Consider the following 72089-nt stretch of genomic DNA (forward strand, 5'->3'; position numbering starts at 1 on the left):
TATACTGCATTCCTTTTGCTGAGTTTGGATTTGACAATTTTAGGTTTCAGCCTGATATTTCAGGTCATAGCTTCTTCAGTTGCATATGCACGTATCACTACTATATCTGACCCTGAAATTAAGTGTGGCGTAGGCACCCTGCACTCCTAATTATTTTTCCTATTTATTGTTGTAATGGTTCCTTTATTATTATTATTATTATTATTATTATTATATTTTATGCTTATGTGATGTTGTAGTTACATGAAATTCACATTTAAATTTGTTTCTATGATTTCAAATGTGTCATTTCCTTTATTAATTCTTTTTATTTATTCATGAGTTCTCTGTTCAGCACTTACACGTAGTTATAGTCTGCCATTCAGTATTGTCACAGCACATTCTATACTACCCCCTTTCAAACATGAACATCAATTTTCTTCTCTCTTGTGCTTTCAAATCTTCACCATGCTTTCCAAATACTCAAACAGCATATCAATCATGGTATCCACTCTCTCAGTCTTTAAAACAACTCAGCAATCTTTAATCAGCATTGAATTCTACTTACTGTAATGAGCAGGTTTCTCATTTGTTTCCTTGTGACAGTAGATGAATGCCATAACAATTTTATTTTACAACGAATAAAATATTTTCATAATTCCTATATGGAAAATTATTAATGATCAGACATACAGTCAGAAAATAGCAGTTACAGGATAAATAGCATACAAAGGAATGCAATCATTATCTATTAGTATGAAAGAAGCGAAAAACTCCGTTAAATGTGAGCCACGACTGATAACACAATGTGTTTATGACAAAACCACACGATCTTTCTAATTAAACTAATTTGAATTCTCCTAACAGAAAAGAAAGTCAAGATAAAGATGGAGAGAGAAGGAAAGAAGAAAAAGGAAGGAGGCAAGCAAAGGATGGAAGACAGGAAGGAGAGAAATACATGAAAAAGAAGGAATGGCCATGTTACTGGACACATCCCACTAAATTCCACACTCATTGACAAACTCAGGATTAGCCAGACCAAAGAAGTTGGCAAATGCTGAGAAATGTAGTGTTTTAAAGGCTGACCATTTAGTAATGAGTAGCCAGTTTGTGAGCTCTTCCTCGGGGAAGACTATTTCAGCATTTTTAGTTGCGGATAACCCTTTGTGTAGGGTTGAGGTCTCTTGAGCTTCCCACCACCCACATTAGCATGCTTCTTGTTGATGTCCTTGTCGTAACATTATACAGACTGAGAAAGTTGTACTGCTGCATCTGGAAAATGTACGTGCACCTCATATGCATATACATGTATATAACAGCATTTAATGAAAAAAGAGGTTATGAATTTAAAAGCGATCAAGGCAAGGTAAATGGGAGGGTTTGGAGGGAGAAGTGGGAAGGGGAAAATGATGTATTTATATTATAATCTCAAAAACCAAGATAAATAATTTTTAGAAAGAAAACAATATATAATATTTATCATCATTTATACTCAACAAAAACAAAATAATGATGAGACCGTTAGTAATGTAAATTACATTTAAATACATGTAATCACTATAGGTCTTCACCATGAGTAAAACATTTACATTGGGAAATGCTTTCTAATCTTAAAATAATTACCTCAGTGCTACCCTAAAATTAGAATCCTCCCTTACATTCAAGTTTATATGTAGAGAACTGGGATGGTTATGTAGATATGAAGTCACTATTAATTAAATTGACTGGACAATATCATATAGTATGTACTAAAGCATGACCCTCCCTCCTTCATTTTTAGAGTTTTCTTATACCAGGGCCATCAGTTTGAATTGTCTATAATTGGATGATTAGATTTGAATCCTAAGTAGCTCATTAACTAACTCTGAGGTCTTGGAAAAATATTCTTCATTTCTTAAATGTATTAAAACAATTATTTGTCAGAGAAGGATTCTATTTTCAGTTTAAATTGCCCTGTGCCTGCTTGCTTAGTAGAGGTTGCTGGTTGAAGACAGATAGACTACATGAATGGGTTTCTAGCTCAGCAATTGTTGCTTTGTTTTTATTTTGTTTGGCATAAATCCCATAAGCCTACCACTGAAAGGAGAAAGGCATTGCACACTTGTCAAATGGGTTTATTGTGCAAGATATATTGATGAATAGCATTTAGAGATATCGGAATTCCTAGAGAGCTAATATTCTGACCAAGGAAAGCAGACGTTAAATTAATAAAGCATCAGTCAATAAAGCATCAGATAGCTATAAATTTACAGGGTCACATTTCAAATGTCACATTGCTCTGTTAGGAAATACTGTGGTTGTGTAGTTCACAGAATAATAAAACCATACGCCAGCCCAAGATAGCTACATCCTAATCTCTGGAATCTGTTCTTGTATCAGAAGGCGAAAAGAAGATTGTAGATAAGATCAAACTAGAGACATAGACCAGAGAAATTATCTTGGGTGTCTGAATTGTCTCAATCTGATAGCATGAATTCTTAAAATCATTGTCTTCTTTGCTTCCTTGGTGACAGAAGGAAACAATATGAATGACATTGTAGAAAGAAAGGACTATGGATTACCTTTAGAAGCTACAAAAAGTGAGAAACTGGATTCTCCTCCAGAGTGTCTAAAAAGGACCTGTATTCCAAAGTCTAGATTTTGTTCCAGAAAACCGAGTCAACATTTTAGCATACAGAAATAGAAAATAATAAATTTGTGTCCTTTTAAGATGCTGAATTTGGATTTTTACAACTGAGGTAGGTCAAACCGAGGCACAAATGATGAGAACAAAATATTTATTTAAAAAAGTCAAAGCATCATCACAAAATGGTGCTGGCATACCTGGATGCTGGCATGTAGAAGACCTCAGATAGATCCATGTCTACCACCATGCACAAAACTTAAGTCCAAATGGATCAAATACCTCAACATAAATCCAGCCACACTGAGCCTCCTAGAAGAAAAAGTAGATGGTACCTTGGAATGAATTGGTACAGGAGACCGCTTCCTGAACATAACACCAGTAGCAGAGACACTGAGATCGATGATTAATAAGTGGGACCTCTTGAAACTCAGAAGCTTCTTTAAGGCAAAGGACACAGTCAACAAGACAAAAAGGCAGCCCACAGAATGGGAAAATATATTCCCTAACCCTACATCTGACAGGGGGCTGATCTCCAAAACTTACAAAGAACTCAAGAAGCAAGTCTCCAAAACACTAAAGGATCCAATTAAAAGTGGGCTACTGAACTAAATAAGGAATTCTCAATAGATGGGTCTAAAATGGCTGAGAGACACATAAGAAAGTGATCAACATCCCTAGCCATCAGGGAAATGCAAATCAAAACAACTCTGAGACACCATCTTACTCCTGTCAGAATGACTAAAATCAAAAACACCAATGACAGTTTATGCTGGAGAGGATATGGAGAAGGGGAACACTCTTACCCTGCTGGTGGGAGTGCCAACTCACACATTCACTTTGGAAATCAGTATGGGGATTCCTCAGGAAAATGGGAATTGGTCTACCACAAGACCCCACAATTTCACTCCTAGGCATATGCCCAAAAGATGTACATTCATACAATAAGGATGTCTGTTCCACTATATTCTTAGTAGCATTGTTTGTGATAGCCAGAACCTGGAAGCAACCTAGATGCCTCTCAACTGAAGACAGTAGAGAAAATGTGGTACATTTACATAATGGAGTACTAGTCAGTGGAAAAAGAACAATGGAATATTGAAATTTGCTGGCAAATGGACAGCAGTAGAAGAAACCATCCTGAGTGAGGTAATCCAGTCACAAAAAGACAAGCATGGTATGTACTCTCTCATATATGGATTTTAGAGATGGATCAGAAGAGTGCCAGCTTACAATCCCACTGCCAGAGAGTCTGGGAAATGAACTTTCATCCAATGACTGGTGGAAACAGAGGCAGACACCCACAGCTAAACACTGAACTGAACTCCTGGAATCCAGTGACAGAGAGGGAGGACTGATGAGCAAAAGGGTCAAGACTGGGCTGGTTTAGCCCAAAGAAACAGTTGACCTGAACAAAGGGGAGCTCTTGGACCCCAAACTGGTGACTGAGAGGCCAGCATGGGACTGATCCAGACCCCCTGAATGTGGGTATCAGTGAGGAGGCCTAGGCAATCTATGGATCCTTGGGCAGTATATCAGTATTTATCCCTGGAATACAAACGGACTTTGGGTGCCCATCCCACTATGAGGGATACTCTCTCAGCCTGAACTCTTGCAGGAGGGACTAGACCCTGTAGTGAATGAAATGCAGATTCTGGAGATCCCCAAGGTTGGGGCCTGAGGAGCCTGGTGGGAGGGGTTGGGGGACGAGGGGAGAAAGAGGGAGCTGGGAATGACATGTGGAGCAAGGTTTTCTAATTTAAATTAAAAAAAGAAAAAGAAGTCAAAGCAATATATTTGCAGTGGGAACAGCCATAATCAAATGAAAACTATAGAGTATATTAAGATAGAAGTGAAGTTAGGCAGATGTACCCACTGGACAACAGTGGCATGGTTGTTTGGAAAGTAACCAAATACTTTGCGATTGGATTTAAGGCCGGTCTTTTGAAAGAAATATATCCCTGGTACTCTAAGCCAGGTTAATAACCTATGGCTAAAGGTCCAGGTGAAGGTATTTACTACTTAGATTAAGCTAAATGGATAAGTATCTAGCTTTCCTTCTAGATACTTGATACTTACATTTATACTCCTAGTCTAGCTTTTATCTCAATCTTGGCCTTTCTGTTTTGCAGTGAGCAGTGGTTAGCACAAAGGCCTATAATGGTCAAAGTGTTGAATGTAAGTGATCACAGACTATTTATTCCTAAATAGGACATCTAACATCATCTTCCCCAAGGCTCAGGGAACACGATGAAAATGGAAGAACCAAGAGTGTCGTTACTAGAGGATGTGAGGAATGTCATAAAACACTGTCTTCTGAATATGACGTAGCTTATGTCATCATGAACACACAGCAGCTATGAATGCCTGCACAAGAACTGCACGGACAAGAAAATATCAAAGTAAATGGGGTAATCTAGGAAGAAGGGAATTGTTAAGAGTCAGGGAGATAGAAGACAATGGAAGTGAGTACATATGAATGAAATTTCCAAAATTTAAATTGTGATGAAAAAATTATTTTTTTTTAAAGAAAGAAGGTTATTGTGTTTGAGGAATGTTGGGCAACAGATAGCCTAGACAGGAGCCAAGCCATTCTATGCATTGATGAGTCAGAACTTTAGTCTAACTCTATAGGAAGACTTTGTAAGGCCATAATCATATTTGTTTTAATGGCAACTGTTGTGTAGAAAGAGAACACGGATGTCAAGGGACAGAAACATTAGTTACAAGATTCCAGGGAGAACATAGAGATCCTTTTAAAATGTACTGTGTATTTATGACTTGGTATAGAGGAGCCATTAAGCTTGGAGTAGAAAGAAGATAATTGTCATCATCATTAAAAACAAAAGCCCCTCTTCATCTCAAAGCAGCCACTGGAGTATATGGCACCCAAGGTGGGCAGATGCTTGTGGAGAAAACCCTTTTGTTCTCTGATCTATAAACAACTGGTCTCAAGGCCCTGCAAAGTTTATTCTTAGTAAAACCATTTGTCTGGTTCAACTTATGGTCCTGTGGCCAACTTTAATTAGTTATAAGGGTCCCTAAGCTTACAAAAACCATGACACTGACTAGTTTCTATATATTCTTCACATATGGCAGCTTGCTCTGTGTTCATGCTATAATGGAAATAAAACAGAATCTTGCTATTAAAGCATGGCTTCCTAATTTAAAAATATTACCTATACAAATTTAAATATTGAACATTTTTCTTAATCATAAGACATTACCAATTAATTAACTCACTATTAACTAATGGCTACCATAAATGAATTTGATGCACATGCATATATAAATATAAAATAGCATATTACACACTAAAATTCAGATTTTTTAAAAATAAAGGCCTGGTTATTTGGCTTAGTGTCCTCCTACAAAACCATAAAACAGCCAGACAACATAAAATCCAGCCCAGCCCCTCTCTGAAAGGTCTAGGTAACTGCCTGTTTTGAGGTTTAGTGTTGTTTTGATTATTTTTCTAGTATTCCCTCATGATTCCTGCCCACTCATGACCATAAAACTTCTCCCAAGCTCTTTCATTTGTCTGAGACAGGCTGTCCTTATTACCTGTAGCTAGCCACAGGAGTGTCATGTAAGACCCCTTGAATTTTCACTGAAAACATTAAGCTTAAGAATATTGAACAAATACTGTTCCCCACTTCAGTCTAAAAAGCTTCACAAAGAATCTTGATAAGACTTTCAAAAGTTGATCTCATTTACTTTTCTTCCCTTAGGCTACAACGTCTAACGCAGGGAACATCTTCAAAAAAAATCTTTCACCCATTGTACTTGGGTAAATTTATCCAGGTTTATAAATTTTGCTAGAGTACAAAAAGTAGCTGTTTAATGACCTATGGTCTAGGCCTAGGTTCATGAATCTTGGAGAATAACCAGGAATTCAGCCTTCCTCATTTCTTACTGATACTCTGGAAAGATCTCTTTATCTGAGAGTGAAACCAAGTAGGACCACTTGGTGCAGGTTGGTCACATAGCCTTTATGTGTCATTGTATTGTTTCACAAGTAAAGAGTGAACTTAGGAGCCTCACTAGATATATTAATTTCTAAATACTAAAGCCCAATTATATAATATCACAGAAAATATTTCGTATCAACCCCTGCCTCCCCTAGGGAGTATTATGGAGAGGTTTTTGTCCCAGCTGATCCTACTGCCCTTGAGCCCCAAGGAAACCCACAAAGACTTACATTAATCATAAAACTTTTGGCCTGTGGCTAGGGCTTCTTATTGGCTAGCTGTGTCTTAATTATTAACCCATTTCTATTAATCTAAGTATTTCCACATGGTCTTATCTTACCAGAGAAGGGTCTGATCCTGTTACTCCTTTGGCATCCTATGTGACAATTGCCTCTGCTTACATTTCCCAGAATTGTCCTCATCTTCTAGTCACACCTATCTTCGTGCCTCTATTGGCCACAGTGTTTTATTCATCAACACAGAAGGACATCCCACTGTAATCTCTTTTCTGTATAAATAAAAATAAGGGTCTTAACTTTAACATAGTAAAATTATATATAGCAAAACAGTTATCAAGTAAGACTATAGTTGCAATATTTAGCCCATTAACATTTAGAGACCATATTCTATCATCTATCCTATCTTTGTGAGTCTAAAGTAACTTATATTTTATCATAACTAAGGAAAGCTATAATCATAACTATCTGTCTTCAAATCCATCAAAGACCTCAGAAGGATAATATATAAACTCTAGAATTCACAGAGTCACCCAAAGTTCTTCTGTAATGTTGGGGCATCCATCTTCAGCCCATAGGCCATAGTGTTTCTGGCAGACTTCTCAGCGAAGAAGGAAATTTCAAACTGTCCACCTGTATTGGCAGTTTATCAGTCATTTTTCTGTGATCTTCAGAATGTCTGGCAGACTCTTCATGAAGCAGGAATCCTTCAGGACTGTCCTGTTATGGGGAATTCAGCCGTCACTTTCCAGTGGGTCCTGTATGTCCAGTTAGTACAGCATACAGTCAAACAGTTTAACTACTCTTGCCATATTAAAAACAACTCCATATTGAGTTTCTTCAATGTCCATCCTCCCTTCTGACATAATTGGTGTTGCCAGGAGCAGTTGTGTCTCACTGTCCTGAAAAAGAAACTTAAACCATTTTAAATGCCATATTCTGTAGGTCTTTGAAAGTTTGAAGAACGTCTATCCATTTAAAATATATCTCTATGTATCTAGAAAACCTAACATAAGTTTTGATGGTTATATGCTGCTATAATCTGAAATTAATTATACATTACAATTTTTAAAACTGTATAAACACAATACCTAAACAAGACAAGAAATATACATATAACAAAATTGACCTTAAATCTATATCAATAAACCAAAACCAAAATCCATACCAATGCAAAGAATTTATATACCATATTTCCCTTAAAAAGAGATTGGTTTTGATCACTAATCATTTATAACCAACCCCATTTAAGTGAAAATATTTATAAACTATATTTGGGATTGTGGGCATCCTTCTCCCTAAATTGCTTCCTGTTGTTTGGGGGTGCTGTCAGAACCATAGGGATCATGAAAAAACACAGAAACCTGTCCAAATCCTGGCTGTAGTAGTCTGCAAGACTGCATTATCCCAGTTGTTTTAGATGATGGATCACCTGGGCAAGTGCTTTAGGGGATCTTGCTTGATCAGACCATATTAGTCTAGAAGGAATCCACAGCTTTTTATTTTCTGTAGAAACAACAAGAAAAATCTCTTTTCCAAAGCAACATATTCTAAGACTTAAATTTTGAAGTCAATGCATTTTTAATATATATAGGTTGGATTAATCCAGCTGCATTTATGATCAAATTTCATTTAGCAGCTAGATAGTTTAGACACCTTTAAAATGACAGTTTTGTCCCATATATCCTTGAATACTATACAGTTTTAACCATGCATACTTATCAAGTGACCACAGTTATGAATGTTCTTATTATATCATGATGTCCTATGCAATCTAACACAACTACATTATTGAAGCACATCTATTTCTGTAATAAAACAGACCCTGAAGATTGTGACATAGCTAAACAAAGCAACTTGACTAGTATTGCCAACTCAGAAATCTGTGCTTTGAGCCTCTTCTCAAAATCAGCCAACATGCAGACACTATACAGTGTGTCGGACTCATCTCTACTGTTGATACAAATCACAATTGCGGCTTATAATGGGTTCTTCAGGAAGAGAGAAGATATTGACTGTTGATGGCTTTTCCATGAAGTGTTCAGTATCTAAAATATAGCAGTCAAATTTCTCTGGCATTTAACTAATCCATTATCCATTCTGATCTGACAGTTTTCCCAGCCATCCAGTTCTTATGTTAGGGTTAAGCACACAAAGCATACCAAATACTCACAATGATATCAATCAAGCCTTTTGCTATCGTTTTGGTTTCGTTAACAGGGTTTCACCATGCAGCACAGACTTATTTCAAACTGCCCATACAGTCTTGAAAGCTGGCAGCCTTTGCTTTCTACATGTTGGGATCATAGGACTGTACCATGAATTTTAAGTGTTGAAGACATCCTGACCCTGGCTCTCATTGCCTGGTGCATATCATGAGAAGACATTGTGATGCATATTTGGGCTTTTGGTTGTGATAAGCTCCTGGGTTTCATCCAGAAGTTTAAAGTATCTGTTTCAACAAAGTCAAATGAACTTTGTAAAGACCACCTAGCAAAAGTATGATTGTAATGAATTTTCACTTTTTCTGAAGTAAAGGTATTTATTCTTTTATTTGTGCATGCATTCCGCAAGCAAAGGCAACAAAGTGAGCACAAATCACAGGTTATTATGGTAAGGTAAAGAATCTCTACTGTCTGGCAGATCACATGGAAATAAACAGCCAGTTTTTCATAACTCACTGTTAAGACAGCACAGGAATATTTCTCTTCGTAATATAATTTGAATTTGCTACAGTGCAGAATTTGGCAACAAATGACTAAACTAATGCTTATTTCATTGATTATAATTAAAATTAGTCAATTTTGGCAGAAATTAACAACTTTTATTGTCTCTTTTCATGCTTGGTATTTGCAGATGTTATACACTCTAACAAGAAATAATTGATCACCTGCAAACTTTGTTGCCATTGTCTAAGGGCAGCTTCATGTTCTGTAACTTATTAATCATAATATCCAGCCCAGATAATTAACTTTTATTTCCCAGAAGAAACTGAGGTAAGTAGTTTCTACTGACTTCTGTTTAAGTAGTTTGGAATGATGTTTGGTTCTGAGACCTTCATGGAAACACACACTACACATGATGTACCTAAAACAGGTATATGTTTGGTCTCCTTGGGGAGTGGCAACAAACGCTTCTCAGAAAACAGGAAATATGTGGGGGAGGTTTGAGAAAAGTATTCTCTTTGCCTCAGTTAGAATTTGCATTGCTCTGATGGATATCACAACCAAAATCAACTTGGAGAGGAAAGGGTTTATTTCATCTCACAGCAATGTGAGGGCAATGCCAGGGGCAGGAAATCAGGGCATTAGCTGGTGCAAAGGCTTACTCCTTGTGATTTGTTCAGTCTTCCTTCTTATAGCACCCTAAAAGCCACCAGTCCAGGGGAGGTACCACCCACAGTGACTGAGCCCTCCCTCATCAATCATCAGTCAAGAAAATGTACTATGGGCTTATCCACAGGCCAATCTGCTAGGAACATTTTCTCAACTTCAGGTTCCCTTTTCCAAAATGACTCTATCTAGCCAGATTACTCACAAAATTTAGCAAGAGTGTGTAGGCACTGATGTTCGAATTTATTTACAATACCATGTGTCTACATGATAATCTAAGGATGGCAAATAAAGAAGAAAAAGCATGTTCACTCATTAATATACATTTCCCATTGTCTGTGAATGTAGAGATCTGCATGTCTATATTCAGCAGTCACTGGTGATCCAACAACATTTAAAACTTAATATTAATTTTAGAAAACATCACACATATTTGCAACATATTTTGATTCCACTCACCCCAACTACCACCTTCCAGTTTTTCCCAGCATCCACCCAAAGTCTATCTCTTACTATTATTATTATTGCTATTATTATAGTATCTCCTAGTTTGCTTTTATTTTACAATGTTGAAATGAGTTTTTGTGTCTTAAGAAGATAAACATGGCCAAGATCATCAGGTTAGGTTGCAGTAGACAAAAAAAAAAGAGAGAGAGAGAGAGAGAGACGTCAATCATGTGTTAAGAAACTTAGAATTTAGAAAGTGCAGAGACCTGAGTTTAAACCACAAGCACAAAATTTTCTAGTTGTGTGATTTTAGGCTAACACTTAATCCAAATGACTTCAGACTGTGGGATGCAACATGTCATTTTTGTTAGATTTGATTAGCATTTTAGAATGTGGACATGGATATTTTAACATGGAACTTTTAAACAGCACAGGAGAGTCCTCTGTTTATATGAAAAATAGCACTGTCTCATAACATTTTGCTTCATATGCTGTCATATCTGGAAGGACCCTGCAATATTCTATTGCTGTGATAAAACACGATGATCAAGGCAACTTAGAAAGGAGTTTTTTTGGATTCAAGTGACTATGTCGTGGGGTGGGGCATGGGTTGCAGCAGCAGAACAAAGACATCATCAAAGAATGGGCAGCTGAGGGCTCACATTTCAGACCTCCAGTGGGAATACAAGAAAACAAAGAGCAAATGAAGGGAAAAACAAGATCATGATACTAGGAGGGAAAATTAAACTTGTGCTAGAATTGTAAAAGATATCCACCATACTATTTCATTAGGTTTCCTCTTAATTTTCTAACAGCAGCCAATTCGGCTTACACTTGATAAGTCCATAAGAAACAAGCAATTTTACTTACTAGTAGAGTTGGTTATGGGTAAAATTGTATGTATTTAGGAAGCATCTTCTTTAAAAACTGTAGCTGGAGTTTCTTTCCAGCCTGGTCCCATAGCCAAATAGCCCCAAATAAGTACACAGAGACATGTTAATTGTAAACTGGCTAGGACTTCTTGCTGGCTAACTCTCTTTTAATTATTAACCTAGAATTACTAATCTCTATATTTCTACATAGCCTTATCTGACCAGAGAAGACTCCCGCATGTTATTCCTTTAGGAATGACATGGTGTCTCTCTCTGGCAGCTTCTCTCTGCCTCCTCTCCCCAGCCTTCTCCAGGTCTGGTAGCCCTGCCTATACTTTCTGCCTGGCTACTGGTCAATTAGTGTTTTATTCATCAACAAGTAAGAGAATCATATAGACAGAAGGGCATCCCCCACCAAAAATGTCATTAGCTTGCCTCATGCAAGCATATAGTGATACTGCTCTGCAACTCCTTAATGAGAAAATCAAGGAGGAAATCATTACAGAGATACACTGGTTTAGATGAGACTAGAGAAGTCTGATGAGTGTGTTCCTAGTAGGAAAAGGAGTGAACTCATAATTATAAATTCAGGTGCATAAGTAAGAAACACGAGAGGAAGAATATAGTACCAATTGAAAATACATTTCTGAGAAACACTTCTCCTTGGACTGGCAAGAGGGACAGAAGACCTGAGTTCTGTCCTTGGGACACACTGATGGAAGGGAAGAACCCGTTCCCAAATGCTTTGCTTTCACCTCCCCATTTGTGCTGTGGCACAAAACGCCCACAACACATTACACATGGACACACAAACTAAAAAAAAATAAAATGGAATAATGCATTTCATTTATCTTCACAAGTTCATATTTAGTGGTTCAGAATCCATATCATCAACAATAAAGAATACATCAAACACAAACATTATTTCATACAAAAACAGAAATTTAGGCAGGCTGTTTATTGCTTTCTTGAACTTGATTTGATTTGCATTTTAGAGTTTTTAGACAGGGGCCCATGTAGTCCAACTGTCCAAGTAGCTGAGGATAGCCTTGAACTCATCCTACATGCTAGAATTAGAAGCATATGCTATCAAGCTGGCCCTTCTCATATCAACATGTGACATTTTATTCCTTATATCCTATTTTTGGATAGCTTTTCATAATCATTTGAACTTTCTGGGAACCCTTGGGCAGTAACTAAAGCGTTAGGAACTCTAACGACCTGATTTATATCACCGCTGAGTTGTGTGAGATCCCACAAAGATGTGTCTCTTTACCTTCCTTTCCTATGCATATTTCACAGCACTATAGATTTACCTTCTTCAGATACTATTTTAGTGGACTTTTGTGATTCCTATTATAGAGCTAAATACATTGAGGAATCCCCTCAAATGCCTATGACTATGAAGTATTTGCACAGTGCTTGCTAATTTTCTTAAATCAAATTGCTTCTTTGAGGTACAACTCCAGGTCAGAATGAGCCCTAAGCATGTCATAATTTTCCATAATGTCCTACACTATTATGTAGACTTTAAAATTGAATTCTAATATCCTAAGTCATAAATGTAATAAAATGCAAATTACACACGTACCACATCATACATTTCAATAAAACGGACTAATGAGGTTTCCTAATACTTTTATTAATACTCCAATAAAGACCTCTGATTAAGTAACAAATGAACTATATCTCATTTGAAATACCTTGCTTGCAAATTGAAGCTTTCACTGTAATGGCAGTGGTAATGTGATCTCTACTCCTGACCACTTCTGCGTAACAGGCATGAGTTGCTTGTTACCCACAAGCCTCCCTCTGACTGGTCAGAGTCAGGGTGGAGAGAGAGGATATGAATAGACTTTTATTTATTTTTAAATTAATTTTATTTAAATTGAAAATAATATTATTTAACATACCAATCCCAGTTCCCTCTCCCTCTTGTCCTCCCATTCTCCCCAGCAACCTACCCATCCCACACTCCATTCAATCATCAGGGAGGGTGAGGTCTCTCATAGGGGATCATCAAAGTGTGTCACATCATTTGGGGCAGGACCTAGGCCCTCTCCCATGTATCTAGGCTGAGATAGTATCCCTCCATAGGGAATGAGTTCCCAAAGACCATTTGTGCACTAGGGATAAATACTGTCAGAGGCCCCATAGACAGCCCAATCCCCCCAACTGACACCCACGTTCAGGGGGGCTTGTTCAGTCTTGGTTCCCCAGCTGTCAGACAAGGGTCTGTGAGCTCCTACTTGCTCAGGTCAGCTGTTTCTGTGGGTTTCACCAGCATGGTCTTGACCCCTTTGCTCATCACTCCTCCCTCTCTACAACTGGATTCCTGAAGTTTGATGAGCAGACTTTTAAATAATTGGACTCACATTTAAGATTCAGACTTCATGTTATGTTTGTGTCTGTAGCTGAAAAATGAAAACAAATAGTTCTAAAGCCACTCCAAAGGTCAAATTGCAAGTGTACAGCACTTCCTATATTTTTTTTTTTGCCTTGGTAATTCTTTTTTTTTTTTTTTTAAATAGCTTGTTTTACATGTCAATCCCAGTTCCCTCTCCCTCCCCTCCTCCCGCACTCCCCTTCCACCCTCCCTCCCACCCTATTGCCAAATCCTTCCACATAGGGGATGTCTAGAGTCTATCATTTTACTCTTGGTAGGGTCAAGGCACTCCCCTAAGAGTCCAGGCTGAGAGAGCATCTCTCTTTGTGCTATAGGCACATGAAGACAGATTGTATACCAGGGATAGACATTGATCCACAGCTCAGAGCCCCATAGGTTGTCCAGGCCTTCTCACTGACACTCACATTTGGGGGGTCCAGATCAGTCCCATTCTGGCCTCCCCACTGTCGGTCTGGGGTCCAAGAGCACTCCCCTGTTCAGATCAGCTGTCTCTGCTGGTTTTGCCAGCCCATTCTTTGCCAATTTGCTCATCACTCCTCTCTCTCTGTCACTGGGTTCCTTGGGTTCAGTTCAGTGCTTAGTTGTGTGTTTGCCTCTGCTTCCATCAGTCCCAGGATGAAGGCTCCCGGATGGTTATAGACATCAAGTTCATTATCAGGAATGGGCATTCGAGGTGGTCCCTCCACTATTGCTTAGCTTGCCAATTGGTGTTATCCCTTTAGATCACTCGAGGTCACTCTGGTGCCTGATCTGTCTTCGATCCTATGATTCCCTCTTCCCCCTATTCTACCCCCACCCCCTCAACTTCCTGTTCCCCCATGACCAACTCCCTTCCTCTTTACCCCCTCTATTCTTCCCAGGTCCCACTAGCCCCCCCTCGCCCTGTTCCCCATCCATTCAGAGGATCTTGTCTCCATCCTCTTCTCTTGGGTACTATGCATATATGCATATCTTTTAGGTTCTTTCCTGTTTCCCAGACTCTCTATCTGTGGAAGTGCAGACTGGCACTATCCTGATCCATATCTAAAATCCATATATGAGTGAGTACATACCATGTTTGTCTTTTTGCGACTGGGTTACCTCACTCAGGTGCTATCCATTTCCCTGCGAATTTCAAGGTTCCATTGTTTTTTTTCTGCTGAGTAATACTCCATTGTGTAAATGTACCACATTTTCTCTATCCACTCTTCAGTTGAGGGGCATCTAGGTTGCTTCCAGGTTCTGGCTATTACAAACAATGCTGCTATGAACATAGTGGAGCAGATGCCCTTGTTGTATGAACCTGCCTCATTTGGATAAATGCCTAAAAGTGGAAATGCTGGGTCTAGTGGTAGATTAATTCCCATTTTCCTGAGGAATCTCTATACTGATTTCCAAAGAGGCTGTATGAGTTGGCATTCCCACCAGCAGTGGAGGAGTGTCCTCTCTCTCCACATCCCCTCCAGCATAAATTGTCTTCGGTGTTTTTGATTCTAGCCATTCTGACAGGAGTAAGATGGTATCTCAGAGTTGTTTTGATTTGCATTTCCCTGATGGCTAAGGATGTTGAGCACTTTCTTAAGTGTCTCTTGGCCATTTTAGCCTCCTCTACTGAGAATTCTCTATTTAGTTCTGTACCCCACCTTTCAAGTGGATCCTTTGGTGTTTTGGAGACTTGTTTCTTGAGTTCTTTGTAAATTTTGGAGATTAGCCCTCTGTCAGATGTAGGGTTAGTGAATATCTTTTCCCATTCTGTGGCCTGCCTTTTTGTCTTTTTGATTGTGTCCTTTGCCTTACAGAAGCTTTTTAGTTTCAGAAGGTCCCATTTGTTAATTGTTGATCTCAGTGCCTGTGCCACTGGTGTTATGTTTAGGAAGTGGTCTCCTGTACCAACTCGTTGAAGAGTATCTCCCACTTTCTCTTCTAAAAGTTTCAGTGTGGCTGGATGTATGTTGAGATCTTTGATCCATTTGGACTTAAGTTTTGTACAAGGCGATAAACATGGATCTATCTGCAGTCTTCTGCATACCAGTACCCAGTTATGCCAGCACCATTTGTTGAAGATGCTTTCTTTTTTCCACTGTACAGTTTTAGCTTCTTTGTCAAAAATCAGGTGTTCATAGGTGTGTGGGTTAAAATTAGGGCTTTCGATTCGGTTCCATTGGTCTACCTGCCTATTTTTGTGCCAATACCAAGCTGTTTTCAGGACTATAGCTCTATAATAGAGCTTGAAGTCAGGTATGGTGATGCCTCCTGAAGTTCCTTTATTGTATAGGGATGTTTTGGCTATCCTGGGCCTTTTGTTTTTCCATATAAAGTTGATTAATGTTCTTTCCAGGTCCTTGAAAAATTGTGATGGAATTTTGATAGGGATTGCATTGAATCTATAGACTGCTTTTGGCAAGATTGCCATTTTTATTATGTTGATCCTACCAATCCAAGAGCATGGGAGATCTTTCCATTTTCTGGTATCTTCTTTGATTTCTTTCTTCAAAGACACAAAGTTCTTGATATACAGGTCTTTCACTTCCTTGGTTAACATTATCCCCAGATATTTGATGCTGTTTTTGGCTATTGTAAAAGGTGATGTTTCTCTGATTTCTTTCTCAGTCACTTCATCATCTGTATATAATAGGGCCACTGATTTTTTTGAGTTTACCTTGTATCCTGCCACATTGCTGAAGGTGTTTATCAGCTCTAGGAGTAACCTTGCGGAGTTTTTTGGGTCACTTATGTAAACTATCATATCATCTGCAAATAATGAAAGTTTGACTTCTTCTTTTCCTATTTGTATCCCCTTTATCTCCTTTTGTTGTCTTATTGCTGTAGCTAGAACTTCAAGTACAATATTGAAGAGATATGGAGAGAGTGGACAGCCTTGTCTTGTTCCTGATTTTAGAGGAATTGCTTTGAGTTTCTCTCCATTTAGTTTGATGTTAGCTGTTGGTTTACTGTATATTGCTTTTATTATATTCAGGTACGTTCCTGTTATCCCTGATCTCTCTAGGACCTTTATCATGAAGGGGTGCTGGATTTTGTCAAAGGCTTTTTCAGCATCTAGTGAGATGATCATGTGGTTTTTCTTTCGCAGATTGTTAATATGGTGGATTACATTGATAGATTTTCTAATGTTGAACCATCCCTGCATTCCTGGAATGAAGCCTACTTGATCATGGTGGATGATTTTTCTGATGTGTTCTTGAATCCGGTTTGCAAGTATTTTATTGAGTATTTTTGCATCAATGTTCATGAGGGAAATTGGTCTATAGTTCTCTTTCTTAGTTGTGTCTTTGTGTGGCTTGGGTATCAAGGTAATTGTAGCCTCGTAGAAAGAGTTTGGCAGTGAGCCTCCTGCTTCTATAGTGTGGAATACTTTGATGAGTATTGGAATGAGCTCTTCTTTGAATTTCTGGTAGAATTCTGCACTGAAGCCATCTGGGCCTGGGCTTTTTTTGTTTGGGAGACTTTTGATGACTGCTTCTATTTCATTAGGGGTTATAGGTCTGTTTAGATTATTTATCTGTTCTTGATTTAGTTTTGGCAAGTGATATCTATCCAGGAAATTGTCCATTTCCTTTAAATTTTCAAATTTTGTGGAGTACAGATTTTCAAAGTATGCCCTGATGATTCTCTTGATTTCCTCAGAGTCCGTTGTTATGTCCCCTTTCTCATCCCTGATTTTGTTAATTAGCATGTTCTCTCTCTGTCTTTTGGTTAGTTTGGACAGAGGTTTGTCTATTTTGTTGATTTTCTCAAAGAACCAACTCTTTGTTTCATTGATTCTTCTCAATGTTTTCCTGGTTTCTACTTGATTGATTTCAGCCCTCAATTTGATTATTTCCTGGCGTCTGCTCCTCCTGGGGGCGTTTGCTTCTTTTTGTTCTAGAACATTCAGCTGTGCTATTAATTCTCTAGTATGACTGTTCTCCAGTTTTTTCATGTGGGCACTTAGTGCTATAAACTTTCCTCTCAGCACTGCTTTCAAAGTGTCCCATAAGTTTGTGTATGTTGTGTCTTCATTCTCATTGAAATCGAGGAGCACTTCCTATATTTTTAAGAAATCATCTGTACATTATCAACTTCCAATTTAGTGCTTTTTTTAAAAAGGTGACTTTAGGTAGTAGTTTCCAAGTTTCCACATGAAGGAACTAAAGTAATGATTCTATTACACCTGAATGGTCCTCGGCAAGATGACCTGTGTAGAACTTTTGTGAATGCTTGTTTAATGCCAACCAAGGATTCACTGTATATGTTTCATTCCAGGACAAACTAGCAGAAACCCAAAAAGAACTAAGTCACTCATAAAGTCATCATAACAAATAAATAGCAACCACAGGGGATGGGGGTGGGAGGGTGAGGGTGGGATGAAGCCACACACCGCTACATGGAGAAATCTAAGTTGTAGGAAAAAGTATTTTTCTTGAAGAGGGCAATTTCTCTTGGAGTCTAACATCCTTCCTTGGTTTCTATTGCTGCCATAGTCAATAACCACACAGTTGATGGTTTCAAACTCTCACAGGTCTGGACTAGAGATCTGAGATCAAAGTTTCAATGGGGATAGTTTCTTTGTTTTTAATTAGTTAAAAAAATTTCCATGTAATTTACATCCCCAGCACAGTTTTCCCTCCCTCCCCTCTTCTCATTCTCTTCCCACCACCTTGCCTCCATCCTGCAACCCCCATCCACTCTTCCTCCACCTCTGTTCAGAAAGGGGCAGGTCACACAAGCAAGTACTCAAAGCATGGCATGTCAAGTTGATGCTGGACCCTCCCGCTGCATCTGGGCTGTGCAACCATGGAAAATAGGTTCCCAAAATCCAGCTCTAGGTTTAGGGCTGGCCCTGATACCACTACTAGGAGCCCCATAAATAGATCAAGCTACACAACTGTCACATACATGCAGAGGGCCTAGGTTAGTCCCATATAGGCTCCATAACTGTTAGTCCAGATTACAAGTGCTCACTTGAGCTCAGGCCAGCTGTCTCTGTGTTTCCTTTGTCGTGACCTTGACCCTCTTGGCTCATACAGCCCTTCCTCCCTCCCTTCAACTCCAAGCCCAGTGCTTGACTGTGGACCTCTGCACGTGCTTCTATCAGTTCTTGGATGAAAGCTTTCTGTTGACAATTAGGTTAGTCACCAATCTGATTACGGGAGATGGCCAATTCAGGCACCCTATCCACTATTGCTAGGAGCCTTAGCTGGGGTCATCCATGGCAGCTTTATTTATAATAGCCCTAACCTGGAAACAACTTAGATGCCCCTCAAACTAAGAGTGAATAAAGAAGACATGACACATTTTCACAATGGAGTATTTACTCAGCTCTAAAAATAAAAGGAAAGAAAAGCAGTGACATCAAGAAACTTTCAGGAAAATGGATGGAACTGGAGGGGGGCATTTTCAGGGTTAGGGAGAAACCTGTGACAGGGAAACTCCCAGGGCATAGTTTCTTCTAAGGCACCCTCCTCTTAGCTCACAGACGGTCACTATCTCACTAAATCCTTTCCTGATCGTCTCTTTCACCCCTTTTTTTTTGATTATTTGTTTTTTCAATTCTAATAAGGACAACAGGTGTATAGGATTAGTACCACCTCACCAACTAATTTAACCTTAAATGCCTCTATTTGAAGACCCTATTTTCCAATCAAGTCACCTCTAGAGCTACGGAATTTTGAGAGTTTAATATGTGAATCTGGGGAAGAGTGGGCAGACAGGTGTTAGTCCTTTCAGTTCCCTGTTGGTGTCTCACTGCTCTACACCACTTGATGACTATAAATTTTATGTTCACACTTGTTGAATTGGAGTTAGTACACCAGATGATTGACACCATGCACTTGGCCACATCTTGGAACTGTTCCTTTTACGTATCTAAGCACCTGGTGAATGAGTAGAAAATATGCTCCCAGAAAATCTGAAACAAATTCTTTTGTGCCAAAGTAGAGCCCTTTTGTAGCCTTGTGGGGTTGTTAAGCCTCTTACCCAAGTGTTCATGTCAGCCCAGCTCACTAGAACAAAGGCCAATTATGGAATTTCTTATTATAAGATGCAAACCAGTGGCTCTACACACAGTGACTTCCACATAAAATCATTAATGCCTGCAACCTCTCCCTCTTCTCCTTGGGCTCTAATTAGAAATGTATTTACTTTCACAAACAGTTCTGCCTTGTTCTTTTTTATGCATAACTAAAATTTGTTTCTTCTGGGGGCAGAAAAACCTAAACTTGAAAATCTTTCATTTTACCCAAAGTAGCAATTTTTATCAGTTAGTTGTTTCTAAGCTTATCAGAATCTATTTATGTTCACCTGGAGGAAAAGAAGAAGTTACACTGTCGAATTAATTAATTTTTTTTAATTTCAAAGAAATGTAAGAGGAAGGTCAGGCTTTAGGGCATAGAGAAATAAAAAATTCAACAGAGCAGGCGAATAAGCCCCCAAACTAATAAAGTTACCCTGGACTTAAGCAGAGCAAGTTTGCAAATGGGTGACTGAATCCCCGAACTTGCTAAAGATTACATAACACATCAGGTCGGCTCACAAAGCACCAATAAATCCATCTTAACTAAACATAAGATGAGAGGTGGTGAAGTCAAAGGAGAAAAGGAGGAGGCTGAAATGTGCACACAAAATTTCCACATTAAAAAGCCATCCCTCTTCCCTAACCCTGGTGCGATTTGAAAGGAAACAGGCAGATCTATAATCTTTACAAAAATATTTACGGTACTGTATAGTATACAAGTTCACCCAAATGTTCTCCTTCCTAGGTCTTTTAAAGATCAGCATTCCTTGCTCCAGAGAATACATTTAATCACAGCTCACTCGAGAACATTCTAAACACACACACACACACACACACACACACACACACAACAAAACAAACAAGATCATAAATGGGGACCATAAATGCTTCTACCCACTGCCTCCCCATCTCACACCAGATGTCCTCCCTTAATCTTTTTATTCTAAGCTGTATAGAGAATACGTAGCTGCCATATACAGCCTTAGAATCAGGGCTACTTTGGTCAGTAAACATAAAGTAAAAAACTCGGGATATAACTATAGGAGGAAAATTAAAGTGTCAAATCGAAAGCATTGGTCTTAAATTTCAGCAATCAGAAACCTCTGTTAACTCTAACTTTTAAGTAGCAAACTGGTATGGATTTTGTATTAAGTCTATAAAATGAATGTGTAAAGAAATTGCTGTCATTGTAAGAACTGGATTACCAAGGAAAAACATGTGAAAAGTTGAATTCATTGATCATTTCGTTTATTCCAACATTCGTTAAGAATATTTAATGCCAGGCAGAGACACGGTGATCAGGCTTCTGGGTCTGGCAGCTAAACGGCAGAATACCGTGAGGAAATGGGATGTGAAGTGTGGGTTGCTGATAGGATTGATGGACATACCTGATGTGATTAAACAGGCAAATAAAAGAAGACTGCTAGAAGGTAAGTAGGTGGAGCAAGCAAACTATTATAAAAAGTCACTTATTTCTAATCATCAATAAATCATAGAAGGTAGATTTTTGCCAGAGGATAAATACAAAGTTAATTTTCCTTGGACTTTCTCGTTTAGTGTGCACACTAAACATCTCTGGTTAAGCTGGAAAAAAAAAAGGAACGTCTATGTATGTAGGTTGCTTCTTAGAAGGCTTTGGTTTTTTTTTTCCTAACTCTGATGCTCAAATCCTTTGTGCAGCCCCTTGATGGTGGGTGGAGCCTGTGATGCTTTTAACCTAAGGAGTACAACAAAAGTGATGAGATATCATGCCCGTGATTACAGTGTGTGTGAGAGAGATTATACCTTGCCTTGCTGTAAAACAGTATCTAGGTCTAGCTTTGATAAAAACAGGTTACCTGTTATAACCTGCTCTGTTGAGAGGTTTGCATGAGACAGAGAGAAATGTATCCTCTGCTCAACAGTCTGTGGGAAACTGAGGCTGAGAGCCCACTTGCCTGCCACAGAGAAGGGAACCTGATGGACAATGTACATGTCGGAGCAGACTCTACTTCAACTGAAGTGCAAGATTAAAGAGCACCACAGCCAGCATTTTTGGTTTTAATTGTGTGTGTACACATATGCATATGAGTATGAGCAGGTGTGTGGGTGGGTGTAAGTGCATGTATGTACATGTACGGGGGGCATTCAGAGGCCAGTCTCTGAAGTTAATCATTAGGAGCTGTGCACCTTGTGTTTTAAGACTGGGTCTCTCCCTAGAACTTGTGGCTTACTTATTCTAGTAGGCTGGCTGGCCAGCAAGCTCCAGGAATCCTCTTCTCTCTCCCTTTTCAGCTCCAGGATTAAAGAAACACACCACAACACCCAGCTTTGTATGTTGGTAAAAACCCATCTTAGATTTTCATACTTACACAGTGAACACTTCAACAAGTATACCATCTCTTCAACCCCACAACCAGCAGCAGGCAGACAGGAACCTAATAATAACCAGAAGAAGACTCAGCTATGCTACACACAAATTCCTGATCCATCAGAAACTGTTATAATAAATGGGAGCTGTCTTAGTTGCTAAGTTATGATAGTTATGTAGCATGAGACAACAAAAATCATGTATAGAATAAAGTAAGAGAGGGACATTAGGTTTTCAGTAGCATGGATGTCACTGAAGTCACTGCAAGCTGAGTTAGCATCAGGTGTTAAACAGTACAGCTTTGTCAGGTAAATGATTGCACCATAAGGAGAGATAACCAGGCCCCAACTGCTTAATATGGGTTAAGGTGCTACTTAAATCTTCAGAGCAAAGATACTGTGGTTTGACAACATAGGTGTGAGTACCTTCTCTTCTTCTCACCTGTAGGCATTGACAGATGGTCAACCTCATCTCCTGACTCCCTAAAACTCCTTTAGCATACAACAGTCCTGGATACAGAATTCAGCTGTTCTCCAGAAGCACGGAGGAATATGAGAGATTCCCACAGCTGAAGCTGTGTTACAATTATATGAATCGTTCTAACCCTTAACCCTCTTGTTTTTGAGAGATGTGAAACGCTTCGTGATTTAGACACTGACTGTCCTCTTCAGTTCCCATGGGGATCCTGTGTTGGAGCAAGCACTAGAACTGTTATCCTGACTTTTCTAGCACTATTGGCTTTCCTGGGTCTACAGCTTGCACAGGACACAATCCCTTAAGATCTCTCGTCCCTTTCCTCCTGTCCTCAGTCCTCCCTTCCTCTGTCTCTTTTCTCCCCACACTATCATTGGTATATCCTCTGTTTGTTTGTTTACTAGAAGACCTTGGCTAGTACAGCACAAGTGTAAATATTCTTCACTTTGTAGTTCATGAGTTTGTGTTCTAACTATCTCCATTTTCATGGTGGAAGACAGCCATGGAGACTATAAGAACAATGAAGTATTGCTTCAGTAAACTATATCATTATACTTCTATATCTGAATTTCACTCAATATTCATACATAAAGAAATCTCTTTAATAAAATATACTTAAAAGGGTGAACACTGTGTTGTGAGTGTAACTTAGTAGAGTGCTTGCCTAGCATGTAGGGGCCCCAGGTTTGGTATTCAGCATTGCATAAGGCAGGCTTGGTAGCACACACTATAGACAGTAATCTCAGCACTCTCAGGAGGTAGGGGTAGGATTATCTGAAGTTCAAGGCCTTCTTCAGTTGGATAACAAGTGTAAGGCTGCCTGCAATGCAGGAGACTGTCAAGCCACAACAGAAACAAAATAGGGACATAACCAAATGTAGAAACTCCCTTTGTTTTAGAGTGATACAATCACAGAAGGTGGCTGAATTTGTCATCTGGCCACAGGGTGCAAATATCTTGTCAAAACAATTATTAAGTTTGGTGTAGAGCAATCCCAGTGATTTTTATTATTAGTAGTAGTATTTTCAAAATTCAATAATTTGATTCGCTTTCATTAAAAGTTATCAGGGAAGGAACAAAATGTACTCAGAAATTTCATGAGGCAGTCAGGAAGTAGGGAAGGGAGGATACAGGAAGGAGGTGTCATTCAGTAGCCAACAAATACAAGTGAGGCTTGGCCAATATTTTTAAAGGATATACATATTACTTTGTCATTATTAATGATGAGGAGACACATTAGACCTTATATAAAACTTACATCATTGTGGCCATCTCATTTTGGCAAGCTCTTGCTGTTTTTTTGTTTGTTTTTTGTTTTTTGTTTTACTTTTATATATGTGTTTCCAAATGTAAATGTTCTGGTTACCTGGAGAATTGAAACAGGAATTGAACATGAAGTAGTGGATACATATTAGCGTTAGCCAATCATATAAACTAGCTGGACCCTTGTGCCCCAGATCTTGGGCAAATGGCCATATCTTCCCTCCCCAGTATGTTACATCAGCTATAATCAGGCAGAGCAGGAAATAACTACAGCACCTGCACAGCTTTGAACAAGATGTGACACTCAGATATTTGAAGGGTAACAATTGTGGAAACTGGAAATGTGCTCTGATATTGTGTGGAAAGACCTGCTCTACGTGGAAGAAGAAATCACCAGCTTCTAAAGAAATGCTTTACTTTGTTTTCAATCTGTATTTTCTTGTGTCTCTCTGAGTCCTTAATCAGTTCTTTAGCTCCAGGCTTGCTCTTACGTAAATGTGCAGAAGAAATCGAAGGGCAGGAGAAGGAACAAGGCAGCTCTTAAGTTGCTCCTTGAATAAAGGATCTGCCTGGTCCCCAAGCTCCTTCAGTTGCAGTAATGGAGCTGTTTCTCTTTCTCAATTAGAGTAACCCAGCCCAGCGTTGTCTTCCCTCTTTCAGCATGCCTAAGGCTCAGGCTGTGTTTCCTGAGTGCTCCTTAATAGGTACACTCTCCTTTTGTGAAGAAGCATCATCTGCATTGTCTTTAACTCTGGGCACCCATCCAAGAAGGGGTGCACCTAGAGCAAAAGATTTTAAACAGCTTCCAGAAATACTGAAGAGACAGCATCTCACATTTCATGAGTACCCACAGTCTTCCTTTAGGCAGTCATAATTAAGTGAAGCAATGGTGTGTATGGTGTGTGCATGTGCATGTGTATATGAAGTATTTGTGTTTGGGGAGGTTGACTCTGGACATTTTAAACACATCAGTATGTTGATTTGTGTGTGTGTGTGTGTGTGTGTGTGTGTGTGTGTGTGTGTGTGTATCCTCTGCCTCCTTTGTATAGGAATGCCAAGGAAAAAAATGTACTGATCCATCTTTTAGGCCAATGAAGGTATATTTTAAAGACAATGAAAACCAATGAATAACTACTACAGAGTAGTTACAGCGGTAGGAGACTTTCCTACCAGTGATTCACATTTCTTCACATTCTCTGTAGAGCCTCCATCAAGCATCATCTCCTGAAACAGGGGTGGATCTCACTGAGAATGTTGTCATTCCAAGAAACCAGAATATCTTTTCTCAGGTCTGTTTCAAATTTATCCCACTGCATGTTTTCACAACAAATGCATAGATAGACATCAGCAATAAAAACTCCAATTTGAATGAAAGAGTTTTCATCTTTTCCTCAAAAAGGCCTAAACATGATGCACTCTTGACAGAAATTATTTTTGTCTACATCTATGAGATTAAGGCCTGGACTAGAAGCAGTATACTAAGATACGGTTACAAAATTTTAAATAGATCTGGAGGAGATTTAAGTGACCTTAAGGGGATAATCAATCATCCAGGAAATGACAAACTAGAATGTTCTGGTGATTGACTCTAGAACATTCAGCTTGTTATAGATGTGTTTATTGTATTGAGGATTTTTTCTATAGATTGAATAAGGAGATCAACCAAATTCCCATTTAGCTACATGAATTTCTGTTTTGTTTTGTTTTGCACAAGGAGCACAGACTCCCAGGTTAAGAAAAACACAAAGTAATGATTACTGCCTCCGTTTTCCACTGAGCCGTGGAAAAGAAGAGAAAGCTCTGTGGACAAGAATGGGCCTTGTTCCTCTGTATGTAAAGAAGACATACAGTTTGGCAGTGAGGAAAGAGGGAAAGAATTTTCTGGAACTTCATGGATTACTAGAAACTGGATATGGATTTATATTGTTAATAGAGGGTTAGTACTCAACAGATCGGATGTGACTTCATTAGCCAGAAACATGCATGGGCCTTGTCCTTTTTCTTGGGCAGTTTCAGAAAGGGTGTGTTGAATGTTGATGTTGGATAGTTGTCTTCCAAGCTCCTATGGAGAGAGGTAGGGCATTTAATCTGGATTGGTTGAATCACAGTGGACCACAAATATTTTATAAATAGGTGCTCAAAAATATTACATTCCACATTAAGCACAGCATTTCTCCAAAGCAAAGTGTTTTATTATAGTGCATTTACAAGTAACCTTTATTCTACTTAAGTTTTTCAGGTTGGGATTAATTTGAAGGAACAGAGAAGGACATTTCACTAAGAGGGGAACAAATTTAAGAAATTTCAGAATCCATATACCCCAAACTTTATGTTGTTGAAGGTGGGGCATGTCCTTAGCTACCTGTAGCTACTAATTAATTAACCTTACAAGATTACCAAGATTAAGATCAATCTAGTTGTGAGTGCTAAAGTTGATAATAGCAACTAACCATTTTCCTTCTCAGTCTTATTCCACAGAACAAGAAAATCATAACAATATGCAGGATGCTAAGGGTGGAAAATTATGGGAAAAAATAGTTGAGAATAATAGTAACTAGTAAGATAGAAAACCATACCATTAATACTGATAGACACCAGCCATAGATTTGGTTCTAAGTTTTTGAGTAACTTTTACATAAATGGCATATAGTGGCTGCAGGTGGGTGTATAGCCCTGAAAGGCATGTATGTATATTCATGGATTAATGTGTTTGGAAACACATTAGTATGAGAGTGTAAGCATGTTGGAATGATAGCCTGTGTAAACATGAGTGAGTAAATAAATAGTTGTGTGAGTTTGCAAAATCCTATGTATGAATATTGTCATAGTTACCATTCTATTTCTGTGAAGAAGCACCATGACCAAGGCAGTGTATATAAGAAAGCATTTAATTTGGGGCTCTCTGTTCTAAAGAGTAATAGAGTCCATGGCCGTCATGGCAGGTAGCATGACAGCAGACAGGTAGATTTGGTGCTGGAGCAGTAGCTGAGAGTTTACATCTGATCCACAAACACCAAGCTGAACAAGAGAGTCAACTGAGTACAGCATGGGCTGTCATACCTCCACTAATTAGGCCACATTCGTAATCCTTCACCCAAAAGTTCCATCAACTGGGAAGTGATCATTCAACTATATAAGCCTATGGGGGGCATTCTCATTCAAACCCCCACACATATATTTACATATGTCCTAAAGAAATACAATGTCTCTTACAGTTAATAATCAATCTAGTTATCTTTGATTGGTTCAGAAATTATGCAAGTACAATAGTTTCATTTAGGCAAATCTTGGAGAGAAAAAACAACAACACAAATCTCATACAACAAAATCTTAACATTTAAAATTTAAATTTCAAATAACTCAAGTTTAAAAACTTGTATCATTGAAAGTCTTGATTGTATGATTGAGATAAGGATTTTTTAAAGATTAAAACTAGCTTCATTTCTCTCAGCAGGATGGTGACTGTAAGATAACAATACCTGAGCTGGCAAAATGGCTCAGCCGATAAAGGCACTTGCTATTGAACCTGAGGACCTGAGTTCCATCCCGAGAAATACATGGTGGAAGCAAATAACTGATTCCTCTAAGTTGTCTTCTGACATCTACACATGTGTTATGGCCTATCCTGTTTCCCCTGCATGAATATACACACATAATACGATTTAGAATAAAAATAAATAACAGAATATTATAAGCAGGGAAGGATCTATATGCAGGACATAACCTTCCTTACACATAGATCATCCTGTTAGAATCAACCCCTACTTGGCCTTTTGTAGATGTAACAGCTTAAGAACTTCAGGAATCAGGATCCTTATTTATTTTAGGTCAGATATAATTTCTTCATGTCAAAAAACACAAACAATGACATCTACATCATCTTTCTGTTGAAAACCATCTTTGATTCTATATTGTTACATTCTATATTGGAAGTCAATGCCAGTAAGCCTTTCCACTTTATATTTGGGTATTTTGTTTCCCATCTTACTGAGAAGTTAAATGGTGAATAGAATATCAGTATTATCTGTAATTTTTATTGTTTAGGGGGAAATATCAGACAGTCATAGCCAGACATTGTCATGGGAAATTGCCGTGCACTTTCATTAGTCTAGAATCAATGCCTAAAATAACTTCAGTTTCATTCCCCCGTTGACTCTGCAGTTAACGGTTACATTGTGCTATTCCAAACCAAGGGATAGGTTATGTAATTTATCAAATCCATCCTGTTAATATATAATTTGAATTCAGCATTTAATCAAGGGTCATAACACCTGGGAGTCTGTTAAATTTAAATCCATATTCTTCTGCTGTGATCTGTACCGGATACTGCCTGCCAGCAAGGACCTGGGCTGTAAAGAGACCTTAAAGAGGTCCGACATTGTGAGTGAGTTAGCAAGTATGAGAGACTTGGAGGAATGGCATTTAGCTCTGCTATGCAGTGGCTTTCTAAGCAGCTTAAGGAAGGAGAAGTCATGAGTGGCTTCAAAAAGGACAGTTTCTCCCAGGTCTGGTAAGGAAGCAGGGAAACAGAAACAGGAAGTGTAGCACCCTGATGGGAGTTCAGCGGATATTCCTATCTTCTGTTTTAGGCGCTGTTATCTTTGCTGAGTTTCTTTATTCACACTCTTCAGCCAGGTAGAACTGGTTAGTAGGTTGTCACATAAAAAAGACTCACTTGAACTTCCTTTCTAAAGAGCAAGATGGAGGTAGCTGAAATTTACGGTCAATTAAGCATCAGCAATGAAATTGAAAACTTGGAACAGTTTGCTTTCATCTAGATGAGAAAGAAAACCAGGCTATCTAAAAGCTTAGCTCGTGTGTCTTTATATCCAGTTTATCCTTATTACAGCAAGCATCCCAGCGTCCTCACTATCCTTCTGGTAGTGTCAGGGACACACAGATGTACGGCAATGAACGTTCTTGAGTTCTCCAGGACGAGGTGGTGAAAATGTTTGCTCATTGTGCACCTTTCTCCTCCAGATCTCTCTGGGAATATTTATCTTTTATGAGTTACAAAAAAGATTCTTGGCCTTAGAGGAAAGACAGGTGAACAAATTAACCCCTAAGGGATTGTGCTGGCTGCTTCTGGTCATGCTGTCTAGTTTGACTTCTTTTTTTTCTTTTCCCCTCATATCCTCCTTTATGGAATGTGATCTAATGAGGAAAACCATCATCAGTATAACATTTGTGGAGAAACCCAAAGGTCAGTGCTGTTCTTTCCTTTCTTCTGATTACTAGATTAAAGTAAATAAAGACTGGGAAGCGTCATCATGTTGTGTTTGGGACTGACTCTGCACACTGAGATGGTCTTCATATTTCCTGGCATTGCTTCTATTGACTTTATGTCTGGCTTGAGTGTATTTTTTTTATTTAAATTAGAAACAAGATTGTTTTACATGTCAATTCCAGTTCCCTCTCCCTTCCCTCCTCTCCTGCCCCCAACTAGCTCCCTATCTCATCCCTTTTCTGTTCCCCAGGGAAGGTGAGACCTTCCATGGGAGATCCTCAAAGTCTGTCATATCCTTTGGAGCACAGCCTAGGCCCTCCCCGTGTGTCTAGGCTGAGAGAGGCTCCCTCTATGCACAATGGGCTCGCAAAGTCCATTCTTTACTAGGGATAAATAATGGTCCACTAACAGAGGTCCCATAGATTGCCAAGGCCTCCTTACTGACACCCACGTTCAGGGGTCTAGATCAGTCCTGTATAAACACTAGGATTGACAGAGATATCTTATGCCTGGACAGTCACCCGAAGTTCCTCTGTAACATTGGGGCATCCATCTTCAGCTCATAGGCCACAATGTGTCTGGAACACTTCTCAGCAAAGCAGGAAATTTCAAACTCTCCATCTGCATTGGCAGTCTGTCAGTCATTTTTCTGTGTCCTGCAGAAAGTCTGGTAGACTCTTCCATGAAGCAGGAACCCTGTAAGGCTGAGTTCAGCAGTCACTTTCCTGTGGGTCCTGCATGTCCAGATTGTACAGCAACAGTCAGTCTAGGCAAGAGCAGTTTCTTGCCCAAATGGCTAATCTTGCCATGTTGAAAGCAAACTCGTTATGAGTTTCTTCGATGCCCATCTCAGACGTAATTGGGGCTGCCAGGAGCAGACATTTCTCATTGTCAAGAAAAACCCTAAACCATTTTAAATGTCATTTTCTGAAGGTCTTTGAAAGGTTTGAAGACTATCTCAAATATATTTCTGTATATCTAGAAAACCTAACTTACCTAACTATAAATTCTATTATAAGTAACTATCTATAATCTGTATTCAATTATGCATTACATTTTAAAAGATCAGTATAAGCACAATACTTAATCAAGAGGAGAAATATACATATCACAAAATTGACCTTGAATTTGTATCAATAAATGAAAAACAATACCCATACCATAATTCCCCTTTTTACCATTAAAAATGATTGGCTGTGATCATTAGCCAATTATAAACAACCCCATTTAAATGAAAACAAAGATTTATAAACAAGATGGGAATTGGGGCGTCGCTCATTCCAAACTGCTTCCTGCTGGAAGGGGGCACTGTTCACACCATGGGGATCATGACAAAACTCAGAAACCTGTATAAATCCGTATTTTCGGGGTCTGTAAGACTGTATCAGCTTAGCTGTTTTGATTGTCGGAACACCTGGCCCACTGCTTCCGGGGGTCTTGGTTCGTTGAACCACAGAAGCCTGGAAGGAATCCTCAGCTTTTCATTTTCTGTGGAAACATAAGTAAAATCTCCTCTTCCAAGTAACATATCCTTATACTTAAATTTTGAAGTCAAGGCATTTTCAAAAGATAGAAGTTGGATTAATTTAGCAGCATTTATAATCAAGTGTACTTTAGTAGCAGTTCCTTCCCGAGCAAGCAAAAAACTGAAAAACATAATAGCGTACAGTATCCAGACTTTCTGTGTATTTTCCATCTTTACGTGGCTTATTTATTTATCTATTATTACTCTATTTATTTTACTTTTATTTCTTTTTTTCTGAGACAGGGGTTCTCTTTGGAAATCTGCCTGCCTCTGCCTCTGGAGTAAATCCTACCGGTGTGCGCCACCACAACGCCGGCTTTTGTATTTATATACCACTTTGTCGTTTCATTTTCTCTCTCAATCTCACGTATATTTTTAAACACACTGTAAACCTTTAGAGGTTTTCTTCATCCAAGTCTGACTTTACTGTAAATCTTTACGTTTTTCTGGCCACGTGTCTTATTTGTAAAACCGCGGCTGTTTTAAACTGCCGTTTCAAGATGGCGGGCATAAGCGTGATCCCAGCTTACCGCCTCAGTCCATGCTGACATCCAGCAAATGCTGCCACTTCCAACTGTACGTACACACCTTTAAATCGTTAGCAGAGTCTCTTAAAAGAACCTTGCTGGCTTTTTTTTTTCTTTTTATGCCGAGTCAGGAAGACTCCAGTAAGCAAGCCACGTGAATCTCGGCTTGTCGATAGCAAAACAGAGCACACCTGAGAAAAATGCTGCTACCAAAAATCTGTGCTTCTCTCTGTTCTTCTGTTTCTAAAATTCTTTTAAAGCTTTTGTTGTTTTGCGTGGAAATTCAATCCCACTCCTGACAACCATTCTGTTAAGAGAAAAACTTTGAGAGGAGCCTTCTCGCCCGCCTGGTTCCAGATCCGCATCAGTCCCAAATAAACACACAGGAGGCTATATTAATTATGAAGCTGTTGGCCTTGCTTGTTTCTTACTAGCTAGCTCTGACTTAATTACCCCATAATTGTTAATCTAAGTATGTTTCTTACCGGAGAATAGTTCCAGGCTTCCTACCCCCATGGCGTTACATGTTGACTCTCTGTGTTTCTCCTTCCCAGAATCCTCCTAGACTCCTAGCCCCACCTATCTAGATTCCTATAGGCTCAACAGTACTTTATTGACAAATAAAAGGCAAATAACAGGACTTCCCCAACAGATGTGGGTCCTCTTTTATCCATTAGTGATCAAGAAAATGCCGCAGAGGCCTGATTCAATATGATAGAATCAATTTTTTGTTTTGTTTTGTTTTGGTTTTGGTTGTTTGAGACAGGGTTTCTCTGTATTGTTTTGGAGGCTGTCCTGGAACTCGCTTTGTAGACCAGGCTGGCCTCGAACTCACAGAGATCTGCCTGCCTCTGCCTCCCGAGTGCTGGGATTAAAGGCGTGTGCCACCAATGCCCAGCCTGAATCAATGTTTTTAATTTATGAAACCTCTTTCTTGATGAGTCAAGTAGACAACCAAGACTACCATCAGGCAGGGTTGCTAATTTTCTGCAAAGGTAGTTAACCTTAGGACTCAGATTTTTCACATGTGAAATACAGTTAATTTTATAAAATATCTTCTTGTCCTTTATTGGCCCATTAGTTACAGATATAAGAAACTTAAATCAATACTGCATAAAATATACTACAGAAGAGCTATCTGTAGTTATTACATATACCCACTCTTCCCTACCATACAATATAAATTAAGGATTCATAGTCTCTGTGACTGAATTTAAATACATGGGGGTAGGGGAGGCTCAGTCCTGGCCCAAATGATGTGACAGACTTTGATGAACCCCCATGGAAGGCTTCACCCTCTTTGAGGAATGGATGGGAGGGTGGGATGGGGAGACTGTAGGGGTAGTGGGAGGATAGAGGGAGAGGGAACTGGTAAAATGAGATAGTTTTTAATTTAAATAAAAAAATTTAAAGTTAAATGCAAACTAAATGTCAGTTGATTGTGTAGGGGAAGGGAAAATGAACTAAGGTAAGGTATACACACAGTACAACACAGCTATTTAAACAAATTAAATCTGAGCTGTTGAGGATGTCAAGGAAATCTATGGAATCATCTATTACATAGCTAGAGATATTAAATGTGTCTCTGCAAACCTATGAAAAGAAGCATACCAAACCAGTGAGAATGAAGAGTGGAGCTTCCTGTGGGAGTAGAGTGGGTGACAGCCAGGCTCTTCATTATTCCTTTATATCTACATTTAAAATTATAATGGGTATTTTTCTCATGATGAAAACTAAGCATAAGAAGGCATGGGGTGGAAACCGGCTGATGGGAGCATTTTACCATGTGGTATATAGGAAGCTATTGGCGTTTATTGCCTTTAACGCAGACCTCTATTTCTTCCCAAGACTTACTGTAACAGCTGTGAGAACGCCAGCTTATTGACCAGTTTATCAACAGCACTAACACATTTAACTAATTCAATTCAGTGGTATTCTTTCTCACCCATGAGTAGAGGATTGGGTCAATCATACATTTTCACATCAGTGAGAGCAGGAATAAGGTTAAACAAGATTGCTCCATGTGTCCTTGAACTTTAATGAACAGGGGGAATTGGGGTCAGTTAATGCAGAGAAAACATTTTTATTACTTAAGTTTATCTTTGGATCGTTTCCTTTTTCTGGTTCCTGGTTTTCAGTGTGTTTAATATAGTTCCTTTGGACTTGTATCTAGGACTTTAATTCTCAACGGGAAATCTCTCCAAATCCAGAACAAAAATATCCCAATTTTTGAGTTTGGGTAAGTGTGATATTATGAATTTACTGATTTTCCCCCTTCAATTTTATTTTTGGATGGAGCTGTATAAACATGCCCTGTTGTCGGTAGCAAGTGCTTGAAGGTCAACAAAGTGTTTATGAACAAGGAGTGAGTTTATGCCATGCCAGCTGTATTGTCCTTCACAAACTGATAGATCCTAATCTCCTCTGTGGACAGGAATTCTGGCCTTTGTTGCATTGAAACTTCTCATAAACTCTGCTGAGGAAACGTGAGCCATGATAATGTGCAAGCATCCTTCTGGGAGGAAAACAAGTCTCCTAGGACCTGGCTAAGGTCTCGGTGAGCAATGCATCGCTCTCCATCACTCTCACAGCTTACATCCCAGGCTGTCATTGCTAGAAAGCCCCTACTGTTCCCAGCATGGAGACAGGCACCTGACCAACTACAGGGGTGACACATTCTGGTGCTCAGAGTTAGGAACAGGGCTTGGCCACCTCATTTTTGTCCTTGAGAAATGATGGAGAAGAGCCAAAACATAGTGCTAAAACAGACACCATATTAAATCCTAGTCTTAATGGCTATATGGCTAATAGAAGAATTTTAAAAATGTCTCTGAGTTTTATTCATCCTATTTACAATTAGAATTAATAACTTCCCCAAAATTCTGTAATATTAAAAAAATATAGATCCAAAGGATAATCGGCAAAGTGTACAGAATAGGTCTTCATTTTAAAGTGACATTTGAAAACAGTAACAATATAAGCAATGATATATACAATATAACATTGTTTTAATAATTTAAAAAAACAGCCCTAGACACACTCTGTGAATACAATTCATATGGGAAATATATGTGGTATTGAGTTAATTACACTGTAAGCCTCCTTTAATTTGTTGTATGTATGTACATGTATGCATGTGTCTGTGTGTGCATGTGCATGCCATGGTGCATATGTTCAGGCCAGAGAATAACTTGTGGGAGTAAAATCTCCCCTTCTAACACATGGGTACCCAGGGATCAAACTCAAGTCATTAGGCAAAGCTCCTTTCCTTGCATAGCCTTTTCATCTGCCTACCCCAGGCCTTTCCATTTAGTTCCTAGCAGCCTGTGAAAATGAAAACAAATGGTTCTCATTGGGATCTTGCTGGTAACTCTGATTTATCAAGTTACTGCGGCATTTTTCTAAAATCCTCGAAAACCTGGCTGCATTACCTCAGAAGTAATTTCAATACATGACCCAAATTGTATTTTACTTAGTCTCTAAATGGAGAACTTAGAGCATGTACTACAACCAAAACATTTTTCTAGGAGATGGGCAACTAAAGAGAAATATGCTACATTCACTTGTTAAAATATGCACAATCTGTGTGTATTTAAGGAAATAGATACTGTAGGCACATACATATACATACTTTAATGTGTAATGGTAAAATTTAGAGTCACCAATGTTTCATCTCCTTCAAGTATCATTTCGGTGCATTTAGAAACGTCAAAGTCTTTTTCTCTGCTATTGAGTTATCAACTATATTCAGCCTACAGTTCTACAGAATGAGAACTACTTTCCTCTTTCTGGTTGTGTTTTTTAATTCATTATCTACTCCTTCTATCCCCTCCCATCTCTTTGTCCTAGCCTGTTGTGACTAGTATTCATTTTACTTTCTAATTTGGTTCCATCAACTTCTTTAGGGTCTCATAATATATTATTAAGATGAAAACTGTAATTTTAGAAAACAAAAGAACTTAATTTATCAACCATATTTAACAACCAGTTCTCCAGAGACCCATATCATTTAAAATTGGATTAAAAGTGTTGTGCTGGGGATTGTGGAGAGATCTCTAGAGGAATAAAAGCAGTGGAATGAATCTACATGTTGAAAGGGAAGAGAGAATAGGTGCTGGATACTCTAACAGTGGATTCTGCAAACCAGAGAATCTGAAAACCTGGGAATTACTCAGTCCACAAAGTTGGATGCTTCAGTGTTTCAGCACTGAAGGCCTGAAGGATTCCTAGAAAGCTGCTTTTCTTCAGTCCACATTGAAGGCCAAAGATATTGGCATCTGATGCTGGTGGAGGACAGCAGCCCCAAGGAAAACAGAGACAGTCACCAGCAAGAAACCAAGGCAGATGAGCAAGCATCTCTGCAGTTTCCTATGTCTTCTTTACATCAGGGAGGGACTTTTTTAGCAAGGTGATGCTCATTCTGGGGGTAGGTGTCTTCCCCTCAGTCAATCCACCTTGAAAAACAGGGTTTTTGCAGACCTGACCAGAGGTGTTGATACCAGATCCTATTGAGTCGACAACCAAGACTGTCAAAGCTCGCAATATCTGACTCTGGCTTTTCTTCACACCACAGGTTGTTCATAGACAACTTTTCCTTGACTCCAATTCCACACCCTTAGCAAACAGGGGGACGGGATGGACACAAGCACACAGCCACAGCATGAAGTCTAAGTAGTGCCATAAGTGAAGAACACTTGGATTTGAGTCAATGCAGTGTGATTTCATACTTAGAAATCTAGGCTTAAAGTCAGCTCAGTTTCTTGTGATTTCCAGTTGCATCAAGTCCAAAATTCCTTGTTTAGTACTTTATTTACAGTGTCTCTTCAGCTTTCCTTTTTAAAATGCCATATTTGAACATAGTGTCCTTGTGGTATGATTGAACCTTGCTCAGCCTCATTGCGGGGGTGGGGGTGTGGGGCGGGGTGGGGGTGTGGGGCGGGGTGGGGGTGTGGGGTGGGGTGGGGGTGTGGAGGTTTTCTTGGTCCTGCTTCAACTGAACATGCCCGGGCTTTGCTGACTTGCCGTGGGATACCCTACCCTTTTTGAGGAATGGATGACAATGGGTTTGGTTATGGTGGGGGAAGAAGGAGGAGGGGAATGAGGAGGAGCTGTGGTTGGTATGTAAAATGAATTTAAAAAATTTAAAAAGAAAAAAATGAATACTTTGTTTAGATTCTAGGAACAAATCATGGATCCAAAATGATGCTGAGAGATGTGCAGGTGACATTGCTTTTTTTTTTTTTTCAGAAGAGCTTATTAGGTTACTGAAAATGAGTAAATTAAATGCCACCAAAATTTGTCTTTTTTGGAAATAAAAATAAGGACAGGCTTTGCTAATATGACAAGTTAGCTGGGAATCTGTAATTTTAGCATTACAGAGTTTTGAGGTGAGAGCACCATGAGTTACAGGTCAGCCTTAGCTACACAGTGAGATCCTATCTCAAAGGAATAGGGTGTTCATAAAAAGTCAATTTATTGTAACTTGTTTCTTTTTGTATACCTCACCTAGCAATAATTCCCATTGTAAACACACACACACACACACACACACACACACACACACACACATGAGTGAGAGAGATAAATGGTAGAAGAAAGAGGTTGAAGTAGTTCCACGTGAATCTAGCCAGTGCCTAATCATAAATCTATGCCAATTTTATTCTCTTTTCTAATTAAGAGGCCTCTTCATCTGTCTCCAGCTTGTAGAGCTGTTCTAGCCTCAGTTCTCACGGCTGTGTGGGAGAACAGCCGACTGTATTGAGCATGAATCAGCTGCTAAAATAAGTGTCAGAGTAACTGGGGTATGTCATTCGACCTTCAAATTAATTTTCTCTCATCCTTCTCTTTTTTTTTTCCTCTCTCTCCCTGCTGCCTCTGTCTCTCTTTAATGTACATTTGCTAAACAATCAAAAAGCCTGTGCACCACTGAAAATACTGCTAATGAGTCCATTCCTCTTGGGCCTTTAAAAATGGGCTTTATGAAATTCAAGATAATTTATTCATCTTTGTTGTAGCATTAAGTACAATTTTCAAAATAAACACATTTAAAAAAAGTCCTGCCCATCTTGAGCAACATCACAGTCTGACCCTGTTCTAGTCAGAATGTGGTTTTGATTATAGTAGTGTGAAAACTGCAGGGCAATGTGTAAATTTTATTTAGCATCTTGAAAATATTTTAAAATATATGTATTTTAAATCACATAAGCTGCTTACTGTGGCCAAACAGCCGATACATTTTAAAGTACTACTGAATTCTTTATTGTAAGTGATTTGAGATCCTTTGGTGCAACAGAACAAAAAATAAACAGTACAAACATAGTCAAATTCTGTTTTTAAAGAAAATATTATAAGTGTAGTGATGCTATGGGTTTAGGACGTGACTTTAGAGTCCACTCATTCTGTGATTAAAAGCTTCTCCTGTAGCTCTTTAAACCGTCTTGGACTGTATTTTAACACATGGAAGTTCAGAATAAGAACAGAAGTGCATCGGTGAGGTGTGGGATATGATGGAAAGTTCATCCATAGAAAGAGCAATGGTGGTACCTAAAGGGTAGCTCATAACATGATAGCCAGGTTATCCACAGCTAGAGAAATGGGGTCACCTGCCAGACAGATTGTTCTTCGTTTGAAGATGCAGCCCCTGTTATAAATACAGTGTCTGGGTATCCGAATGAAGGAGGAGAGGAGGAGAAATAAATATAGAGGATGAAGGAGATGGGGGAGAAGAAAGGAAGGGAGGAAGCAAGGGAGAAAGGGAGGAAAGGAGGAAAGGAAAAATATTCTGGACTCATGAAGAGATAGTCAACACCTACGAGAAAATGTCAATTTGTGCCTTTCCTATATTGTACCTTTTTGAAGACATTTATACCTAAAATTGGAGAGCTGCGTTTGACATGCTGGCTCATAGGGATGTTGTGATTTGCTTTCTCTGTGACCTGACAGATTGAGATGAAGAGACTGGCATTTATCACACAGATAGGGATGTGACAGGCCTATTTCCTTCCAGTTTGTTTTTTATTTGCTTGTGCAAACAGAGGAATTTGGGGACTCCACTGTACAGATAAAGGAAAACTGAAGTACAAGAGAAAGTAAAACCCACTCTCGTTGACTTTATTCTGTATAGAGCCACTAGATATATTTAAAACAACTCACCCAAAGCTCCACACTGACAGAAAGAACACACTCCCCTCTGGAAGTTGCTATTGCGTTTCTAAAGACTGCATCCCCTAACCCTTGGCAATACTAGCTTGCTAAAATCTGGAGCTGTATAATCCAATAGATTTTTATTTTCAATTGCACATTCACAAATGAAACCACAGCTGCAAGCCAGATAAGCCCAATCTGCTCAGGGAGGCATAGGAAAAGTCAATTGTTTTTTTCCACTCTCTGGGGCCAAATAGACAATTAGGAGGACAGAGCAGGTGGGAGAGGGCAGGTCTGTCATTATTTTATGTGACTACACAGACAGAATCAAGAAGTTGGTATGAATCAGTCTATCTAAAATGTGTTCAAAAGGAGATTTAATGTTGTTCTGTTTGATCATAAAATTCTCAGGGATCAGATCAGGTAGTAAGTGACATTTTGTGGCTACAGCATTTCACTGACTACTATTTTTGTCATAGGTTCTTTCATGTCTGTTGAAGGGATTTCTAAATGACCAAATGCAATGCCCGGACTCACAGGTGTACAGGTAATCACATCCCCATTTCCACTTTCTCTAAGGAACCCTGTTCTGGATACTCCCCAAGTTCAGACCGCACTGCCCTACCTTGGAGGCATCAGAGCTGTCGGTGCAGCAGATGTCTGGTTGGCAACCCCACTGCCTCCTCCCTTTGTGAATGCTGCTGCCAAACCGTGCGAACATTCAAAATCAGATGAATCGCTGCTTAATTTTTGTCACACGATCTGCCTACCTGCTGGTGAGGGGAAAGTAGGCTTTTCAACATTTAACTCTTCAAAGCTAGAGTGATAGCCCAGTAGTTAATTATGCTCAGTCAATATCCTCCTCCAAGTTACCTGGGAAGAGGGAAATTCACCTGAAGAAATGCCTCCATCAGACTGGACTCCGGGGATGTCTGTAAGGCATTTTCTGGATTGCTAGTTGATGTAGTCAGCCCAACTCCCTGTAGATGGTACCATTCCTAGGCAAATGGACCTGGGCTGTAAAGAAAGATGGCTGAGCAGCAGTCTAGGAGCAAGTCAGTGAGTGAGATAGCAAGCAACAGGCTTCCACGGTTCCTGCCTGCACATTCTTGCCTTGAGTTCCTGCTGTGACTTGCCTCAGTAATGGAGAGTGGCCTGGAAGTACAAACCAAATAAATCCTTTCCTCCCCAGAACTCTTTTGGTCAGAATGTTACATAATGTCTCAGCCATAGAGAAGCAAACTGAAATAACAGAAAAGCTGGAGGAGCAGAGCTCAGATCCCAGCATCTGTTTTACAAGCCACTTAATGGTCTTGTAAGCTCAGTGAGTGACTCTAGCGCTATGGGAGACACAGACAGGGCTTTGATGGCTGCTAGCCTAGTTGAAGAATGCCAGATTATAGTTTCTAGAAGAAACCCCACCTGATATGAACAAGACAGAGAATGATAAAGACCACACAATCTGATAGTTCCTAGTTGTTGTATTTTAAGGTACCTCCATGTTGTTTCTTGTGATGATTTACAGTAATTTTCTTTGGTAAAAATTTTGCTAAGGAAGTGAGAGATCAATGCACTGAAAATGAGGAAACAGACAGAAATGGTAACAATACAAGTAAACAAGAGTCATCTTATATCCATACAGTAACAGTCAAAATGGTGTGGAAAATGTCTGTGTTCTACGAAGGGATCATTGCATAGATTCAACATGACCTCCATGAAAACTTCAGTGTGCCATTTTTCACATATGTGCTTTGAGTTTAGATAAAACCACAGTGGATTCTAAGTAGCTGAAATTCTCTTAAATAAAAATAATAGTCTTGGAATCATCATAGCACCCAATTTTAAAATATTTTATAAAGCTATCATAACTGACTCAGCATAATGATAGCATAAGAACAGAAGACGACCAACAAATGGAAGTGGTTAGAGCCATAAATACACCCAGACCTTTACAACCAATTTATTAAAAAAAGTACAAAGATAACACCAAGGACACATTCTTCAGTAGAAGAGTACCAGGGAAACTGTAAATCTAAATATGGCTAAGCTTCACATCTTATACAAAGATCGCCTCAAAGTGGATAGGAAACTCAAACAGAAGTTCCCAGTCTGTAAAACTCCCAGATGAAAAAATAGAGCTGAAGTTCCAACACATTTTGTTCCGAGCAGTGGACTTTTTTCTTTCTACTCGAAAATATAAATTCAAAGCTGTATGCAATAAAAACAGAGGCATAAAAGTATATCAAATTAAATGTTTGCATACAGCTAAAGAAATGTTTAACAAAATGAAGAGTAAGTACACAAAATTAGAGAAGATATTTAATGTTCGGACATCTAGGAAGGGGGTGCCATGTAAAACATGCAGAGAAGTCAAAGGAGGGGATAGCATTACAGTTGATAACCTCATTAAAATATGGGCTGGGCCAATTCTGAGAGATGGCTAGACAGCTAAAAGCACTTGCTGCTCTTGCAGAAGCTGCAAGTTTGATTTCCTGATCCCACTTAGTGGCTCACCACCATTTGTAAAGTCAGTCCCACCCTCTCCTGGCCCCTGTGGGCAACAAGCACACACATGGTGCACATGCAAAACACTCATCCATGTAAAATAAAACTGAAGAAAAATCAAGTGTGAGTCAAGCCATTTCTCAGGAGAGCCTGTGTAAATGGCTTGTGAGTATATTAGTATAATAATCATTAGTAATTACAGATGAAAGATAGAATGAAGTATCTACTTCATGGCTGAGGATAAAGGTTATCAAAAAGATGACAGCTAACAAATATTGATGAGGACCTACTATGTCATGTGACACAAATAAACACACCACGGATTTGAAAATGACAAATGGACTTCAGTATGTACCTATATTCTTTGAGATGCTTTAAAATTGCAACTGCTACAACAAACATGAAACTTCTCTTGACTCTAGTCTTATCTCTCCAACCTTTCCGGGTACAACTATTCAGCACCTAAGAGAGTCATAACACAGCATATCCTAGAGTGTTCTTTTTGAAGTGTTGTTTTAAGAACTATCCTCAACTGTGTCTGTGTACAGATGTGTATGTGTGATGGGGTGAAACTCTTGAACTCCAGAAGATGCAATGGTTCCCCTGGGGCTGAGTTACTTGGCAACTCTGAGTCATCCAATGTGGTTGATAGAAACTGAACTCAGGTCCCTTGCAAGAGTGGTGCTTGCTACTAGCTGTTGAGCCACCACTCAATTATTCATTTAATCATTGACATATAATCTCAATAAAATCCAAGCATACACTGCAGGCATCTTTGATTATATTTTAATGAACATGGTCTCCATTTCCCAGTCTTCGTGGCATTCTCTCCCTACCTGTGTCGTCCCCCTGCTCCTGCCCCTCCCCCGCTCTTTTTTATTTTGCTTTTCATCACACTTTACCTACAAACATCTTATCCATACATATTTCCAGAACTCTCTGATCATTTTAAAATCCCAGTTTCATGGGGTGATTATTTTATTATTTCATTTTTCTGTTTTGATTTGGTTTTGCTTTCCATTTCTTTCCCCAATAGGTAAAGAAATTGGCACTAGAAAGCTTCTATTTTGCTGTTGCGACTTCACCTAGGAGAGTTCTGAACTCCAACAGCAGGTTATATGTTTTCAAGTTTTCTCCTAGTCAGTATTTTGAATTATCTCTTTTATAAAGTAGGAGTTTGATAATTATTAGTTAAATTGTGTTGCGCCGAACTGTCCTTGTGGGGCTCTTAATATAATTGGGAAAAAGTGCACATTAAGCAAAGCAAAGTATGGCAAAGTATCAGATTTAAAATTACAGAAAAAAATGGGTTAAAATAAGCACTTGAACCACTGGAAAATATGTCTCACAGAAACAACTTAAAGTGAGTAGGGCTAATCAGTAAACAAAGACAGGAAAAGCAAATACTTTTAATGAAAACTTAAGAGACTGTATTCTTTTTTTTTTTTTTTTGGTCACTACAATGCAAAACCAGTTTATCCTGTTTTACAAAAGCAATGTAATTTTGCTAACGATAAAAGAAGATAAAAATCTCCTATGCAGCTTGGAAAAATGCAAACCGGTGTCATTTTCTTTATCTTGTGGGGAACCTTTTTGATAATCTATGATGCTACAGGAATTACTTCAAGCGGTGTCTTCTAAATAAATAAATAAGTACTGGAATGAAGAGCTGTATGCAAAGGAGCATCAAGCCTTCCTTCTCTTTTCATTTGTGCCAGATGCTCACTCTCCTGGCTGCATCCAGAACTTTGCACTGCCATCCCCCTCTGTCTGTAGGGCACTGTCCATGCTTTCTTTTCCCTCCCTTGTCTGCTTAGCTACAATGCTCTCCTTTCAGGGATGCCCTCCTCCTTCATATAAGAGTGGGTGCTTGGTTCCCTTCCTTAATCCCTGCTCTATGACCACATATCACTCTTCTTTGTGCTAAAATATTGCGTTTCAAATATCTGAGTGTTTCTCGTGAATGTGTGTGTGTGTGTGTGTGTGTGTGTGTGTGTGTGTGTGTGTGTGCCTGGTGCCCATGGGAGGACAGAAGAGGGTGACAACCCAGTGGAACTGGAGTTGTGGATAATTGTGAGCTGTCATGTGGGTGCTGGGAACTGAACCTGGGTCCTCTGCAAGAGCAGCGAGTGCTCTTAACTCCTGAGGCTCTCTCTGACCCCTCTTCTATAATGCTGATGGGCAGATGCTGAAAGACTGTCCTCTCTCTCTCTCTCTCTCTCTCTCTCTCTCTCTCTCTCTCTCTCTCTCTCTCTCTCTCTCTCTCTCTCTCTGCTAAATTCCAAAGGACTGGGAACCATGACTGTCTTGTTCATCAAATATCTAAATGCCAAATGTCATGCTTGTGGCAAAGTGGGCAGAGGCAGGAAGGAGCTGGGTAAGAGAGTCAGGAGGTGTAAAGTAGAAGATATGTGAGATGAAAATGTCTAAAGTTCTAGTACTCGGCATGGGGACAGTAATAATACATTTGTACTGTACTCAGGATTTGTGCTAAATGATAAATTTTACCCTTTCAAAAGCAAGCAAAAAAAGCATAATCATGTGAATGATGTGATGTATGGTTCAAGTGTTTTTTTCTAACATGCACCTATTTCTATTTTATGTATATTAGACATTTTGCCTGCAGGTGTGTCTGTGCACCATGCACGTACCAGATACCTGCCAGATGAGAAGAGCGTGTCAGATCCCCTGGACCTAGATTTACAGATGGTTGTGCAATGCCATGGAAATATTAACCTGATTTCTCTGGAAGAGCAGCCAGTGCTCTTAGCCACTGAACCATCTCTTCAGACCCAAGTCAGTTTTCTTGACTCCAGCAATCTCTTGACTATCAGTATCCTAAAACCTTGGTCTATTCATAATGAGGTTTGTTTTAAGATGTGTTGAGTAACTGTGCAAGTGGTTTCAATGCAAAAGGTTAGAAGAAGACTAAAATCCAAAAGGCATGCAATTACTTATAAATGATGGTGTCTATGATAATAGGAAGCATATAATTATTAGGAAAATTCCAATGCAATTGATAATCACATGCAAGCTGTATTATAGATGTATCTTAATTATAGTAGCCTCGAAATTATCTTCAATCGTTAAAAGATAATAATTGTTTACATGAAGCAATGTGCTACAAAATTATCAACACTGATTACTGCAACCTGTAAGGGTTGTGGTTGTGTTGTTGTATTGAACTAAATTGTGGATTTACTAGGTTCTGGGAGTAACAGTGAATGAGACAAATGTGGGTTTGTGGTATTCTTTTGGAAATTGCATGTCCACAGGATAAATAGGTTATCAAGAAATGTGTAACTGGGACTTAGAGAGATGGCTCAGCAGTCAACCCTTAGCATTGCTTTACTAAGAACTCAAGATTGGTTCCCTTTATCCATGTCATACAGGCCACAACCTTCTGTAGCTCCAGATCCCAGAGATATATATCCTTGGGCAGCTGCGTGCAGCTGCACTCAGATGCACACAGCCACATGCCCTTGTACACACTTATACATAATTCTAAATAGTGAAAATAAATAAATAGGGTTGTAGAGATGGTTCAGTGGTTAAGTACACTAACTGCTCTTTGGGAGAACCTGCTTTAGTCCCCGGCACCTGCATTGTGACTCCAAAGCCTTTTCTGACCTAAGCGGCAAACAGTTACCCGCGTAGTACACAGACATACATACAGGCAAAATACCCACATGTAACGTGCAGTGTTCCCTGCCATCTGCCTGGGCCCTGCTACAGTTTTAGCCCCCAAATAACACACAAGACACTATATTAATTATGAAGCTGTTGGCTGTTTGCTTGGTTTCTTACTGGCTAGCTTGACTGATCTAAATATTTCCATGTCTCTTATTGGAGGAAGGTCCAGGTATGTTACTTCTCCCATGTCCTACATGGTGACTCTGTGTCTCTCTCTTTCCCAGAATCTCCTCAACTACTAGTCCCACCTATCTTGGGACTTGCTTCCCTATTGGCCAAAGTGCTTTATTCAACAACCAATAAGATAAGCATGTACACAGAAGGACTTCCCCCATCACCCACACACATTAATAAAATAAAAATAATAAATCCTCATACTGGATTGCCTTGCTCAACCTAAGTACAAGGAGAGGCATTTAGTCTATCGACAACTTGATACACCATGCTTTGTTGATTACCTATGGGAGGCCTGCCCCTTTCTGAATAGAAACAAAGGAGGAAATGGAGGGGAGGAGGGAAAAGGAGTAGGAGTAAAGGAGGGAGGGAAAACTCCAGTCAGGATGTGAAATATATTAAATAATTAAATTAAAAATATTTTTAAAATAGTAAATTAAGGTTTCAGTATATAAATTTTGAGGGGACAGAAGTATCACACCATGTCTACTGCCTGTGTAACTTGTGAATATCAAGTCACCACATCAGAGGGACTATAAAAAACAAGATGAAGTGATGTTTGCAAAAGCCTCCCTGGCATAAGCACAGCTCTGTTGCCTGGGTGGATCAGTGGGATGATTTTCTCAGCTTCTATATGGAACATTCTGTACCAATGTGGAAGAGAAACCTCCAGGCAGGGCAATAAGCTGAATATTTATATGTGTTTCATCTGAAGCCACTAAAATCTCAGAAACATGGCCATGCATATTTCCCTTTGCTGTAAATTTTCTGTCATTAAGGATTATTATACATCACAGAATTATTAGTAAAATCCATTGCAATCAAGTGTTTTCAATGATGAGAGTAATATGCCACATTTTCTTTCAATATTTAATATGCATTTGAATAGTTATAAATGATACAGTTATTGTCATCTCACATTTTTATTAATCTATGATAAACATTATTTATGGGCCTCATATTCTCTTTACTGACATTATTATTAAAGGATATGTAATACTATTTTTACAATTTAATTATTTCAGTGTGTGTGCATGTGTGTATATGTGTGAATTATGTGTCTCTCTGTGTTTGTGTGTGTGTCTGCATGTGTTTGTGTGTGTGTGTGTGTGTGTGTGTGTGTTTGATGGGGGAAGTCCTTCTGTGTTTATATAAATAAAGCACTGTTGACTAATAGGGAAGCAAGATAGGTGGGACTAGGAGTTGGGGAGAATTCTGGGAAATGTAGTCAAGTGGAAAGAGTCCTCATGTGATCTCCTGGGAGGAAAGGACGCATCAGGAGGGCATTCTCGAAAAGATAAGTCCTTAGAGAAATATATATTTGTAATTATGGGTTAATAATTAAGTCAGAGTGCCATTAAAAAGAACATAACAAGTAGTCAACAACATTATAATTAATATAGTGTCTTGTGTGTTATTTGGGGGCTAAAGCGGGTCATGGGACCCTGGCAGGAAGAATGCACCCAACAGTGTGTGTATAACTTAGGGAAGTCAGTTCTTTTTTATCATGTAGGCTCCAGGGAACAACTCATGTCATTTGGTTTGTTATTGAGCACCTGTGACTCCTGAGCCATATCACTAGCCTGTGTGACATTTTTTATCAATATGCAAAACAAATAAAACAAAAATACCCTTTTGGAAACATGATTTACATTATAAAGCTTAATGGAACAGCTATTGAGAGGGATGGAGAGATCTGAGTAACTTAACTGTCCCTTTTCCAAATGGCTCATCATCCATTTCAATCCATACTTTATCATAAACCAAATGACATTCTAAAATGTTATAACTGTACTTGATATTAATACTTGTTTACCACTATTAGGACATTTTAAAATTAATTAATTAACTACTGAATCAAGGTTTAACTGAGGAAACAAGAACAATATCACAGATATATATATGTGCATGTGAGTGTTTTAATATAATATATTACATATACATATCATCTACATTTATACAATATTATATACACTACTCATAATAAACAATTGGAAAGACACTGTATGTGATTTTATGTAGTAGACAGTTGCAAATGTTAATTTTTGAGGTTCCAATATTATTCTAGTTTCCCAAGTTCCTAATGGTTTATGACTCATGGATGAAAAAGACACTCTTAATATATTTTACAAATTATTGAGTAAACAAACAAATCAAAAGCACGTATTGTTCCTTGAGGGAAGATACTAATGACAAAGCATATTTATTACTGACCTCATAAGATGGGGAAAAAGAATTACAGAGATTTTTAAAACACAGACTGTGGGACTACAACACAAACAAGCAAGGACAGCCATTAAAATGAACCTCGGAGGTGGTCTGGTTTAGTAATCCCACCGTTTACAATCAAAGTCATCTTCATGATTCTGAATGCATGCTTCAAGGACTGGGCTACATCCATGTTTCTCACAATCTTTTAGTTTCTGTTTAATTCCTTTCTAAAAGTAGAGTTCAGCTTGGATGTAACTGATTCTTTGGTGTTAATAGGGAGACTGATATCCCAATAAATAATAAGCGATTACCCCAAAACCAAGCTGAGCCACGACTCTCAAACACCTTCATATGTGGACTCTCCATATGGGCATATCTAGTTGCTATGTGGAAATGCATGCCTTTACCTTTTCTACTTTAAAAACTCAAGTCTTTCCTGGACAAAATAAATTCATGTTCCTTATATACAGTCAACTCACATAGCGAGCACTAATTCATCTACAATGCTTCAAAATTTTTGAATTGTAAAGATTAGCACTATATTGCATCATTCACAGTTATGACACAGAGAGGTGAAATACTGAATCATGATGACTGTCATATTCTTTCTGGTTCCCTTACAAAACATGTTAACATAATTGGGTGATTCCTTGTGCTTTGCTCTGAAAGATTCACTTTATGGTTGAACTTAATGGGGTGGGATAATGCCTTTATCATTATGATTTTCTTTATTATCATATCTTTTTAGGAGTGTCTATCATCTTTTATTTCCTGCCTTGTTTTGTGTTTGTTTGTTTTCGAGACAGGGTTTCTGTGGTATTGTTTCAGAGCCTGTTCTGGAACTCGCTGGGTAGACCAGGCTTGGTCTCGAACTCACAGAGATCCACCTGCCTCTGCCTCCGGAGTGCTGGGATTAAAGGCAGGTGCCACCACTGCCCTGCTGGGTATTTCCTGTGTTGTTGATTATATCAAATAACACACTGACACATCTTTCATCTTTTCCAAATAATATGCATTCCCTCCCCTTACATACAAGTTGTTAGGAGAGACTGTGAAATGTTGAAGTAAAGAAAATTGGACAAAGCAACCAGTATTCTCTTTCTACACACTAGTGGAGCAACTTGCAACAAGTTATTTATCTTTTTAAATTCTTATTTGGACAATCTATGAAGTGAGGCTGTGTTAGACAGCTTTCAACTACTAAAAAATATACCGAAAACAATTAACTCATAAAGATAAAAGAAAGTTCACCTATTTCAGGATGAAAGGTTGAAATCCAAGATTAGGTAGGCATTTCTTTGGCCCATGATGAGGATTGAGATGACAAGGGCAGGAAAGAGTCCACAGAAACTAACCGCATACATCATGAGCTGGGTATCAGATTTATAAGACAGGCCAAGGTTCCATATCCTTTTTTGAGAATGTACCTCCATTGATCTAAGGACCTAAGACAAAACATTACTTTTCAAAGGTCCACAACCACTAAAGTCACTGCAATGCTGGGGACCAAGATCTTAATATACTAAACTTTTGGAGACCCATTCAAAGCACAGCAGGGTCTCAAAACCCACAATGCAAGAGAGAATTTAGTTATTTACATGACATTGCTACTTAAAAAAATTGACCCAAAAGGTCAACATTTTTCCAGAGAAATTTAGCAGAAACTAGGATTAAGTGTGTATACGCCAATGCCTGCACTCTACAGATAACTAGTATGTCTGCTGGGATTTGAGGAATGTGCTATCACTGCTTGGCCTCTGTGGCTAAGTAGTGTGGCTAGCTTTGCACTCTGACCAAACAAAGTATCACCACAATAGTGGTGATACACACCTTTAATCCCAGTACTCAGGAGACAGAAGCAGAGGGATCTCTGTGAGTTCAAAGCCACTCTGGGCTATATGATACTGAATCAGTCTAAAACAGAAACAGAGCTCATACCTTTAATCCCAGCACTAGGGATGTAGAGACAGGAGTGATATGACTAGGCAGAGAGAGGATTATAAGGAGGGAGGAGACAGGAACACATTACAATCTGATCCAGTCTGAGGAACAGTGCAGTCTGGAGATGCAATTTGAGGTTTGGTGGATATCCCATTTTGTCTGAGCATTGGTAGAAGTGAGAACTCTCTAGTGTCTGGCCTCTTTGATTCTCTGATCTTCAGCTTTAACCCCAATATCTGTCTTTGGATTTTTATTATCGGTGCTAATATTGGCACCCAATGTGGGCTTGAACCAAACCCTGAAATTAAGAATCTCATGCTCTACCAACTGAGCTAGCAGAGCCATAGACAAAAAATGGAAATTGTGGTGATATTTTGTTTATGATCTAACAAATAAAGCTTACCTGAAGATCTGAGTGCAAAGCTAACCACACTCATCAGCCATACAAGCCAGGCAGTAGTGGCACACACCTTTAGTCCCAGCAGCCACATTCGTTATCCATAGAATCTGGGCAGTGGTGGTGCACACCTCTAATCCCAGCACTAGAAAGGAATATAAGGTGGGTGGAGACAGGAGTGCAGTCAATGACAGTATCGCCTCAGTCTTGATAGAGGGGAGAACCCTCTAGTGGTTGACTGCTTTGCTTTTTGATCTTCATCTTGAACCGCAATATCTGTCTCTGGGTTTCTCTTATTTGTGCTACAGTTCTTGGTAGAAACAGAAGTTGAAAGGAGAAAGGGTTGCTTTCTTTTTTATTACATTTTTTTATTCATTTTATATACCAACCACAGTCGCCCTTCCCTCTCCTCCTCCTACCTTCTCCCTCCTTTCCCCAAACCACTCCCCTTCCACTCCACAGAAAGGGTAAGCCTGGCCCATTAAGTTGAGGAAGGGCCAAACCCCTCCCCTCTGCAGCAAGACTGAGAAAGGTATCTCACCATAGGGAACAGGTTCCAAAAAGCCAGCTCATGCATCAGGGATAGCTCGTGGTCCCACTGTCAGTTGCCCATTAAACAGAAAAGCTTCTGTAAGGCAAAGGACACGGTAAATAAGACAAAACAGCACTCTACAGAATGGGAAAAGATCTCCACCAGTCCCACATCTGACAGAGGGCTGATCTCTAAAACATATAAAGAACTCAAGAAACTGGACATCAAACTAGTTTGATGTTCACAAACTAAAAAATGTGGTACAGATCTAAACAGAATTATCAACAGAGGTGGTTGCTTCCACTTATCACAGTTGAAACACAGATAGATTCCTGAAGACCTCAATATTCCATACATTAGGTGCCAAAATTCAAGTTCATTCTGAAGTTCTGACACGTCGCTTAGATACACAAGAGTGTACAGACAGACCAGAGCTAATAGAATTTTATAGTGGCAAAATATGGTAGAAGAGCTGGGCTTTTCAATCTAAGAAGCCATCCATGCCAGGGCGACTGTCTGTGGAAGGGAAAAAATAAATCACTTTCAAAAACCCCACTGCTCCAGAATCTGGTCCAAGGCTACTGTCCTAAGGGCCAAGTATTCCACCTGGCAATATCAAGCTATGGAAAATCACAAAGGCAATTTATCCAATTGGCCTGGGCAGAAAGTTTATTCTTCCATTATTTTTCATGAGTCTTTTCTAAGAGTGTAGTTCAGCAACTCTTCGTCAAGAGCTGAGACAGTTTGGAGTTTAAGTAGGTGGAAACAGAAGTCAGGAAGAGTAATCACAGCCATCTCTCCAGTTTAGTCCTTTCCTTTATTGTTGATCTTGGGGTGGCTCCTTCCAAAAAGGGAACCCTATCTTAAAAAAGATGGATTTTCAAAGATAAAGTCTTAGATACGATCTCATCAAATAATGTGATAAAAAGTAAGTTGACAGTAATAATTGAAAAAGCAAACTTTGCCATTATCACACAAAAACCTTACATACAAATTTATAATCACAGCCTCTAGTGGAGCTACAGCAATGAATGCAATTAACAGGCGACTTCCTTATCTTTCTTATTTCTCATTACTTTGTAGAATAGCCTTGATTCAAAATGAGTCTACTTTTTTTTTTCTTTTCAGTTTCCCTAGAAACCAACACATCCCATGTTTTATTTCTCTGGGTGAGGAGACCCATTCATTGGGAAAAATGCCATTTAGGAAATTAAAATTATAAAGCCCCAAAGAAGGCTAGTTTCCAACAGCAATCAATTCCATGTATGTGTGTGTCATTTAGAGACTTCTCTAGCAATTTGCTTCAGAACAGCTGAGTCAATGCTGTGTCATTTCAGGGCTGGGACACTGAGTGCTGGGGAGAGTTCAACCAACAATCTCTGAGCTTGCTTTCTCCCGCTCATTAATTTGTACAAGACAAAAATGCATGTTCCATAATCCAGTGGCATGAGTCACTTGTTAAAAAGTCTTTTATGCTATCCATCATTTTTTTTAACGAAGAATACACTCCCATGTTGGAAAGCATGCTTGAAATACTGTATGCAGTATGTCCATCAAGTGTCCCCTCTGAAACAGAATCACCTGCCAGGAGGAAAATCACACTAAGTACCTGCTCATGAGCAGTTCTTCACTAAATTATATCTGGGTCTTGTTTTCCATATTAAGAAATAAATATAATCACTCAATGAGATTATGGATTAGAATTATAGAGTTATAGAGTATAAATTATTCTATCAAAGACAACCTCTCGGCGGGCGTTGGTGGCGCACCCCTTTAATCCCAGCACTCGGGAGGCAGAGGCAGGCGGATCTCTGTGAGTTCGAGGCCAGGCTGGACCGGCAGCCTCCAAAACAGAGAAACCCTGTCTCCTAAAAACCAAAAAAAAAGACAACCTCTCCATTCACTTTGATGAATCGCTTTGTCTGAAGTATTATACACCTCTCTTCCATCATTAATGAATTGATTTCATTTTCAATTTTATTAGGTCTACAAATGTGCTGGTTACTAATCAATAGCTGAATAGAGACTCCCAGCCAAGCCAAAAATGTAATGCTACAAAATTTTTCTGAGAGAGATGCATTTAGATTAATACTTGAATAATTAAAATATTGGTTAAAATTACATAGGATATAAACACATGGGTTTCTCATATTGATAGAACTTCAAAAGTATCCTAGAACTTTCTAGTTGGCATTAAAGTCTGCCCCACAAGATGAATCTCATATCTGAAACCATTACCAGGGCCAAGAATCTGTGGGTACTCACACCATAGTCCCTAGTGGAGATCAACCAAAATCTTCTGCTAAATAGACATGCTGTTAAACATACTCCTAATGAATGATTGTTATATTCATAGATTAGTGCATCTATCATCCTACATCAGAGAAGCTTCTTTATACAACATGCGGAAGTTAGCATAAAGACATACAACTCATCAAGGTTGAGAGAAAAAGAGATAGCAGAATGCTCACCTCTAAATGTGGCATTTATTTCACAACCGTCCTCCCTAGATTCAGGAACCATTATAAAAGAAGAAACATAAAGGATGTAAGATATCCGTAGATAGCGGGTGACTTCAAGAAAACTGTCCTCTGGACTCAACAAGACAGTTGCTCATTTGAACTCACAGTGGTTGTGACAGGATCTGCAAGAGCTGTCTGTGCCAACTCAAGATGGACACAATCCCAGCATGGAACACAGAGAAATGGAGATGATCATGATGTGTCATACCCAGCAAAGGACCTATTGGCAGATGGTAGACTTTAGTGGGGAGGGATAGGTAAACGGTGGGAGAGAGGGAGGGAGAGAGAATTTTTTTTAAGGCTATTGTACCGGGTAGTTCAACTGTGCTCCAGTGGAAGGCTACACACCCAAGTGTATATCAGCCACATAAATTGTCCTTGGTGTGTTTCTGAAAAAGGACATAGAGTTGGTTGGGTTGGGAAGGGAGTTGTATATGGAAGGAGAAGGGGAGGGAGTAGAGATGATCAAAAGATATTTTGTAAACTTTTCAAAGAATTATTGAAAAACTGAAAATTGAGAAACTAAAAAATGGGAAGGTCAAGTAATTCTAGAAGACAAGAGCATGAAGAAGATACTAACCTGTAAAAGGGCAATATATTTGGGAACATATGTAAATGACTAAACATGATGGAGAAAGAAAGAGGATCTGTCCTTAGCAGAAAAGAAATTAAAAGAACTTTCGGTGGTAGACAGAACGCTTGAAGGTGAATGTCTAGAAAACAGACAGGAAGATTATCAAGAAGGGAAATGCCAGTATTTTGTGTATATTCTTGAAAGAAGTATAGCAATTAGAGTTTAGAGGGGAGTCTTGTGATATACTTGAAGCTACAGATTCAGAAATAAGAGGGAAGGCTCATGGAAGATGATGGAAAAGGTGATGAAGAGATTGTAAGAGACAGAGGACTCCAAGTTGTGGGAAATATGGTTCTGGAGGAGTACTGGTGAGGCATGGGAGTGGAAAAGTGATCAAGATACATCATATAAGGTCGGGCGTTGGTGGCACACGCCTTTAATCCCAGCACTCGGGAGGCAGAGGCAGGCGGATCTCTGTGGGTTCGAAGCCAGGCTGGACCAACAGCCTCCAAAACAATACAGAGAAGCCCTGTCTCATAAAAATAAAAAAAAAGATACATCATATAAAACTCTCTAATGATTAATAACAATATACTGTTTTAAAAAAACTTTTAGGGATTAAAAGTACATCTAGAACAATAAGAAATCATATTATAAGCCTGAGAGAACGAGTATTGGGACCCAAATTAGATTGTGGGTGGAAGGGATTGAGTGATGAATACTATGTATTCATAAATGACTGGATTGCAAAGTGAGCAAAATTGGATCCATCAGGTTTTCCAAGGTTGGTATTTCGGATGAGGAGATATGCTTTGCCTTTGTCAGAAGGTGAACAGGGAAGTATTCTATGGTCTGTGTTTTGCCTTCTCTTCCCATATTGGCTCCCCTTGACTTAGGGGCTTATTAACATTTCTGTGCTTACTGAAGGTGGAGTTGTTGTATGTAACTAGCAGGAATGATAGAAAATGATGAGTAGCTTTTCACATAGAGCTGGGGAAGAGAAGGTATATCTTCTCATCTAGAAGGTCTGGACTGCTCCCTAAACTTCTCTGTACTTGTTCAATACTAACTTCTGAATTGGAGTGTAATACTCTATATTTATTTTCCTAGATGTCAATATTCCAGTATGGAGAAAGGATTTGAAATTACTGTGATTTACATTTCATATTGTCTGAAGCTTATAAATGAAATGATATCTATGTGTATGGGTTGTCTTGTTCTCCACATCCACAGGTTATCAATAAATGGATTGATCATATTTAAGGAATATTGATGATATTGTGGATAGAAAATATTTAAGGAAAAGCATCTGTATGTACAGAACATGTACAGATTGTTTTTGTCATTTTCCTTAAACCATATAGAACGAACTATGTACATAGTGTTCATTGCGTTAGGCATTACATATAGCCACAGATGATCATTCAAATCTATAGAAGTATGCAAATGATGTACATAAGCTATATGCAAACACTATGTACTTTTACATAATGGACTCGAGCATACTGGAAATTCTGCAAAAAATCCCCCAAGGGATACCAATGGGTGAGTATATTTATTTGTTTTCAAATCACAGAAAATGAGAATGAGTGAAGAATACTGTAGGAATGTGTGATGTGTTTCTTGATGCTACATTTGAAGCAATTACTTATGCATATTGTAACACCAAGAAACAAACTACTGTTGTATAATAGCATTAATAACATTTCCAAAGTAGTTTAAGCATCTTTAAAACCAAAGCTATAAAGCTCCATATATATATGTATAGTATGTATATATATATATATATTCTTTTGTGTTTTATTTCAATTTGTTTCTTAAAATTTTACCTCACTGATCTATTAGAAGATGGATAGTAGTTACAAGTGTACTTTATACTTTTGTACATACATGTTGATGGGTGGTAATCCAATGAAAATGTGATTGATGATATACAGTGACTGCAAATATTGTTTCTACTTTCAATGCTTATCTCCTTCTGGAAGATTTAATAAGCAGGAAAGTTAGATAAACAGTATGATTGGTGGTGTGTGTGTGTGTGTGTGTGTGGTGTATGATTATATGTTTGTGCTGGTGCATATGCATAACCACAATGGTGAATACACACACGTCTGAGCATGTGGCTGTAAGCTGGAGGACAATATTGGATGTCAACTCTCAGCATTCTCCACTAATTTTTGAGATACTATCGCTCACTGAACCTGGAGCTCACTAATTCATCTAGACTGTCTGGCCAATGGCTTCCAAAGAACTATTTGTTTCTGCGAGAATTACAAAACATGCAGCTCTGTCAGGTATTTAGGTGGGTTATGGGTATCTGGACATGGAATTTAAAGCCAATACGGCAGACACTGAACTGACTGAGCCATCTCCCTGACCAAATGGTATAATTTAAAGAATAAATGAGTAAGGAGATGTTTACCCTGAAGTTAAGCTGACCGCAGTCTTGTAATGATTTCTTTAATTAGCTGCTGAGGGTGGTGATATATTGTTTGTCATCTAACAAAACTTGCCTGTAGATCAGTATGCAAAGCTAGCCACATCCATAGAATCTGGATAGTGGCACAAACCTTTAATTCAAGGACTCAGGAAACAGGCAGATGGAGCTCTGTGAGTTCAAGGCCACCCTGGGCTACAGTCTAAAAAAGAAACAGAGCTCACACCTTTAATCCCAGCACTAGAGAGAATATAAAGAGATCAGTGCAGTCTCAGGAGTAGTCTGAGATTTGGTGAGGAGCAGTGCAGTCTGGAGATGCAATCTTAGATTTAGGGATCACCCCTTTGGTCTGAGCATTGGTAGAGGTGAGAGTTCTCTGGTGGTTTGGATGCTTTGCTTTTTTTTAATCTTCAGTTTGAACCCTAATATCTGTCTCTAGGTTTTTATTATTCATATTACATACTAGAATTAGCTATAAACAGCAAGTGTTTACTGAGTGTGTGGCTTACCTAGGATCTAGCTGGATTCATACATAGAGGAAGAAATCCAAATTTAGTGAGGGCTTTGATAGTTTCCTGAGAAATTTTTAGGCAGGTTAAGTCTACATTTGATTCAAGAACTATTTCCTCCCAAAACTTTGAACTTCTCATCAGATTATACAGCATGCATTGTTCCATCATACCTATAAACAGTATTTATGTTTTGAACGATAAGGAAAATGGTTGGTTCAGTAAATAAAAGCACCTATTGCCAAACCTGATGACCTGAGTTCAATACCTGTGTGGTGGAAGGAAAGAATTGCCTCGATCAAGTTTTCCTCTGACCTCCAAATGCACTGTGGCATACGCACAATCACACATGTAGGCTCACACACAGAATAAAGGGACAAAAATTCAACATCAAAAAATTGAAAATTTTATGAATATAATAGTTGTTGCAGATGTGTTTTTGACTATGCTGGAGAAAACTGAAAACCTGTTCCATTGAACCTTTTCTTTGGAGGTAATTCTTTATGTTTTCTCAGTTTAGAATCAATATCCACTCTATTAGGGCTATGAAACTCTACCATGTTACAATGTGTTCTGAAATGCATTGTAGGTCTTGTTCCTTTAGGTTACGATATCTTAGGGATTCTGTTTCTCAATGTTTATCCTTCTGTCTACTTGAGAAGTTCATGTGTGTGGTCAGGCAACTTTCAGGAGCTAACTGATGAAATGTCCAAAACTTGACTTGAACATTTTTAAAGCTATTCTTTGCCATATGATGTCCACAAATATATTTATGTGTAAGTACAAATGTGCAACTTCCTAAGCCAAAAGTTATTCAAGTCTTGTTCATATATATTTTTCCATAACTCCTCTTTTCTCCATTTGTTTTTTTTCCATTTTAATTGGTGTCTGTGAAACCACGGCTCATATAAGTACAACAGTTCACTTCCTACTTATCTGAGAAGATATTTTCTTCTGTTAAAAGGGAGAAAAACCACAGGATATTTTACAATTTCCAGCTTTTCTTGTAAAGGGAGAACTTAAAAGAAACATTCTCCACAACTGTGCACCAGAGAGGAAATAATGTTGAGAAATTGCAAGGTTTTGAGGCATTTAGCAATGACCTCTATAGAAGAAAAGAAAAAATATGGAAAGAACTCCTTGTGAATTGAGACATGATAGGAAATGTATTAGAGTCAGTAAAGGGAAAGGAAAGCCAGTTAAAATTCATTGAGATTTATTTAGAGGAAAAAAATTTGGCTCCTCCAACTTTTCATGAATGTAAAACAATAATGTTCCATGGAACTTTTGCATTCAAGGTACTTATCATAAACAGACTGAACTATGCAAAAGCAAAGGATGAGGGGGAGAAGGTAGAGAAAGGGGAGGAAGGAAAAGGCAATTGTGCTCAAACCTGATTTTGATCCCCGGGGAGAAACATGGTAAAAAGCGAGACTGGACTCCCACAAGTTCTACTCTGAGCTCACATTTGTGCTGTGGTGTGCACACGTGCATATGCATACACACCCATATAAATAAACACATAAACAAGTCTAGCTGACTGGAATTGAGGAGCGTTAAAGGTGTGAGGTAGAAACCTAGTGCAGTGGAAACTCCCTGGAATCTATGAGGGTGAGGCCAGTGGAGGATTTTTAGTAACGGGGGGTCACAGGGTCTAAAGACTGCTAGTAATGCATGACACAGAGCCTGAACCAGCCATCTTCTGCCACCAGGTAAGCCCACAAGTGGAGGGACTGGGACACTAACCCAGCCACAAAACCTTACACCTACAATTTGTCCTGCCTGAAAGATGTGCTGGGGTAAAGGTGGTGTAGAACTTGTGGAAATGGCCAACCCATAACATGTCCATCTTGAGACACGTGCCACAAGAGAGGGCATGTCTGTCAGAGCCTGGATGGTCAGGGTCCAGAGGCTGGATATTGCAGAGACCTAGGATAGAACTAAACATAACTGGCAATAAAAATCAATGAAATCGTTTCTAGCAATATTCTGCTATACTCATAGACTGGAGTCCAGCATAAATTGTCACCAGAGAGGTTTCATCTAGAAACTGATGGGAGCAGATGCAGAGACCCACAGCCGAATATTAAGCAGAGCTCAGGGAATCCAAGGGAAGAGAGGGTGGAAAGATTATAGCATCCAGACGGGTCAAGGATACCACAAGAACACTGCCCACAGCATCAACTAACCAGCGCTCCTAGAGACTGACAGATCCTAGAATGGCTCTGAGCTTGTATGGGTCTGACCTGGCTCCTCTCTATATGTGTTATGATTGTGTAGCTTAGTGCTCATGGGGTGGGGGCTTTCTTTGACTTTTTCACCTGCTTTTGGTAACCTTGTCCTCCTGATCGCTTGCCTCATCCAGTCTTGATATGAGGGTGTGTGCCTTATTGTAACTTGCTATGCCACGTTCCATTGATATCCCTGGGAGGCCTGTTCTTTTCTGAAGGGAAATGGAGGAGGAGAGGGAGATAGATGGGAGGGTGGGACAGAGAGGAGAGGCCAGAAGGGAAACTGCAGTTAGGATGTACTATAAGAGAGAAGAATAACTAACTAACCAACTAAATAAATAAATAAATTTTTGAAAAAAAGAGACAGGCTATAAGGCTTAGTTGATCTAGGCACTTGTCACCCAATTGGATGCCTTTGGTTTGAGAGCCGAGTCACTCATGACAGAAGGAGTGTATTAACTACCTGAAACTGTCCTCTCTTTTCCACACGCATGGCTCCACACATGCAGCACCCCACAACAAATGTAAATAATTATAATTTAAAAAGGAAAGTGATACTAACAAGCAATTTAAAGAAGGGAACTCAGTCTTCTGATCCTATTTTCATCTGCTCTCATTGCTTCCGCCTGCTATCAGTTAGAAGAGTCACTCGGTGCTGCATGAAGGACACTGCAGCTGCTCTGGCTGGCACTATACAAACCTATGCAACAATTAGATCCTGGAGCCAGGTCTACGCTTGCACCAGAGTTTCCCTACAAGTTTCCGCCTTTGTAATTTTCTTTCGAAAGTGCATCCAACCTTAAAATACCTCCACTCTGGACTTTGCTCACAGAATACGGTTTTGAAGAATATTCCATTAACTTGGAAAAGGGATATTACTGAAAAATGTCATAAAGTGTTATCTTCTTTTCCTTAAGTACCATATCTCCAAAGATCACAGAAGTGAGGAGAATTCCATAATCCTGTTTCAAAGGACGATAGAATTGGCTCACCGGAGACAGTAAAGAAGGGATGAATCAGTATTTCTAATGAGGTAGCCGAGGATATTCCTGCAACCGTACTTCAGATTATATGGCCAGGTTCTCATTACGTCAGGATTTCTTCACCAAATGTCTCCACCTATGAAACAGTGTCTGTCTATGACATCTACCCTGAACTGTCCGCTAGATTCATGCAGACCTGTGCATACGCTGCATCCATCACACATATATGGGTATGCATTTACAGCACATGCATTTACATAAATGTGCATGCACCAATGTTCAGGCTGTCTCCAAAATATGAGTGTTATCTGAACAAATACTGACATAACATAAATCATTGTATGTTAAAACAAATAAAAACATAAACAGAAATAAAGAAACAATCTGAATGACTTGGAAAAAGTAAGTAGCCACGGCTAAAAAAAAAAACTGATACTTACATAATAATTAACAGAACACGACAGAAAGGCAATACACTGTATTTCCATAAAACAGATAATGACCTCTAAGTTGTCCTCATCCCTACCTAGCTACCGAAAGTCTATTTTTAAAGCTTTTAGAATTTCTGAATATATGATAAGGAAATATATAAAAGAAATGAAATTAGGAGGTGGGGTGGGATGCTAAATAACTATTCTTCAGGTATGGATTATTAGACACCAATAAAGTACCCATAAGACTCCTGGCAATGGGAACAGGGGCTGTCCCTCTGCTTTGGCTGGCTCTTGGAAACATATTCCTCATGCTGGATTGTCTTACCCAGTCTGAATACAGGTGAAGGTGCATGGTCTTAAGGCAACTTGATATGTCATGCTTTGCTAATGCCCACTGGAAGCCTACCCATTTCTGAGCCTCTTTCTGATGAGAGGTGGGTTGAGAGTGGTGTGGGGAGGTAGGAGGAGGGAGTGAAAGTAGAAGAGAGAGCAGAGGCTGAGATTAGGATGCAAAATAATTAATTAATTAAATAAAGTACCTATAACACTGCAACCAAAATACTAGATTATCCTTGATTCAAAACAGTTTGATAACCAAATCTGTAGACAAAACAAACAAAAACAAAACAAAACACCACAAGCCACTCATGATTGTTTATATAAGGAGATGGAAATCAACATAAAATAGAATTAAGAGCATGCAAGAGGTTTGTATGCAGATCCACAAGGACAAATTAAAAAGAGATTCGTCTAGTTGGAAGGATGAGTCTTATACAATGACTCATGTGCTGTGACATCTCCAAGTCTTTCCCCTTTGTTCTTTATGTCAAAATCACTTCTTCCCCATTACACAGGACTCTTTAAATATGATTTATTTTTATTATTTTTAAATTTGTGTAGTGTGTCTCCATGTGTGCAATGATTGCAGTGCTTGTGTAGGTCAGAAGAGGGCGTCATATCCCCTCAAGCAGGAGTTACCAATGATTGTGAGCCATCCAGCATAGGATCTTGGAACTGAACCGAGGTCCTCTGAAAGAGCAGCAAGCATTCTTCATGGCTAAGCCATAACTCCAGTCCCTACTTCACATTCTTTAACATCTAACTTACATGTCACCTTTTTTTTGTATTTTTTCCACCTCAATAAAAGAGAAGTGTTCTTTGTTTATATTACCAAATGTGCTTTTGTATAGCTTACTATATTGCATTTGTTGCATTACAATAATTTCGTATTTCCTGGTGTGTCTCTCATAATAGAGTTTTCAAAGGCTTTAACTTAGTGGGTTATATATAGATATCTAGTAACAAGGTACAGAGGACATTTTATTCAATTAACTTACTTTACAAGTAGGAGAGCAAAATGAGTGTGTTTTCACTTTCAAAGACAGGAATTAATGCATGGATAGTATGAGGCTGGAATAAAAGTTGCTTGTGTGTTGAGTCATGTCAAATACAAAGAGACAAAAAGATAAATGGAATATTATGATTGAAACTAGAATTTTCTGAGCAAGAAAATGAGTAGATTAGTGTTTTTTCTGCAAGGAAAATTAAGAGATAATATATGTTAAAGAGAGGTCAATAAGAAGTTTTTTTGTTTTATTTTGCAGAAGAGCAGGTGGAAGATTATACAAGCCGGAGAACAGTATGCCTGACAATATCTCCTAGACATGACAGGGATGCTACACCGATGAAATACCAACAATGTGATTAGGTAAATAATATCTACATAATGACAACAGCAGTTGGCAAGCCAACTTGTGTAGGGTAAATTCCACAAGGCAACACCCTTAAATGAAGAGTTACAGACATTTAAGACACAGGGAACCATTTTTTTCCTAAGAGAGGCCATCATATACATTACTCAATCCCAAGTGGTAAGCCCTATACACTTGGAAATATGATCAATACTAAATATATACCTATACATAATTGTATGTGTGTGTGCACACACATGTGCATATATGTATTTATGCTTGTATTTAACAATAATAATGAAGAGATTATGAATTTAAGAGGGAGTGAGGAGAACATAGGAAGAATTGGAGAAGAGAGAAGGCTAGGAGTGATGTAAATGTAGTACTTACACATAAAATTCTCAACCTTAATGGGATGTACAACCCTTCTGGCTCAGGACTATTCATAGAAAAGAGGGAGGAAAAATCACGAGAGTCAGAGTGATGGATTACTTCATGGAAACTTTGTTTTGCATACAATAGGGCGGTTAGCACTTACCAACTCATAGTGAGGGTCATTAGATCTGTACAAGGTCAAGCCAAACAAAATCCTAACAAAAGTGGAGGAAGATGGAGTCAAAATCCCACCACTAATTGAGTATCTATTGGCATTTGATAGTTGCTTGGAGAGAGAAAGTCCCTTTTCTTTAAAAATGTGATTTCTGGTTGGTGACCATACTCCAAGGCAGGCCCCAGTTTTAAGAGTTGTTAAGCAATGCAAACTGGACTAAGTGGGGGAGAGGAATTAGCATAAAAATAAAGAAGAAGAGGATAATTAGAAGAGAAAGAGAAAGAAGAAGAACAGGAAGATAATTCAAAGTGGAATAGGTATAGGGAGCTAAGAGTAAATGCTTTCCAGGTTCTGGCTATTACAAATAATGCTGCTATGAACATGATGGAACAAATGTCCCTGTGGTATAAATGTGCACCCTTTGGGTATATGTCTAAGAGTGGAATTACTGGATCTTGAGGTAGACTGATTCCCATTTTCTTGAGAAACTGTCACACTGATTTCCAAAGTGACTGTATAAATTTGCACTCCCATCAGCAATGGGGGAGTGTTCCCCTTTCCCACATTCTCTCCTGCATAAACTCTCTTTGGTGTTTTTGATTTTAGCCATTCTGACAGGTGTAACATGGTATCTCAGAGTTGTTTTGATTTGCATTTCCCTGATGGCTAAGGATGTTGAGCAATTTCTTAAGTGTCTTTCAGACATTTCATATTCCTTTTTTGAGAATTCTTTATTTAGTTCTGTACCCCACTTTATAATTGGATCCTTTGGTGTTGTGGTGACTAACTTCTTGAGTTCACTGTATATTTTGGAAATCAGTCCTCTGTCAGATGTGGAGTTGGTGAAGTTTTTTTTACATTCTACTGGCTGCCATTTTGTCTCATTGACTGTGTCTTTTGCCTTACAGAAGTTTCTCAGTTTCAGGAGGTCCCGCTTATTAATTGTCAATCTCAGCAAGCAACCTAGATATCCCTCAACCAAAGACTGGATAAAGAAAATGTGGTACATTTACATAATGGAGTAATACTCAATGGAAAAAAAACAATGAAATCTTGAAATTCTTAGGCAAATGGGTGGAACTAGCAGAAACCATCCTGAATGAGGTAACCCAGGTACAGAATGATAAACATGTTTTGTACTCACATGTATATGGATATTAGACATAGAGCAAAGGATAACCAGCCTACAATCCATACTGCCAGAGAACCTAGGAAACAAGGAGGACCCTAAGAGAGACATACATGATCTCCTGGAGAAGGAGAAAGGGACCAGAGTTCCTGAGCAAATTGGGAGGATGGGGGAGGAGGGGAGGAAGATAGGAGAAAGAGGAGGGAGAGGAGAACATGAGGGAATCAGGAAGATTGAGTCAGGGGAAGAATAGAAAAGAACAACAAAAGAGATACCATAATAGAGAGAGCAATTATAGGTTTAAAGAGAAATCTGGCACCTGGGAAATGTCCAGAGAGCCACAAGGATGTCCCCAACTAAGAATCTAATAAATAGTGAAGAGGCTGCCTTAAATACCCTTCTCCGATAATGACATTGAAGAATACCTTATATGACATCCAGAGCCTTCTTCCGTAGCTGATGGAAGCAAAAGCAGAGATCCACAGCTAAACACTGAACTTAACTCCTGGAATCCAGTTGCAGAGAGGGAGGAGTGATGAGCAAAGGGGTTAAGCCCATGGTGGGGAAACCCACAGAAAGAGCTGACCTGAGCAAGTGGGAGCTCACAGACCCTTGTCTGACAGCTGGGGAACCATCATAGGAATGAACCAGGCACCCTGAATGTGGGTGTCACTTGTGAGACCTCTGCAGGCTATGGGGCCTCTGACAGTGGAACCAGTATTGATCTCTAGTGCACGAAAGGACTTTGGGGAGCCCATTTCCCATGGAGGGATACTTTCTCAGCCTAGATACATGGGGGAGAACCTAGGCCCTGAGCTAAATGATGTGACAGACTTTGACAATCCCCCACTGAAGGCCTCACCTTCCCTGAGGAATAGATGGGGGTGAGATGGGTGTGTCAATGGGGAGCATGGAAGGATGGGACATAGACAGTACTGGGATCCGTATTAAAATAAGATTGTTTCTAATTTAAATAAAAATTTACAAAACCAAACAAACATTAAAAGGGCAAAGAGTTGATATGGGGGGTGAATAGAATCAAAATACATTGGAAACAATTCGCAAAAGATTAATAAAATATTAAATAATACAAAAGAATTTTATTTGTCAGTTAGAATCTCCTGATTAAGAATAGATGTAGTTTGCCTTCTAATTTTGGAAGTTGAGAAGTTGATGTTGCTATTAGTCAAGAAACAAGCTGAATTTCAAAAATATTAACTCACATCCCAGGAGAACATTTTTAGGTCTGGGGATTAGGCCCAGTGGTAATGCAGCATCTGTGAATGTACTTTGATCCCCAGTGGGTGAGGAGAGGAGGTGGATGAGGAAAGAGGAGGGCAGTGAAAAAGAAATTAGGGAAAGACAGAATCCCAAAATAACATCACAAAGTACATAATGATAACAATGAATCAAGAAATGTACTTGACAAGAGATATGAAAGGTCAGTATGCTGAAACTACAAACAGTAATGAAGATGAAAGTTTAATATCTCCATTGATGAGAAACAAAACATGTCATGATGTCATTCATCCACAATTCAGCCTATGGATTAAGCATAAAATCAACCAAAATGTTCTTCTGTACATGAAAACTGACTAATTAATTTGAAAAACAATATGAAAATGAAAGTTTTGAAAAATATTTATGCCGGGTGGTTGTAGAACAGGCCTTTAATCCCAACTCTAGGGAAGCAGAGACAGGCAGACCTCTATGAGTTCAAGACCAGCCTTTTATACAGATTAAGTTCCAGGACAGCCAGCACTGCACAAAGAAACTCTGTCTCAAAAAAAAGGAAGAAGAAGAAAAAGAAGAACAAAGAGGAGGAGGAGGAGGAGGAGGAGGAGGAGGAAGGGAAGGAAGGAAGGAAGGAAGGAAGGAAGAAGGAAAGAAAGGAAAAATATTTATTTATCTTTAATTTCTGGGCATGAATGTTTTTCCCAATACAAGTTTGTGTACCATGCACATGACTGGTACTGGGGGAGGCCAGAAGAGGCCATCAGTTTCTATGGGATGAGTTACAGATGGTTGGGAGCTGCCATGTAGATGCTGGGACTTGAACCTGGGCCCTTGGAAGAAAAGGCAGTGTTCTTTAACATTGAACCATCACTCCAGCCCTGAAAATGGAAAATATAAAAACAGCTTTGAAAAACAGAACTGAAGCCATAAAGAGGGAACACAGTGCTTTGATTTTTCTATTTGTTAGGGCCAGGGCAACTTTCTGATCGATTTGTTCACCAGGTTTTTATATCTACCCTTTATCCATGATACCATCTGCTGCAATTCTTATTCTGAAGTTTTGCTTTTGTTTTTAAACATCCCTCCATGTTCCTTTCACTTTTAAATACTCTTCCCAATTTGGAGAAAACATATGCTTATGGGACTTTATGTTTTTAGTTCTCTTGTTACATTTATAAATGTAGCAGACATGTGTAAAAAGTTAAATAAAAATACAGAAAAAATAAATGTAGGGGAGAGATGATCAGTTTCAGGATTGGAAACAAACTGCAATTGTTCATTACTAACTAGAATTGTTTATTACTTACTAGAACAAAGCCATAAGAGGTCAGGGAGCCACTCAGCAATAGTGAGACTGAGGATGAGTGATAGTCACTTGTAAAAGACCAAGGATCATGGTTGGAAAAAGTTAAAGTAACTTAAAAATAACTGATGATAGTAGTAAAGCATCTTCAAAACTAGCGCATGCACTTTGGTTTCAGCTAGAGGGAAAGAGCATTGACTTTCTAACTTTTATGTTTGGTAGGTTATGTTGTGAGAGTATCACGTTTCTGAATGCTACTATAGCATATATGCTGAGAATTTAAACAGTTCCTACACATTAAAAAGTTCAGATACTTTTCCCAGAACTTTGAAATTAACCAGGATATTTATTCCACAGGGTTATCTAAAACCAAGTTCTGGAATATCAACAAATCAAATGGGGGGGACAATCTTTAAATAATATCTTAAGAAAGGGGTCATAGACTATTGATTTTATAAATTACTATGTGTCTTTTGAGATTACAAATTTTATTGGCAAGAAGAAGTGCTTGAGGATGGAAAAACTGCTTTTGGAAATTTTATGAAAGTGTCAAAATGGGGCTTCTTGGAAGGAGCATCAGTTTGGACAAACAAAGGTAACTGAGCCATGCAAAGGAATGTGGATTAAAAGATGTGGGTTAAAATAAGTTATAAAAGCTAGTCAGAAACAAGCCCAAGCTGTTGACTAACTTCATAATTAATAATAAGTTTCTGTGTAGTTATATGGAAGCTGGTTGTGTGACAGAAAATGTGCCTACATACTACTGTCCTCACAGTGATGCAGTAGCATCAGTTTAATTCCATGGGACCTGCCATTATGTGTATTTGCATGTATGTGAGTGCTAAATTCCTAGGTTAATGTCTGGGTCATCTTCAGTCTCATCCCACTTTATTCATTAAGGCAGATCTTTCAGTGGAACCCAGTGTTTGCCAAGACTGCAAGTACAACTAGCCAGCTTGTGTTGGTAACCCCTTGGCTATGCCTCCTCAGGATTAGAATTACAGGCTGGCTGCATAGCCCACCTGGCATTTACACAGGGATCCTAATTCTGCTCCTCACACATTAACCACTGAACCACTTCCACAGCCTGGCACCTACTATTTTTAAACCAACCATCCGTGTTTTTATATTAAAAGCATTAAGTGTCATGTGAATGGAACCAATTAGAGTCATCTGAGTTTTCAAAGACTACACAGCCCTAGAGGACAGATCAGAAAGGCCCCGGACTTGCAAAAACAGGTTTTGTGAATTTTATTTCTGTCCTCCTTCGAGTGTCTACTGTCAAAATGAAAATGTCCTTGACTGAGCACTTCCAAGCACAGGGCTGTCAGTGGTGGCCGCCTGGACACCGGGCTTTGCTTCAGGCACTGTAGGGTCTTCACTACCACCAACTCAGCCCTACACCAGGATGCCCCAGAGGCCAGAACCTCAATACATCCTGTCCCTGTGCTCTTCACATCAGCATTGTTGAAAGGAAGTAACCTGGAAGTGGGACGGGAAGAAGAGTTTCTTAGGAAGTGTTCCGTGTTCCGCAGGGCCTCCTGGGACCTGATATGCAGATGGAAGTAGGTTAGTTGTTATGTTTGACATCAATCAAGAGGTACTTCCTGTCTTCGAGACAGCAGTAGGGCCCCCGCTCATTTATTGTTCCTTCCAGGAGGCAGCAGGAGCAGACTTGTAATGGAAAATTTTCCAGCTAGGTGTTTTTCTGATTTTAGCGAAGGTATAAACATTCCCATTTTTCACCGGAGAATGAGAGTGCTTAAACACACATCCAAGGAAGCTCTGCAGCCTTTCAAGTGGAGGAGCCTTCCAAGGGAGTTTTTGCTTTTGAGCCTAAATCTCTTAAGCCTAAAGCTGTCAGTCTGAGCTGCTTTTAATGTTCCTGGAAACAGGGAGTGAGGTGTGCTGAGTGTAATAGGATTCAAACAGAGCCCCAGTAGGGACTAGAAATGGCTTTTCAGAGAGGCTTGATTCACTCCATTTCAATGGTGTAAAGTAAAAAGAGAGCGAGGCAGGGGTCTAAACAGAAGGTGAGCTGTGGAGGTCTAACTGCCAAGACTCATTTCCTTGCTTATGACTTCCATTGAAGAGGGACATGAAATTAGGGCCACCAGCAAGATTCTGACAGAGGACATGACTGTGCTAGATCTAGCTAGAATTTATTCATTTATGTTTTTATTATATGGAATTAAGGGTTTGGTAGGAATAAGACCATTTTTAATTATCTCATGTATCTCCCCTTTAAAAAATTGTCAAAAGAAAGGTTCAGAAAAAGAAGAAAAGAAAGAAAAACCAGGTTCTCTATCCTTCAGAACTCAGTAGGAAAACCAAAACTCAAGCATACTGAGAATTAAGTCCATGCATGCTTAAGTGTCTTCACGTCATTTTTCAGTAACATAGGATATCTGTAACTACACAAGAATGTCCAGAGAAGGAAAAACAACGAAGCAATTTTTGAACAGCCAGCCACCTGGCAACCAAAGGTCCACACTCTGGTTGGAATGACGACCATTCTGAGTTTCAACCAGTCCACAGTGATCCAGCAGGCTTCATGTCCCAGGCCAATAAGCCAGAGAGCTATGCTTGTCCACAAACATCTGACCCTCAGTGTGGCATTGACTATGAAAGGGAAGTAATGGAAAGACACTCAGATCTTCTTTTGGTACATTCTGAGTTAGCACCTAAAGTGGCAAGGCGGTGCCTGGAAGCTGTAGACTTACCAGGCTAAGAGAGAATGTCAGCACAAAGAATTGAGAGCTGCTGGACTTGTAAACTCTGCATAGTCTTAGCTTTACTTAAATTGAATAGAAATGCATTCTGTGCTCCTTCCCATCAGGCTCATTTCTTTTTCAGGGAGAGACGTACTGACATTCAGAGACATGGATGAGTTTAGTATTTAACCTTAGAAATCTCTCTATCTTACACAAATTATTCTTCAGTATTTGTAATATCCTGAGAGCCTGCTTTGTGCCCTTCCTCAGGTCTTTCTGTGTCCTTAGATAATACATCTGCCATCTAGAATACAAAATACATATCATAACTATGTGTTATGCAACATGGGATAAAGCATGTATAAACACAAGCTACCGAGAAGGCCATTAATATAAATGGAGGTTTAATACAAGTTGGATTTATGATGTGAGCTTAACAGTTAGGATTTTTTTCTGATCATCTTTCATCTTGATGTAACATTCCTTATTATCATCCTCCATATTTGAAAGCAGAACTGCATAAGACCAACAGTTGAAAGCAACTGGATTTTGAAAGCAAACTCTTGTTAATCACAGTGTCATGTCACACACATTTCTTGTGACTTTGTTTTAATTATAATATTTTTCCCTTTTTGTATCACTAAATTTTGTAAAAGCAAAAGTGACCACTCTCCAAAGAAACTTCTGCCTCATATATCTCCTCACAGCTGAATTTCTTCTTCCAGTACAGGTATCTGACCATCAGACCTGTGTTGGTTCACTGCCTGGAATAGATATGAACTTTCCTTTTTTTCTATTTCTTTTTTTTGCATGTTTGACTTTGTAAATCACATTTGATAAAGAGATGTCTAAGTGTCTACTGAATGTAAAGTTCAATCTTGTTAGCAACAAACTTAGTGTGTTTCAAAGGTTAAGACTAAAATTCTGCCACTAGAGCTCCTTTATCATACACATCCCTCAGGAGCTACTATAACCCTGCAATCATGTCTGCAATATAAACAGAATATGAGTTTCATGGGGTATGAAAATGACAACAGAAACTGCTTAAGTTTATCAGGCTGCTTTGCAGAGGGTGCTGACAGGCTTACAGAAGCAAGGACAGTCGTGGAGGCTGCCAAACCAACACTCTGAGTCTTTTTTTGTTAAGTGGTATGTCAGATTAAACTCAGCCTGGATTTTGCATTTGCGATTGGTACAGAGGCCCAGAGGTCTTAGGAGCGAATGCATATTTGACACCTATTTATCTTTGTCAGGGGGTTGTCATGGGAGCTGAGGTGATATTGACTTTAGTGAAGTCCTTTGAGGAGAGGCAGTAGAAACTGGATCTATCTGCTTGGTTCTATTTTCATATCTCTCCACAGCTTGCCAGAAGGCCAAGTTTCCCTCCCTCTCTATCAGCACCAAATGACTTTTTTTTTTATATCCTGCAGCACATTTAGTAATATCCAAGGAGTTGAGGTGTGGCTGGTGATCGGGTTGACAATGGATATGGGAGGGACAGTTGTTTCTGGACCAGTTTCTTGAATTGAAAGAACACTTTCTTAGCTAGGAATGCTGGTACTGGTCTGTAATATCATCTATCCCTACCAGGGGAGCTGAGGCAGGAGAATTACAAACTTAACATCACTGTAGTCTAGAGAATGATTTTTGACCAACCAGGGAAATTTCCTGAGACCCTGTCTCAAAGCAAATAGTATAAAATCATATAGGGATGTAGCTCTGTGGTAGAGCATTTACTTTACATGTATGAAGAACAGAGAGCAGTCCTCGGTGTTGGCGGAGGAGGGAGCACTTTCTTGAAATTTAAAATTTTCTTACATTAAGGAATGGTGTTTGAAATAAAGTGCCTAGGTAATTTTAAAGAATACATCCTATTATGTTGATAGTAGAGGGACAGGGTATGGGAGAGAAATAGGGGGAAAAGGGAGCAGAAAGAAGGTTAGTGGAATTACATAAATAAGAGTTATCATAGTCTAGAGCAATCTATTAAGGCAAATCTAGAATTATGAGGAAAATAGATTCTGAGCCATTAGAAGTAGAAAACTACAATACTACCTTATCCTTTACTTTAATATGGCAAGCAAAAATGTATTTCTGTTGTCTTTCAAATTTCAAATTAGCAAACAAGTTAAGTCCCCTTGCATTGGGATTAAAATTGAGGACACATTCTCATTTTCTGAAAGCAAAAACCCAACATGAGTACAAACACAGGAAAAGGTAGTAACAGGTGTGTGTGCCCAAACTCACCCCCCATCTACACTGGCCCTCCTTCTTCTTTCCTGTCATTCTCCCATCTGCGTTTACAGGTGAAGCTCTGGCGATGCTCTCATTTTATGTTGATCATCTTCCTCTCATTGTCCCTGTGAGCACCATTCCACACCACCCGTGATAGAGTGATGGCATAGCTATTTACTGAGCCTGATTAGCAGGTGCTGTGGCTTTCACAACTTCACGAATTTCCTTCAAGGCTTCCAAGTTCAAGACAGACTGACATCCCAGCATGGAGAAAGGGAAGTGGGCACAAAGTCTTACATCTCTTCAAGAAGCTATTCACGGGTGGATGGAAAATTAGTTTCCTTCAATGGAACCCACTTGGTGTATCAACCACATGTCAGTGTAGGCTGAATACTCAGAAGTAGTTAGCTAATGCAAAATTTTCTCAATGTTTTTTTTCTTTTTGTATGTTTTTTGTTGTTTGTTTGTTTTCATTTGGTTTTTATTATTTAAGAGAGAAAAACTATGTAGTTGGGTGGGTAAGGAGGTAGGAAGGAGCTGTAAAGAGTTGGGGAAGGGAAAATAATATGATCAAAATTGATTGAATGGCAACTTCAAAACATAAAAAAACTACTTACAGTAATATAGCTTTCAGAATTTGAAATTTACTCACATAAAACTGTTTTTAAATTTTTTAAAAATTTTATTCCATCGTTTATAGACTACTGAGTAGATTTTTATGCATCATATCTTAAGGATATTTTTGTACTAAAACCCCCTTCCTATGAATAATTACATACATAGGTTTTTTTTTTTCAGTTTATATACCCAACTAATGGAAAGGACACCAAAGATATAATATACACCACAGGAAAAAATAATTAGAATAAATGAGGGTAGAGGGTTGATCTTTTATCACTCATGAATATCAGCTAATCAAAGTCAAGTTTAAATAAAACTCCAGAAAAACCAACATCCATTAATTCTCCTGTAAGAACACTAATTTTGTCATGATAAATAATGCCTTGTGATAGCTTTCAAAAGCCTCCAAAATGGACTATTACTAGCCATGCTCTTTTCATATTCTGCAAGTTAGTTTTTGTCATGATAAATTAAATCCAATAACCCATTATTGTATTTTAACTCTTCCACAAAGTGTTGTGATTTTCTGCCTTCCATTATAAATAGTCTGATTTTTTTATTTTTTCTTAGATGCATTATATGTGTAATTCTAAATTGTGTGCCCTTAGTTAAATATATTGCAATGGTTAATACTTTTAATTATTGATAGTCTTCATTTCAATGAATTTTATGTGCCACATACAAGCAATAGGACAAAAACTAGTGACATTTCTTTGAGAACTATATCTAACACAGAGTTGATGTATCTTTTGAACATCAGTAGTAACCTATTCATTCATTCATTGTTTTCACTTGTGCCTTTTTTTTTTTTTTTTTTGGTTTTACAAGACAGGGTTTCTCTGTATTGTTTTGGAGGCTGTTGGTCCAGCCCGGCCTTGAACTCACAGAGATCTGCTTGCCTCTGCCTCCCGAGTGCTGGGATTAAAGGTGTGTGCCACCACCGCCTGGCTTCCACTTGTGCCTATTTTTATTGCATCGTGTTCTGGTTTATTCCCTGTCCTACATGAAGATATATGGAAAATATAAAAGAAAATGAATAGAACCACACAACAGTAGCTTTATGAACCTAGTAAATACTATGTGTACTAACTAATTCTCA

The sequence above is a fragment of the Mesocricetus auratus genome, unplaced genomic scaffold (assembly GCF_017639785.1).
Source record: "Mesocricetus auratus isolate SY011 unplaced genomic scaffold, BCM_Maur_2.0 Super-Scaffold_100007, whole genome shotgun sequence".
NCBI lineage: Eukaryota > Metazoa > Chordata > Mammalia > Rodentia > Cricetidae > Mesocricetus > Mesocricetus auratus.